The sequence below is a fragment of the Kogia breviceps genome, chromosome 10 (assembly GCF_026419965.1).
Source record: "Kogia breviceps isolate mKogBre1 chromosome 10, mKogBre1 haplotype 1, whole genome shotgun sequence".
NCBI lineage: Eukaryota > Metazoa > Chordata > Mammalia > Artiodactyla > Physeteridae > Kogia > Kogia breviceps.
The window spans coordinates 101,640,402-101,712,416 of record NC_081319.1 but is presented as its reverse complement, the minus strand read 5'-3'; the positions used below and the strand labels follow the sequence as shown (position 1 = coordinate 101,712,416).

At 37.5% G+C, this 72,015-nt stretch overlaps 1 protein-coding gene across 3 annotated transcripts; it reads right to left on the bottom strand.

Annotated features, from left to right (window-relative positions):
- Window positions 1–13,850: 13,850 nt before the first annotated feature.
- SLC35B3 (solute carrier family 35 member B3) lies at window positions 13,851–39,251 on the bottom strand. Of its 3 annotated transcripts, XR_010835181.1 has the most exons (11): window positions 39,047–39,249; window positions 35,371–35,664; window positions 32,541–32,662; window positions 28,776–28,930; window positions 27,405–27,512; window positions 24,054–24,151; window positions 21,930–22,022; window positions 21,423–21,534; window positions 18,387–18,456; window positions 18,151–18,246; window positions 16,702–16,765 (listed from the first exon to the last, which is right to left on the bottom strand). XR_010835181.1 is itself a non-coding variant. In XM_059076290.2 (10 exons), exons 2-10 carry the CDS (start codon window positions 35,569–35,571, stop codon window positions 16,615–16,617), a joined length of 1,110 nt encoding a protein of 369 aa, XP_058932273.1. In that variant the 5' UTR covers window positions 35,572–35,664; window positions 39,047–39,251; the 3' UTR covers window positions 13,851–16,614. The 3 variants fall into 3 exon arrangements, 2 of the variants coding, with proteins under 2 accessions (XP_058932273.1, XP_058932275.1); XM_059076290.2 differs by lacking the exon at window positions 18,151–18,246 and having other exon boundaries at window positions 13,851–16,765; window positions 39,047–39,251; XM_059076292.2 differs by lacking the exon at window positions 18,151–18,246 and having other exon boundaries at window positions 13,851–16,765; window positions 39,124–39,228.
- Between the last annotated feature and the right edge of the window lie 32,764 nt (window positions 39,252–72,015).

Genomic DNA, 72,015 nt, shown 5'->3' with positions numbered 1-72,015 from the left:
TGTGCTGTGAGGGGGGGCACTGCCCAGGCTGGAGACTGAGGGGTCGAAGAGGAAATTGAGAGGTCGCTGGGGGCCAGGTCACCCGCCCAATGCCCTCCTGGTCCGGTTAGACCATTCGCCATTCTCTGTCCTCCCCAGGGGTCTCTGTAAATAGACGGTCTGACTCATTTCTTCCCTCTAAACTAGACTGACCAGCTTCTGCCTATTTCCCTGGAGTAATTATCAGTCTACCTTCTTTCACTTTCGAAAGTGTTTAGGTTTGAATGATGTTATATGATTACCTTACCCTCCCCCACTGCCACCCACGATCTCCGTCTGTCAAACCGTCCCGTTCAAATCTCACCGGATGTTTTTTCTGATCCTCTTGACTGTCTATGATCCAACCCTTTCCCAAAACACATCATCTTTCTTCTTTCCTCTCTTGGTTTCCTGGTTGTACTTACTTACAGCCTTCTTTTCTCCCTTTTAGAGATTTTGAACTCCCAGACTACACCTTGGTAGATGCCACCAAAGTCCTAGGACAGTGCCTCCCCCAGAAGTGAATATTCCATAGCCGTGTGTTCAATAATAAATGACGGACCATTTAGAAGTTCGTCATGACGATCCATTTCCAGCACGAGAATTCGGGACCCAGAGTTTGGGTCTCATGTCTTAATACAAATATTACAAAAGGGTGAATTTTCTTCCCAAATCATCAAGTGGAGGGATGATATAAGAGTTTACAAACTACAAAGAACGAAAGTATTCGTTCAGCTAGTTGACTTAGAACAGTGTTTTCTACGATATGCTTCTTGAAACTGTAGCTGAGCTGGATGTTAGTGGAGTGTTTATCAAAAAAAGAGTCATGTGCTCAATGAAGGAAATGCCGTGTTAAAGCTCGACAGGGATTTTAGTGTATTTGTTAATAGTGGGATTTTCAGAACTTTTAATAAACGAATGAGCATTGCACATCTCTAAAGAGGGGCCGTCGTGTCTAACATTTAATTGATCATGGATACCTCTTCTGAATTCTCCCAACGCCTTTTTCTATGCAGCCTATCTTAGGGAAATGGGTACTTAGAAAGCATCTTTACAATTACTTATAAGGCTATTTCCACTATATTTATTTCCCAGGCTAATGCTAACCATGAATTGTTAATACACCTTAAAATCTTATGAGGCGATTTCCCCTGGTGTCAGTTTCTTAATTGAAGTCTCTTGAAAAGCATGACCAGTTGGCACGCCATTCATGCCTTCAAAACGTAAGACGTATTGTCGTATTGTCCAGCTGATTTCAGGCCCCCACTCCGGACAATGCAGCCTCCATCCTCCCCTTTCTATCACCACCCTTGCTCAAAGATTCATAACTGCATTCATTTGCTGTCTATCTCTGTTTCCCTCTCACCTATCTTGCAGAAGTTCCCATAGTCAGTTTCCCCAAACACTGCTCTCCTCCAGACACTCCCTGGTCTCTAGCGCTCAGTGACACTTTTTCTCCTACAGGGTCACTCCCAGCTTATTCAGCTAGGGGTCTGGGTTTGAAGGGCACCATAGAGTCATGCTGTATTTAATTCCATTAAACACACTGAGAATAATACTTGTAGGAGGAAGATTTTCTACTGCATATAACATCAAAGTCACAGACATGAGCAAACATCTCTCTTAAGAACATGCTGTCAAACTGAGCAAGATTGGCTACTTTCAAATTCTTTTTCTGGAAGTTTCCTGCTGCTTGTATTTTCATTTTAGTTAAATGTTAAGGGTTTAAAGAAAACTTTCTGGGAGAAAAATTTTAATGGAGAAAATCCCACCTAATTCAAAAATCTTACATTTTTTCTAAACTGGGAAAGTATCACTACGTATGATTTTTTGGCAAGATGATACCTAATCTAACTCATGATCTGAGACAGCAGATTCAATACCGTAAGGTCAAGTTCCAACTGTGAAAATATGACCTCCTCCTACTCTGCCCTCACAGACCCCTCGCCTCAACATCACTGAGAGTTTGTGAGAAATGCTGATTCTCAGGCTTTGCTCCAGACCTGATGAATAAGAATCTGCTCTTGAATAGGATCCCCAAGTACACAGAGTTTGAGTAGCTAGGTAAGCAGCAAAGCCACTGAAATCTCTGCTTGCTAATTTGAAAAGAATCATCTCTCTCTCCCTCATGTCTACTGTGAAGATTAAATAAAATAATGCATTCTGGCGCTTGTGAAGCATATTATTGATTTGAGTTGTATGATGCTGGTTTACTCACCGCCCCTGCACTTTTCTGCATCTGAACCTTCTCCCTGCGTGGAATGCCTTCCCTCCCTTCCCTCTAGTACCTGAATTGTACTTGTTAGAGCCTAAATTTTGTCCCCCTAAAATTCATATGTTGAATCGCTAACCCCAGTGCCTCAGAAAGTGGCTGTATTTAGAGACGGACCTTTAAAGAGGTGAATCATGAGGTCTTCAAGGCAGGTCCTAAACCCATATGACTGGGGTCCATATAAGAGGAGGCGATCAGGACACAGACACCCTCAGAAGGACGACTACGTGAGGACACAGGGAGAAGGCGGCCTCTACAAGCCACGGAAAGAGGCCTCAGTAGAACTCACTCTGCTGACACTTTGATCTTGGACTTCCAGTCTCCAGAACCATAAGGAAATAAATTTCTGTGGTTTAAGCCACCCAGTCTGTGGTCTTGGTTAAAGAAACCCTAGGAAACGAATCCACTATCTTTTCTGGTTTCATCTCAAGAAGTCTCTCCTCCAGATTCCTGATCCACCCCGCTTCCCACCCCTGTACAACTACATTGGGTGGATTTTAATTAACATACATGCCGTATGTCTTTGAACATATATTCTGATCCTGGAGACTGGGAAAACTGCATACAGTGCCCATTCCATTTGCCTGTGAATACCACCTAATGAGTATATATTTATTGATTGATTGGTTGTAAGAAGAATACAACTCAAGACTTTATACTTCCCTCCAAGTGTGTTAGGTAGCCCATCAATAATTCCTCACCCTGTACATAAGCAAAGCAGGTTTTACTGTAAGCCGGCATTAGGCATATATTGGCGCTACTCTCATGATTTAATACAGATGCTTGTAAATTCAGTTTTGGGGGATCCCAAACTGTGGGAACAAGTGAATCTTAATGTCTTGCCTTTGGATTTGCTTTGAAAATGTCTAACTCCTTATATTGATCTCCCAGCCCCACTCCACCCCACAACCCTTCTTTGCTTTGGGGTAAGCAAAGATTTTATTGTTCCTATTTGAAAGATTAAAAAACTGAGGTTCAGAAAAGCCCCTAAGCAGCTAGTAGCCTAGAAGGGCACATAGGAGGCTCCCGGCACTTTAACCACAAATAGGTCCTGTGGTGAAATGATCAACAAATAATCCTCACCCCTAAAAAACAAACAAAAAAACACTCACCAGAACATGTATGTGAACAAGTCAGAAACCTTATTTTTCAACTCTCTATGCCATAACTTCTTAGATTTAAAACCAAAAATTGAAAGCAATCTCCATAGAATTCCTCTGGGGGAGAAATGACTTACTTCAGCTTATATCCCTCACTGTAGTTGCTCTGAGTCTTGGGAATTACCTTGTCCATGTATTTTCATTCAGAATGAATGCTTTAATGTATTTCTTTAATCTTCTGTTGCATCAGAGAATATTGTTTCATGCATATTAAAGACTTGGGCATGTAATAGACCAGGGTTCTGACTAATAAAAGAGCTCAAAGCATGTCACTAGTATTATTGCTTTTCTTGGCTTCAGGATAGATGTGTTTTATTTGGTAAATTAAAAAAAATCATAAAAAACATTAATGATGATAATAGTGATTATATTAAACAAAGGGAATTATTTTATTTTGAAAAGGTACCGTGGCCTTGTACAGATCATTATTCTTTTGAAGGAGTTGACCCTCTACCCTTTTTCCAGAGTGTTTTATTCCCCATTCAGGCAAATCAACCAATGAGTATTAGGAACATTTTATGGCTGTACAGAAGTAACAAAGAGGCAACATTTACCTAGAAAGTCTTCCAGTCTGGTTTGAGTCTATGAGACCGCCACAAAATAAATAGTTAAATGTACAAACCACATGCTCTAGAAAAACAGAGAAGGGAAAGTGCTTTCTAGAAGGATGGGGCTTAATTGGGATTTGGGGAGAGTAGAAAGATTAAGATGGGTGAACAAAAGGAAGGAGGCTATTTGGGGCAAGGCGGGTAGAATCTAAATATAGACACAATCATTTAATAAACATTTACTGTTCCACTCACTGTTCTAAGGGAGGAGGCCATAGAGATAAAAGACGTGGTCCCTGTTCTAGAGTTAAAAGTAGAACAGACCCTCGCAGGTGTGTAGACACGGTGGGAAGTACCATGTTGGGTCTGAGCGAGGGATGCTCCTTGATCTCGGAGGAAAGCTGCACCACACAGCCAGGGGAGAAACAAAAGGACATAGAAAAGTTTCCCAGCATTGCTAATGCCCAAGAGGAATCTTAAGACAAGAAGGAATTAGCCAGAGGAAGAACATTCCAGGCAGATGGAATCCTTCCGTGAGAGCAAGAGGAAAGAGAGAAGAGAGAGCTCGTCACATGTCTCAGTTTGGCTAGAGGGGGTGTGTGTGCTAGAACAGTAAGCGATGAGGCTGGAGGACCAGGGAAATTATAGTAAAGAATCCTTTACAGTAAAGACTTTACTCTGAGAGCAGCGTGGAACAAATGCCGTATTCACAGAACATGAAGAAGGAGGAAGGCCTGATTAGAGCACAGGATTCTGTGGCAGTTTAAAAAAAAAAAAAAAAAAAGGAAGAGAGAGTTTGGAAAGGGAAATTAATGGAGGACTTTACCGTCTTTCACAAGAAGGCAGGATTCGAGCCAGGAGTTAACGTGGTCACTGCAGATTCATGTTTTTGTTCTGGCATTTATTTCTGGGACACCCATTTGACATGACTTTCATGCACATGATAGCATGCAGTCAAAATAATCAGACCAGACTGTGTGAACAATCAGGGCAATCAAAGTCATACTGTCCGATTTAGCTAACATCACCTAATGATGACGTGGAAAATTAATGTTATGCCCTTCAGAATCGCAATGGATGCCAGTCTTTCTCAAATCATGTTTTGTCCTAATTTCTGAGGTGTTTAAATGCCCTGTATAAAATAACATGTGCTAAAGTGAACGTGAACATCACAACTGGTACATTTTTCTGTATTTTTAATCCCTATTTGTAGATTCAAAGATCTTTTGGAGCACGTTTACCTGTTAGAACTATGAAAAGTTGGTGGATATTGTCTTTCTTCCTTGATCTCAATCAGTCAAGGATATTTGCATCATCTCTTAACAGGTAATGGACAATGGAAAGGCACAAGAGAGACTAAGAGTGGAATATTTCACTGTGATCCTTCAGCATGATACTGAAAATAAATTCACACACTCTTGCTATTCAGTTTACCAGCCTGTAAAATGCCCTTAACAGCTTTCCCACACAAATGCCCTGCGGATGGATAATACAACTAATGGCAACTTTTTGTACAACTTCAGGATTTATTGTTGAAAAGGGAATGTACTGTGATTTAGAGATTTTGTATCTTTCAGGAGTTAGTAAATAAGTATTGTCATATGGGTCCTCCTATAATTTAGGAGTGGGGTCTGGATATAAGGAAAGGTGAGACAGGTAGTATCCCTTTAATCTAATAGGCTTATGCAACAGACATAAAAGCTCATTTTCAAGGATCAAGATAAAAAAGAAATTAAACTGCCTAAATTTTTATATAATGAAAACATAGGGTTTTCTAAAACATAGTACTTAGATTTTAGGAAAAGAAGATTAAGGGTCCCAATAGTTGATGAAATTCCCAAACTGTTGGAAAAATAATATGAAAGGTGATCCAATGGAATAGTGTTGGTAAATGATACATCTGAAATAAATATAAAATAAAAAAAGTAAAACATGCTAAAAAAATCTGGCAAAAGTTTTATAGTAGAAAGAAGCCACACAACTATATTACATTCTCATAAGGTTTTAAAGTGCTAACCTTGGAAATTGAAAATAAACTTTAAAAAATATATACTAGAATAAGTTCTAGAGATAGGCTTATGTTACTCTTTCATTAGAGATGCCTTGCATAGGAGTTCAGAAAACATTTTATCATCTGCAGCATAGTCTACAGCCTTGTTTATTGTATTGGTCAGTTTGGATCACAACAAAATACCACAGACCAGTGGCTTAACCTAGAGACATTTATCTTCTCACAGTTCTGAAGGCTGGAATCCAAGATCAAGACGTCAAGGTTGGTTTCTGGTGAGACCAGTCTTCCTGGGTTGCTGATGGCTGTCCTCTCACTTATCCTCACATGCCCGTTCCTCTGTGCATTTGTAGAGAGAGAGATTGAGATGGTGCCTCTCTCTCTTCTTATAAGGACACCAGTCCTGTTGGATTAGGGCTCCACTCTGGTGACCTATTTAACCTTAATTACTTCGTTATATGCCCTGTTGATAGAGATAGAGTAGGATAATCAAATAGTTATTCCAGAAATCCTACTAGGGGACTGTACAATAGCTAGAGCATGAAATTTAGAGGGATTTGGGAGACTGAAGTAAGTTAATGATCACTCAAGAAAGTAGTGGGAAAAATCCTGAAACAATGTCGGCTTGCTTGACTTACGAAGCAGAGCGAGTCGTTTAGCATCAAAGCCAGACAGCCTTGTCTAACAACAAAACTAAGCTAACTTGCTTAGCAACAAAACCACGCAATGACGTAGGGAATGGACTTGAGGACACAGAGAGGGGGAAAGGTAAGCTGGGATGAAGCGAGACAGTAGCACTGACATATATACACTACCAAATGTAAAATAGATAGCTAGTGGGAAGCAGCCGCATAGCACAGGGAGATCAGCTCAGTACTGTGACCACCTAGAGGGGTGGGATAGGGAGGGTGGGAGGGAGGGAGACGCAAGAGGGAGGAGATATGGGGACACATGGATATGTATACCTGATTCATTTGTTGTAAAGCAGAAACTAACACACCATTGTAGGGCAATTATACTCCAATAAAGATGTTAAAAATAATAATACATAAATAAATTTAAAAAAATGCAATGGAGGCACAAGTCATGCCTCAAGACAATAAAACAATAGTGGAAAAACAAGGCCTACATCCTGCCCAGTGATGTCAACAAGTTAACGACCCCTAGGACATGCTCTGTGCACACATAAAAACAATAATTTAGGGAAAGGTAACATTTCAAAGTGAAAGACCCTCATTATACTGAGACCTGAAATAATTTTTCCATAGCTCCCTGACAGTCCAGATGAGTCATATAGGGTAAAAAACTCCCCCACCCGACACGTAGGAGGAGTTAATGATGGAAGGCTCGAAGAACGAGGAAGAAGGCGGTCTTCTCCCTCTCCCCTCTTTTCCTTTGATTATAAAAATGCAACCCACTAAGTACTCAGGGCAGTGCAATGATTGCGTACCCACTTGTAAGCCTCACGAGCATCCTATTCTAATAAATCACTTCTTATCTATCACTTTGCCTCTCACTGAATTCTTTCTGTGCTGAGACATAAAGAACCGGGGCTCTTCAGACCCCCCCGAAATACCATCTAGTGGTTTCACTGTCTCCAAATACAGTCACACTGGGGTTAAGACTTCAGTGTATGAATTTTGTGGGGAGCACAATTCAGTCCATAACACTCATCAGTGTCAACTCTGGGAAGAGCTAAATCATAAGTTAAGTTATTAAAATTCTTACTAAGATGGTTTCTTTTTCTAGTGCCTTACGTATTTATATATAAATATTTTTACTTATGTGAGTCATTATGTCAGGTATCATTTGTAAAGTCTAGATGCATTTATAAGAATATCAGCAACACTGACATAATTCTTTGAAGATTAAAGTCACATTCTAATAAAAGCAGTGGATAAGGAGTCTAGGCTGGGCACCCAGATGCTGGAGGAGAGGAACATAGTGAGATAGATGTGGGACTCAGCAGTAGAATGAGAGCTGAAGGAACCTTGTTCAGGTTTGTTTCTTTGGGGAGAACAACAGCCTTGGTTTTTAAAAGCCTACTGTTGAAGGTCAAGATGGCAGAATAGAAGGACGTGGAGCTCACATGCTCTCACAAATACATAAAAAATACATCTACATGTGGAACAGTTCTCACAGAATCCCTAAAAGCTTACTGTTGTTATTTTTTCCCTGCTCAGAGCTTTTAAGTGGAAAAGCGTGGTTTCACAAAAGGTAGCTCAGCTGAGGCTCAAAAATCAGTATTCTGTCCCAACCAGTCCTGCCAGTACCTCAGAGCAAGACCGTAGGCAACGTTATAATCCCCGGAGCCCCCAATCTCCTCTTCTATAAAGTGAGGTGTAGATCTTGATAAGACCCTATTCTACCCCTAACAGCCTGGTTGCTATGACCTAAGACTTAATTCTGGAGAGTGTGCATGCTGGTTCCAACATTTCTAGAACACTTGCTATGTGACATGTAAAAACCTTCCTTCCCCTTACATTACTTACAGAGATGGAAGTAACTCTGTAATGAATACCAAGCCTCATGCCCAATTTGACTGAACTCCGAGATATAATCTGGAAACCACTGTAATCTGAGAAGCAATGAAAAAGAAGAAAAAAAATAGCATAGTATTCAAGTAAGTGGCCTTATTTCCATGGCCTTATTAGGTGCTCAGCTCATTTATTTAAAAGTAATTTAATTTTAATTACCCCAGTACTGTTTCTGCAATGTCCAGGTTAAAAAATAGCAGACTAAATTTCAACTCTGTGTGTTGAGAACAGAATGTTTTCTTTACAAGCATTTGAGTTTTATTTAGCAAATGCTGTTCTTAGTTTATTAGAAATTCAGATAGGTATACTTCTATGGGACATATCATCACAGCATGACATGACATGGTAGAAACACTTTATATTACTATATGGCCATCATTCATACTTCTTAGGAGATTCCATATATGGCAGATGTTAATCAAATTGCATGCCTTACTCAATCTCTTTCTCAGAGGATCCTTTCCCAGAGCCACCATCAGTCAATATTAAGAGATGGTCACATCATCTAATTGAAGCCAGTCTCATAATCTGACCCGAGAACTGCTTAGTTGGGCATTGATTTGACCGCTGGAGTCATGTAGACGTAGGGTGTGGATCTCCTTGAAGGATTTTTTTGGTTGAGAGGCAGCTGAGAAAGCTGCTCTGCAGGAAGAAAACAAGACAGGGAGAGAAGCCAGAAACAGCTGTGTGAACTGGAAGGAGAAGAGGAACTGCCGAGGATCCTGCTGGCTTTCTTTATCCTTCTCCAGGTCCCCTGGGAGGCCAGTTTGCACTTCCTGCTTTTGGGTTCTTCTAAGAGATATCTCAGTGCCCTGTTAATACAGCCATTCCCACCCTCTTGACAAACTACTTAAATATGACTTTGTAGCCCTTGTACTCAACAACCCCTTTATCATCATACTTTATTTTGGCAAACCATTCTAGAATTTAACCACATTTTATTACTTTTTCAGCCAGTGTCCCCTTATTTGCTTCCTCCACCAAAGCAATTGTATATAGGTTGTTCAAATAGTTAGCTATATTGTGCTAATCTGGCCAAGCATGGCCATAGACTAAATTTTAATGAGCTTCTAACCCCAGTTAGTAATGTGGCACAATTTCCAACAGATGCATGCCACTGGTTAAAAAGAAGTGGTTTGGCTTCAGAAAATACTTATCACTGCACATCTATCACTGGAAATCCAACTGAAGATGCCCAATGAGCATAGGTTAGTAGTGTCAGTATGGGAAATGAATTATGCTCCTGTTATGTCTGTCTTATCTATGAAATCCTTTATATCCACAAATGCTTTATGATGATTCCCAAACCTCTCCAAGATCAAAATTACCCAGGGAAACTTTGTAAACGTAAATTCTTAGGTCCATCCCAGGACTATAGAATAAGAATTTTGGGGACACGTGGTCTGGGAATCTGTGTATTTACAGTTCTGTAGGTGATTCTGAGGTTCAGCCAGGTTTGAGGATCAGTGTTCTAGATTATATACAATATTCAGGGAGAAAATGGTCATTGAAAATAGAAAACCAATCAATACAGGAAAATCAATTTTATTTGTAGATCTCAACATTGAACAATCGGAAATTGAAATTTCAAAAAATAAAGTTTACAAGAGCACCCAAAACATGAAATACTTGGGTAAAAATCTACTGACTTATGCAAGATATATATTCTGACAGTTAAAAATACTCATGAAAGAAATCAACGGAGACCTAAATAAATGTAGATAAATACAATATTCATGAATTGGAAAATTTAATATTGTTAAGATGTCAATTCTCCTAAATTGTTCTATAGTTTCAACTCAATCCCAATAGAAATCTAGCAGCAATTTAAAAAAACTATATGTTTCAGCTGTACAGCATTATAATTCAACATCTGTATGCATCTGTGTTTAAAAAAGAAAGTGACAAGTTGATTCTAAAATGTACATGAAAAGACAAAGGAACTAGATTAGCCTAAACAATTTTTTTTTTTTTTTTTTTTTTTTTTGCGGTATGCGGGCCTCTCACTGTCGTGGCCTCTCCCGTTGCGGAGCACAGGCTCCGGACGTGCAGGCTCAGCGGCCATGGCTCACGGGCCCAGCCGCCCCGCGGCACGTGGGATCTTCCCGGACCGGGGCACGAACCCGCGTCCCCCGCATCGGCAGGCGGACTCTCAACCACTGCGCCACCAGGGAAGCCCGCCTGTGTGTCTTTTCATTCGTACAAGTCCCGTAATGGTAGACTAGGTCCATCACCACCCGCCGAGGTTGGCATGCTTCTGGTTCCCCAACCTTCCTGAACCCAACAATGATTCCCAGCTGTGTAAAGATGGGTACCTGTCTGACTTTGACTACGGATATGTTTGTAGGCATTTTATAGTAAATTCCCCCTAGCCTTGCCCCATCTATTAGATTAAACATCAGACAATTTTTTTTTCTTTCTTTCTCTCTTTTGGTGGCACCGCATGGCATGAGGGATCTTAGTTCCCTGACTAGGGATGGAACCCGTGCCCCCTGCAGTGAAAGCGTGGACTCCTAACCACTGGACTGAGAGGGAATTCCTAGATCAAACCTTCTTAAGACATTTCAATTGACTTCTTTGATTTAATGACAGGTGTCAACATCAAAACAGTCCCGAGATTTTATGATTTTGTGCTGCTTAGCAGAGAGATTGCAGAGAAACATTCTATCAAGTAAAATGTAGCTAGAAACTAGAGAAAAATGATTACTTGCCTTTATGAGTCTTCTCTGGACACACATACAAATACATATCCTACACAATTAAGATACGTATTAATGGCTATTTTCAGAACATAAAATAACTCAATCCCCAAATGTTCATATTGTTTAGTCAGAAATGAAACACAATATACACCTGAATTGATCTGCTTTTCATTCCTTTCACTGTAACTGGCATTAGGAGTAAAAAAAAAAGGGGCAGCGAGACCTGCAAGAAAATCTGTAACAATTAGACTCCAAGGTCTCATTCTATCATTATCTATTGTGAATAATTATCCACGTTTTACGTATTTCATCTATTTTAAATTTATCAATCATGTCAAACTGATTAAAATGGTCTAATTAATTATGTTTTAGAAAATTTGGGGGGTATCATAGGATTAAGATATTTAATAAAACACATTTTGTGATTAAAGTCTCAGAAGAATCCCTTAAGTGTTAAGCCCTACTTCCCGAAACCCCTGTAATACACAGTTCACTCTGAAGCAGCAGTAAATCACGGAAGTGAACGTTTTCTTCATAATGTCACCAGAAAATAGCATAAGGAGTATTCTAACGACATGCCATGAAATTAAAACAACAGACCATGACTGATAGGAAATTATGGGTTTATTTTACTTTCGTGAAGATTTTTTTTTAAAGTAGTATTTATGGAGAAAGTAATGAATATTAAATCTTTCATACATCTGCAATGATTAAAGAATTCACTTATGCCAGCGACCCTGCAACATGGTAAGATTTCTGTTCAGTTTGGACAGAGACTCAGAGAAGTTAAATAGGGTCAGGCCACACAGAATGGTGAAGTCTGAAAGCAAAGGAAGGCAATCAGGTGAAAAGTATTGGAATATTTTAAGATGTCCTGATATTGAAAACCTCGGAGTTTGTCGCTAAGACCTCAGCACTGAAGTGCGGTCCGTGGACCGGAAACACCAGCAACTCGTTGGTGCAAAGCTCAGGCCCCAGACCAATCCTACTGAATTAAAATCCTACTTTTAAAGAAGCTCCTCGGGTAAGTCACCTGCACATTCAGGCTTTAGAAGCACTACCATTGTGGGGAATTCTTCTTTTGAAAACTTAAGGCTAATAAGATACTCCACTGACTGGAAGGAAATCAACAGAGTTCATGTCTTTTTGTGTAGAGATCATGGCAAATCCTCTCTGGAATGGGTGTTCCTTAAGAGTGAGGGTTGTATTTGATTCTTTTTTGCATCCTAAGCACCTAGCATAATGCCTGGCTCACATCTGATTCAGTGCGAGTGAGTGAACAAATGCTGTTAAGATAAAAATAGCGCAGTCAAGTCAGCGATGTTACGGTATTTGTTAAAAAGGTTAAGACGGCTGGTTCTAGGGACAAGTACAAGGACATTCAATAGAGGCACACACACGAAAAGCAGAATCTGTGCAAATGAAACATTTTTGCCCAAACACGTAGTGGAAACAAACTGTCATTTGCTTAATTAGGAAGGAGGCACACAAAGAGTTTTGAGCACCACTCTGGTTTGCCTGATGATTTGATGACCGTGCCGTTTAAAGAGCAAATGTGACACCGGGATGCATAAGTATTTTCACTATGCTAAAGCCATATTGTTGGTTTATTATGCTGGTCAAATTTTACTAGAATTCTGCACTCATTTGACCAAGGAAGAACCTAGAATATAAAGTGGGTTAAAGATAAAAAATCACTTTAGGAAATTAAGAGACTTAGATAACAGTCCAGAGAATGCTAAGAGATAAAAACATTAGTTGAGCCTAAAGCCTGCAGTGCAATCCTAACTATTTGGAGTTGGTCAAATGTCACACATTACGGGCGCAGTCCCCGCAAGACTGCTCTCACTTCAGAACCAGCTGCAAGCTCCGAGGTTCCCAGGCCACCAACTGGTTACAAATTTGGGAGCGTTACCACTTTCCCCTCAGGTTCCATACTTCGCTAGAACAACTCATAGGACTTAGGAAAGCGTTACACATTCCACTACAGTTTTATCATAAAGGATACAAATCAGGAACAGACAAATGAAGAGACCTGTGGGGCAAGGTCTAAGCTTCCGTGTCCTCAAGTGCATCGCTCTCCTGGCACATCCGCGGGTACCTACAATCAGGGAAGTAATCCCAAACCTTCGTCTCTGGAGGTTTTATTGGGTCTCACTATGAAGCCATGATTGATTGAATCACTGATCATGCGATTGAACTCAATCATCTCCAAACCCCTTACCTTCCCCAAAGGTTGGGCCAATATCCTGAGGCTCAAAACCCTAATCCCATAGTCACATGCTGAGACTTTCCAGCAAGGCCAGCCTCGACCCGGGAACCACCAAGACTCACAATTCCTATCACTTGGGAAATTCCAAGGACTAGAAGCTCCCTCCCAGAAATCAAGGACAAAGGTCGGCCAAATTCTTTGCTATACAACATGCCTTGCTGAGGATTCTGGCTAGGCTGGCTTACCTCTAGGTCAAATCTTAACACAGTGATCCACAAAGAGTTGGCTGCATTCTTCTGCTATTGTTATTTTGTTGCACTGTTACTTTGTTATTGTTATCTTGTATGCCAAGAAGGGGACATTATATGGCAGAATTCAGAATGTATCTTTTTTCGTCTAATGATATTCTTTGATGACTAGTTCTGTATGACACAGATCTTTACTGTAGGTATGACAGGCACGTGATGTGAACACAGATGAAGAAACAACTTATATCTACATACAGCTTGAAACAAAGACACGTACGTGCATTCCACAAATGTGTCCATCGAACGATCCTCACCTATTCACTCAAGTATGTCTCACAAATTCTTTACTAAAGACACTTCATCACTCACGACGTTACTTTGGGTTACTTAAATGTTCAGTGAGGTACAATGAACAGAAAACATGCCTTGCGGTGTGAATGGGTTTGAAACGTACTCATGTGAGCTAGTAAGCACCCACCCCGGTCCTCAAACTCTGTATTTGCAAAAATGTAAACATGAATAATCCCACCTACTCAGAGAGGCAGCACCGTGGTTAACGGCATGAACCTGGAACCAGACTGCTTGACAGCTCCGGCTTTTTCTAGCTACGTAAGGTTACGAAGGTCACTAATGCCACAGCTTTCCCATCTGCAGAATGAAGTTAATATTAATACTTACCCTTAGACAGGTGCTGTGAGGATTAAATAAGATATTGCATATAAAGCACGTATAATAGTGCCAGGTACCTAACAAGCACTTAAATACTGGCTATTGCAATTAATATTTTATTCTTTTTTTTTTGGCCACACTGCACAGCTTGTGGGATCTTAGTTCCCCAACCAGGGATTGAATCCGGGCCCCCTTGGCAGTGAAAGCGCAGAGTCCTAACCACTGGACCACAGGGAACTCCTGCAATTAATATTTTATATTCCCTTATTATTACTTTTTTGGTTGCTGGGATGACATATTCAGGAAAGGTCACATTTTAAATCTGGCACAAAGTACACATCCCAATGCTGATTTCCTTCACTACAGAAATGATTCTGTATTTTAGACTACTACTATTCCATGGATACAAATAAGTGAGATGAAGTTTACCTCCTTCTGATGGCAGGTCAAATAAGGAAATGGAGTATAAAGGGTTAGCCTGACAAACTGATTTTTAAACAGTGCTCAATTGTTTAAAATTGGGGATGGGGTAGGTGAGAGGAGGAGCTGGTAACAGGCAGTCAGAGGTAAAAAAATTAGAAAAGTATGGGGATAACAGGATGACTTGATAAGTTAAAATTATAATATTTTATCAAGGACTCGGGAAAATTAACTTTTTTTAAAAAGCACAAATCCTTCCTGTCTTAGAGTTTAAGGCAGTAGTATCATGGAGTGCAAATTAACATTCCTTTCACTTTAAAAGATGAAAACTTAAAAAATGATTATCATTTGGGGAAAAAAAGACCCACAGTATTTAATTTAACACAGGACACATGAAGATCAGGCAGAATTTCTTGGGCTAGATCCTTAAATCATCATGGCCTCTGCTGCACCCACATATGCACAAAACAGGTTACAGTCACCATCAGAACACAGTGGAATTTTAAGAATGAGATTAAATATTCCAAGTATACTAGACTCACAAAATGTGATATTACTAAGAGCATGGGTATTAAGCTGGTTTAACCAACATTTACACTGAAAATGAAGATTAATAGGATTTTTTTTTAATACAGTGGAAGCAATTCCAAAACTCACTGTCAAAAAATCAGGGCCAGAATCTTCCTGAATTTAGACTAAAACTGTGCAATGTATTGTGTGAATTTGCTAAATCTACTTGTGTTTTTTAATTTATCCAATTTCATCTTCAAGCTGTCAAATTAAATTTCATTTTTAAGAAACACTATGATAATTTTATTATTTTATAGCAATTTAAGACATCAATTATTTTCCCATCAATTATTTTCCCTTCAATTATATTTTAATTTTTATTTCACTTTTTAAGATTTTTTTTGAGGTGGACCATTTTTAAAGTCTATTGAATTTGTTACTCTATTGCTTCTGTTTTATGTTTTGGTTTTTTGGCCCCAAGGCATGTGGGATCTTAGCTCCCTGACCAGGGATTGAACCTGCACCCCCTGCATTGGAAGGTGAAGTCTTAACCACTGGATCGCCAGGGAAGTCCCTCCCTTCAATTTAAAAATCCAAATCATGAGCTCTTTTAGCACCTCTGATGGATAATAGGAAATCTGGCTTGTGATACATACTTACAGGATACAGGATAATGACTCTTTTTACTCTATTGCCTATATTCCACAGAAAACGTAAAGCACGTTTTCTCTAAAGAATACTTTTAAATGATCAGAGAAAAGCCTAAGTTTTAAAGTTGATGTACACTGTACTTCCCATCTTCGTAAGAAAATCCAACCTTCACTACCCCAATTCCATCACATTCTTTTAAAAAAAAATCATAGAATAATTTTTATTTATAATGAAGTTATTCTCTCTAGACTTTAAATCATCAGTTCACTCTTACAACAGAGAATCAATTTAAATAACACCACCACAATGGAACGGAAAAAAGAAAACAATCTGCGTTTACATATCAATTTCTTTGATATGTCATAATGATATCCAATATTTCTTGCAACATGGTCCATTTCCAGTGAAATTCTCAACAGACTGTAAGCGTCACGGTCCTTCATCTTAATGTTTTATTCTAAGGTGTGCCGGATGCGGCTCTTTTGATTGCTTTGGAAGTTAAACAGTCCAACAAGGGTTCTGAAGAAATGGCGACTTCACATGTAATCCATCCATCCACAAATGACAGCATGCCTTCAAAACCTCTGGTTTTTATAAACGTCCCTTTGGAAAGTTAACTGATTGATGAATTAATTCTACGTTATAAAGCGAATCGCTGTCTAGACAGTCTGTGCCAGCGTCCCTGACCTCCTCACTTCCACTGTTTTGTTTATCACATCATACAGCGATGGGAGTCTTATTTTGTCCATATTTTTGCTGTAAACATTGAGAAATATACCAAGGATAACTAACAAACCAGACCATACATACCTAAGAGAAAAAAATAAGGAAAAAAGATTAATGTCAGAGTAACAATTTGTCATTAACCACAGAATTTGATGATGTCATAAAAATTCCTCAATGAAATAAAATTTTGCTACTGGATACCTATAAAAAGAGCACTAAAATAAAACAGTATTTGTTTTATTTTACAAATAATATTTAGATCACACTAGATAGAATTCTGTATTTTTAATGTTAAGTATATATGTAGGAAAAGCATTTTACAAAATACTAAATGTAGTTCATGTTTTTGAGGATAATAGCAAATGTGAAGTCCAACTTCTACCAAAAGTCTCAAGAATATGTTTACAGCACTGGATATGTAAACCTGCCAATGGCCTTCTTAGGAATTCAATTCAGCAGTCCAACTAGTTGGGGTAGAATAGAGAGAGATAAAAAGTGACACATCCTGAGAAAGTAGGAGAATTGGCATTGATTACTACAATGAATACCCAGCCTCTGCAGAAAGAGAAACTAATTTATAGAAAACAAACAGAGTTTTCTATAAATACAGTTGTCCCTAGTATCAGCTGGGGACTGGTTCCAGCACCCAACCCCCTCTACCCAGAGGATACTAAAATCGGTGGATGCTAAAGTCCTTTATTTATGGCATAGTATGTGCATATAACCCACGCACAACTTCGTGTATACTTTAAATCATCTCTAAATTATTATAATACCTAACACAATGTAGATGTTATGTAAATAGGTGCCAGTGCATGGCAAATTCAAATTTTACTTTATGGAACTTCCTGGAATTTTTTTTCTGAATATTTTTGCTCTGCAGCTGGTTGATTCAATCCGCAGGTGCAGAACCCATGGGTACAGAAGACCGACTATACACACACACTGCTGAAAATTTGTTCTGTGGTTACCTTTAAGCTCATACAGCTGCCCCTTGAACAACGCAGGTCTGAAGTGCACAGGTCCAGTTATACGTGGATTTTTTTTCAATAAATATACAGTCAGCCCTCTGTGTGTGCAGATGTGGAACCCGTAGACATAAAGAGCTGACTGAAAGGGACTTGAGCATCCTTGGATTTTGGTATATGTGCGGGTCCTGGAACCGGTACCCCATGGATTCCAAGGGATGACTGTACATTGATAATTTCTAAGTCTGAATCTTCTCAGTTACCAAGCAATGTAAGTTTAAATGATGCTAATTTCAAGTACATACTAGACAGTAAAGAAAACAGTCAATGCTTTCACCGAAAAGCACAAACTAAGAAAACCATTAGGGTACAACTCTAACTCAAAGCCTTTGTGGGAAAAGACAGCAAATAAACTTAACAATTTTAAAAACCATATATGTATACATATCAAATTTATATATTTGCTCCACGGGAGTCCCTTAACCTCACCACATCACTCACATTCATTTATACTGGAAACAGGGTCACATGTGCATTGGGACTGGTTAGGCAGTTTAAGTATACAAAATGATTTCTTCAAAATAATTACATAAATTCCTCAAACAGCAGAAGACACATCAATAAATTTGGGTCAAGATGAAAAGGATTCTTTACAAAGGAATTAAGGCTGTTTAAGAGTAAACGTGAGACAAAAGTATCTAAAGGTAGAGAAACCTGTCAAATTAAAAAGTACTTACTGAAATGTGAATGGTTTGGCAAAGAATATAAATGAAAGTACAATGGTCATTCCTTTTCTCCCCGTTGTCACTGTAGGGAGAAAAAGGTTCGTTTTAGAATGCGCCTACTGTCTTGGTAATATTTCGGAAATAATTTATTTAACAAATATTTACAGAGCCTACTGTGTGCCAAGATCTACGTGAGGTGCCAAGGAAACAAAGGAAAGCGAGAAAAGAAGAAAATCAAACAGAAAGTCACTGCTCCTGCTACCATGGAATTTATAGGCTAGCAGGGTTGCAGACATTAAATAATAGAGTGACATTTAAAGTACAACTGTAATAAGTGCTTGATGGAGGCCATGAGGCTATGGAGGCCCGTCATCCTTTAGGGAGACATACTTAGTCTGACACGAAAGAAAGGATTTTTCCAAGGAAGATACGATTGGATTCTGTATCTTTAAAAGCAGCAACCGCAAGGGCATCCTAATGGCGTGCAGCTCTGGATAAGACCGGGAGACATCTCTCCAGGCCTCTTTACACTGTCCTTCAAGGATTACGGCCGGCCCAAGCCTTCCTCCCTCCCCCGGGCCATAAAGCTTTCCTCTCCTCCCAGACGCAGAGAGGAACCCTGCACGTGGCTCCGGTACACCTTCCCACCACCGGACTGTGTGCTTTACTCAGCTCCTTGTCTTATTGGTCCTCCTTTCCACAGACTCTGTAGTTCCTGGCACTTAATCTTCAAAGCGTGCATTAACGAATGAATACCAGATGAAGAAACTGTTTTGGAAACTGTTAGAGCCCGACTCCCCAAATCTATTTTTCCTACTGGTTTAGTAAAAAGACCACTACTTTTAACTGGGATACCTTCCCAGCCTCTCCTACAGTCAGGTGTGGTCATGGGACCAAGTTTGGACAACGAAGTGTGAGCAGAAGTGCTGTCCCTAGGAGTGTGATTTGTGGGAACTTTCCATAAAGAGAAGGATGTGTCTCTCCTCTTCTCTCCACCCACCCTGTCTGGAATGAAGACGAAGATGGCGAAGCAGAAAGAGGGGCTGGATTCCTAAGGAGCCGGAGCTACCACGCCAGCTTGGGAGGCACGTGGCATACGGTTAAGAGGACAGGTCTGGAGCTAGGCGGCCTCAGTTGAAATACTGATTTTGCAGCTTACTAGCCGGCCGATCACCCGGCAAGCCACGTAACCACCCCGTGCCTCAGTTTACCCATTTGTAAAATGAACAACAATAGCACCTACTTTATAGGATCACTGTGAGGTTAGGATGAATAATACACGTAAAATAGCTAAAATGGTACCTGGTACATAATAAGGCCTATGGACATGTTAGCTGTTGTATTACCCTCTCTGGATTTGTTTCATGTGAGAGACAAAGACACCTGCCTGCACCTTCAACACAAGGATTGCATCTCACATTTCTTTATACCAATCACAGGGCTTATCAATACATATAGCCTGATATCAGACTCTTTTTGAACAGTTACTATCTTACAAACAAAACTGAAACCCAAGCTAAGTGTGTGCATTTGCGATCTTTCTTGACAGCATGAGCTGACTTGGAAGGTTACTGACATGACCCAATCTACAATTAAATGCCCTCTACTTACCATTAGGGACGCAAACTTTAAAAAGCAGAGTCATATGTGAGCAAGTAAAGAGAACAGTTAGGAAGAAATATACTTTTACAGAGGGGGCATTTATTTATTTGTTTCACTTACTCTGTGGTATTAAAATAAATATTCCCCTAAAACCATGAAAAATCAAAATCAGGTAAATGAGTAAGGCGCAAATGCCTTATGGATGTAAATTCTACAGATCTCCAATAGAGATGATCTTGTCCAACCCCATCTCTTCACAAAAGAGAGAAACGAGGCCCAGAGAAGAGGAGAGACTTACTCTCCAGGTCCCGCATCATTAAACGTCAGGGCGGGAACTGGGCTGCACCTCCTCTCACACCCCAGCCCAGCGCCCCTCAGGGCAGGTCACACAGCTTCCCACCCTGACGGGCTTCACCCAGGGCTCTCTCCAGATGGGAGACACTGAGAGCATTTGTCATGTGGGCCATTCTTTAGGCAAACAGTAAGAGGGGGCAACTGGAGTCACCTGCTCCCCTCACTGGGCCTCACCTGCAGCCCTTCACCTGCTCCTCTCACTCCTCCAAAGCAAAGCAAGGAACAACCTCCACTTCTCTGACATGCCAAGCAAAGTCCTTGCACAGAGCACGTGCATAATAATTATTAGTGAAAAGGGAAGCTTATCTGGTTGAGGTTTCAGAAAGTATACAAATGAAAGGCCCCCAAACCTTTGCTTAAAATATACCTGTCGTGTTTTAAGTGTGACAAAACTGTAATTTTCCATTATAAATTAAAAGTGATTAAATACAGTATTTTTCCTGGAAGGGATTCATCCCATCATACTTTTTAATAAAAAGATCCTTTAATGTACTTAAAGTTACTATCTAGATAAATGTATGTATTTGATTTTAAAATTAAACCTTCAGGGCTTCCCTGGTGGTGCAGTGGTTGAGAATCCGCCTGCCAATGCAGGGGACGCAGGTTCGTGCCCCGGTCCGGGAAGATCCCACGTGCTGCGGAGCGGCTGGGCCCGTGAGCCATGGCCACTGAGCCTGCGCGTCCGGAGCCTGTGCTCCGCAACGGGAGAGGCCACAGCAGTGAGAGGCCCGCATACCGCAAAAAAAAAAACCAAAAAAAAATTAAACCTTCAAATAAGAAATTTTTCTTTAGAATTTTAAAGAAATACCATAAGCCAAGGAATAAATTGGTGAAATGACAATATTCTTTCTTTCTTTAAAAAAAATTTTTTTTTGGCTGCGCTGTGTGGCTTCAGCGATCTTAGTTCCCTGACCAGGGGCTGAACTCAGGTCCTGGCAGTGAAAGCACCGAGTCCTAACCACTGGACCACCAGGGAATTCCTGACAATTTTCTTCTTAATGAAGAACAGATGCTGCCCTTACCTTTTGAAAAAGAATATCAAAGAAAACTTAAATGCTTATTTCATAATCTAAGCAAGTATATTGTTCTTACCTGTTACAGCAAAAAGTGCACCAAAAATTTTAATCAAAGCCAGAACAAAAGAGATTCCAAAATACCCAGTGAGGGAAAAAAGGAAAGCATAACCATAGGTCCGAACTGGATCCTGCAAATATAAAAAAGCCTGTTAGAAAAATGCAAAACAAACCCCGCGGTATTATAAATGAAATAAAATTACAGATTTTAATCAACTTTTTGAGCAATAATAAGCCATTCAACAATGCAGTCAAGCAAAGATTCTGATTTAATGGAAAAATAATGATGAAATTAAAAATCCCCAATTTCTACATTATGAATAGTTTAAAAATTAACTTACAGGAAAGAGCAAGGATAAAAAAATTTAAATCATTTCCTTTCTGAGATAATTTCTGATTTACATATATTGTATTAAAGGAGTTAGCAAATTACATAAAATAGTCTTTTTGAACAAGGGGAATTAGAAATACAGAGAAAACTAATTAATGGAAGATGTTTATTTCTAAAAATGTGATTAGTGTTTACCTTTGAACAAAATGTTACCGCAGGGCCTAATCCACTAGTGCATGTCAATCCCAATAAAATGTACACAAAACCGATTGAGTACGAATACAAAACCTAGAGTAGAGAAAAATACAGTGGAAAAAAGTGCTATTTAACCAAAGGTGTAAAATGAAGGTTTTCAATATATGGCTCAATTTCTTTATTTCACTAAATCTGCAGAGGAAACCATTTTAAAAGTAACATCATTGTTTCAATATGGCGTAATTTTCTGGAAATGACGGTTGATTCTGTTTATAAGTTTACACATTATTTTAGGTACAGCATAACACAGCAGTACTAATCCTTTCATAAATGGTTACCTAATTATCCATTTTTTGCCTCGTTTAATTACTGAATTCAAACCAGATTTTAATGTTGGGGGTCCTAAAGACATACGAAACAAAGATACTCTAAAACTACTTATTAGACATGAAAAAATCCAAACATTAAGTTTGCAAATACATTAAAATACAATGAAAATAAGCAGTATTATGACATACCTATTGCTTAATTTCCCAATTTTCCTACCAATCGTTCTATTACACTCCTTATAAGCAGAATCAGCGTCATCATCAAACTTAAATACCTGCTATGTGTCAGGTACTGTGCTAGTAACGCTCTATATGGATTATTCCATTTATTTCTCACAACCAACCTTAGAGATACGCACTCTTAATCATCATTCCCCAATGTGCGGATGGAAAAACGAAAACTTGGAGATATTAAGTCACTTTCCTCAAACAGCAGAGCTAGTAGAGAACTAAGGCTATCTTAGTCCAGAGCCTATGTCTTAACCACTGTATTACACTCTTTCTACCTACTTACAATTCCTTAATTCTCTGATCGTTATCTTATCTAGGGAGAGTGGTGATGATGATCAAGAAAGCTCCTGACCAAGATTAAAGTCCCTATGTTCTTAGGGACTCTGTAAAGATGCCCCAACTCTGTTGACTAAGTAACCAGTCCTACATATCCTTACTGCTGTGTGCTCTGTCTGTCTAGCAAGGTGATGGGCTACAAAACGAATGCAAACACAGCATAACAACCTTCCTATATACAAACACCAACCAGCTGGAAGATACACTGGAAGAAAAGGCATTATTTGCAGTAATAACAGCAAAAAGATGAAACACCTAACAATAACTTCAATAAAAAATAACTGGATTTATACAAAGAAAACTTTAAAATCTAAGGGACATTTAAAAGTAACACTTGAATAAAAGGAAAGTCATACCTTATTCTTGGACTGAAAGAACCAAGTGTATAGATGCCATTCTCCCTAAATTAATTTATAATTCAATGCCATACCAATCACAGTACCAATGGGTTTCTAGTTTATTTGGGGATCTGAACACCCAAGAATAACTACTGGTAGTAACATTCTGAAAAACAAAAGGAACAACGGTGGCTAGTCCTAACAGATGGTAAATGTATGGTGACAAAGCTGCTGTCATTATATGGTTCTGGTGCAGAAACAAGCTTGAAAGAATAAAATTGTGAACCCTGCATTAGAATAAGATGGGATAAAAGAAGGTATTTAAAATAAAAATTGGAAAAGTGAATTATTCAATAAATGATACTGGGGAAAGTGGATAGCCATATGGAAGAAAATGCTTTAAAAGTTTTGGTTGGATCAAAGATTTAATAAATAAGGAAATTATAAAACTAGTAGGCAATGGGCATAACATTCTTAAATCTTAGAGTTGGAAAAGCCCTTTTCAATCATAATACATAGCTAGAAGTCATGAAGGAAAAGATAAGCTAAACTACACGTAAATTACGAACTTCTAAATGGAAAATAATACCAAATACAAAGAGAGAAGAAAAATGATGTAACAAAGCATTTTTTTTTAACATGTCCCAGACTCCATAAATCAAAGAGGAAAAAATTTATCAAATGCTTGCAATAAGGTATCAGCGGTGATAATGGTATTTTACTTTTTACCTCCCTATAATATTTGAACGTACTACTTTTATGAAAATAATGATGATAAACTAGTTTAAAATTGTAATGTGAGTCTTCAATACCATAATTATGTCATAAAATTAAGTGTATCATCATTTTTGAGTCTGTCTGATGTGAAGAAAAAGCACTAGAGTATTTACCATTTCCGAATTAGAAGCATTATGAAGTTTCATAGCTTTCTCTTGGACATTTCCAATGACAGCATCTGCACATAGTGCCAGGGAGATGAGGATCACACCTTCAAGAAGGCATAAGAAAGAAATAACCTCCTCATTTAAACATATGAACGATAATCAAGACTTATCAGAAATTTAATTGGGCTAAAAAACCAAAATCAGACCTTAAATCACATTTGCTCAGCAAAGTTGAGTATTTTTATCCACAACCAGTTGTAACAGGCATGTAGGTGATGTTATTAAAACAAAAAAACAAAGACAACTAATACTAATAAATTGCATTCATGCTGTCACCTTGTTGTGTTTCACAATCATGTCAAATAATATTTCTGCTTTTAAGTAGATTTTATGTTTGAAAGAAACACTGTATTAAACAAATACAGAAGAGATTCTTAGATCATCTATTGGGATTGGTGATTGGTCAGTTAATTCAAACAATCAAAGGAAGAGGGAAAGCATAAAAATAGTACCCATATTATTAAAATATTTAATTTAAAACACATAAACATAATGCGGTTGTTAAGGCCTTTTCTTTGAGTATGGGTCTGTACTAAAATTCTGCACTTTCCTTTGTGCAAGCTGCATTCAGAACACACAGTCTCTATGATTTCCAAGTTGTTTTTAAAAAGTGCACCAAAAGCTTAGGAACTTGTGAAACAATCAGGGTATAGAGTCTTTTCATATTTTTATGCTTCCCCCCAATTCTTACCCACACTTAATTCAACAGTGATTTTATTGACTTGTCAAAGTGTTTTAATTAACTTAGTTTTTTTTTGCAGTACACGGGCGTCTCACTGTTGTGGCCTCTCCCGTTGCGGAGCACAGGCTCTGGACGCGCAGGCTCAGTGGCCATGGCTCACGGGCCCAGCCGCTCCGCGGCATGTGGGATCTTCCCTGACCGGGGCACGAACCCGTGTCCCCTGCATCGGCAGGCGGACTCTCAACCACTGCGCCACCAGGGAAGCCCCCTAATTAACTTAGTTTTCACAGAAGAAATTCTCTCTTCAAACTCATTTTTGAATAATTTAAGTAATATTTAATTATTGCATAATTAAAATAACACATACAACTGAAATGAACAAACCTGGAAATCAACACACATCTACAAATGTGCATGTGTACCTGAGAAGCACGCTACTACCTGCAAGTATATAGGACACTGGCCACCAGTCATGGTGCTTTACCAAAGAAAAACAAAAAACAAACAAAAAAACGCAACCTTGGTTATATCTGTGAGTCTGATAAGATTTGAAGTTTTCTCTATGTTTAAAAAATATACAAGCAATCAAAGGCAGCAGAAGAATAAATGTACATGTGTATGCACTCAATTCAGAATTTTCAAGTTTTCATACTTATTCTTCAATTTGACTTTTTATCATGTAGCTTTGGTATTTATTACCTAAATATACATTTTTATTCACCAAACTTGATTCTGAACGCTCTTTTCCTTGTTTCAAATATCAAATCTGTCCTCGAAAGAACTAAAGACATGCTGTTATCGAAGACTTGGAAAACAACGTCCCAACTCCGAAGAGGCTACTCAGACATCCCCAAACTGCTCTGAACAATGGCAACAGCGTGAAAATACCTGAACTGCATCTGAATTACCTGAATATTTTAAAGGAGGACATTTATTTGAATAAGTAAATTCTGATATATTCACTTCGTACATCCGAAGTTTTATTAATGTCTGCCTTAAGTAACCATATTAATAGCTAATCTAATCTTCAGACAATACACTCATAGATCAGGGACTGTGATAAGTGCTCATCAATTATTGTCAATGATGAGGAATCGCTAGGTTCTCACGCCCTTAAAAAACACTCCCATGGAACTCAGAAAGGGTGAGCACTTGAGTTATACTGAGAGGTTACAGACCAGCAAAACCAGCTGTCTCTGTCACTGCCATCACCCTCACCCCACCGTGTGCAAGTGCTTTCCTGTTCATCATTCTAGCACCTCATTCTATCCTTCCACTACCTTTGTGTGAGGCAAGCTATTATCATTATCTCTGTTTTACGGTGGAGCACTCCTCCAAAACAGCTCTTCCCCTCAGTTTTCAAATATAATCTTCCTTTTGCAGCTGCTGACACGAAAACGAAGTGTTCCTGAAACACCTACACCATGTTAAAAACATCTGCAGCTCTAAGCTTTCTCACTGCAGTAAGGCTCACTCGTACTCTGGATGATCACAGTGGAAAGAACGGACCTAATAGGTTCTACCAGCATCGTCTGTAAAAGGCTGGTTGAAAGGGCTGCTCTAAGATGCTGATCTGAATCCATTAACAGCGTGATTAAGCAGGTTAGCAAGAAACATAGACTAACAACTGGTCAGGAACATTTTGATTCTTAGAAAGAACAGCGAAGTTGACGTAAATGATTTTCTTCATTACTTCATACTTTTTTTTCTCACAAATAATTATAGTTTGTACTGCTGATATATGTGTGTGTGTGTGTGTGTATATATATATATATATATATATATATATATATATATAACATATGTTGCTATTTTTGTTATTGTTATTTCGTTTTGCTTTGTTTTTCTCCCTGTTCTCGCAGAGTTCCTTTGAAAGAACTATTTTTGTCAGGTATCAGGCTAGGAAATGGGATGAAACTAAAATAATCTTATGAGTAACACTCAATAGTTTAAGAATGACAATACTGTATATATAATAAGCAATCTCTCTGTAAGGTCTTTAGACTAAAAACAAGATTCCAACACATATTTTTTATTCTTATTTATTTCTAAACATACTATAATACCTAGTCTCCTCGTGAAAGATCTAAATTTAATTTACAAAATTCCACATGGCACACCATGAGGAAAAGTGTTTATGGTGGAAGCTTTATGCACTTTAAGGTTATGACCACATTTATATTACACAGTTCAATATTAAAGAACAGCATAATTTTCTTTTTTTAAGCTAAAACGATGAAAAGTTTGTAAGTTTCATTTTTTTTTTAAGAAAATGAGAATAACAATTACTACTGTGATCTTCCTATAACTCATGTGTATATTTCCAGTTCAGCTCATAAGAAATTGGTCTGTCATGTACTTGATAATGGGCGATTCTATCTAGGCACACAGCCTCCTGTCATGTCAAAATACTATACAAGAGTACTGAAAACAACTGTTATGTTTCCAGAGTTGTGATATTTTTACTACATCTTACATGGAAAGTCCAAAAGCTTTGTGTCAGACATGAGAATCACAGATGCCACACCATCATTTAAAACCCTCAGGAAACTGTAAAAATTCTCACTCTAAACCGAAACACCTACAAAATCTAGAAATACAAGTAAATTCCTTACCTGTCAGGTTGAAATTCGGTGCAACTGTGCTGTCGGCTAGGGTAAACCATATCAGGCCGAGGCTCATGCATAAGGCAGCAGACACATCAGCAACATTGTAATGCTTTCCTGTGCAAAATAAATGTAAGTCAACCTCATTATGCAATTACCCACTCGGCAGAGTTTTAGATCTATGTGTTTGAACAAGTAGAGCGGGGACTGCCTTTTCTATCTAATGTCAAAAATGATCAGGAGCGCTTAGGTCAAGGCATGAGACAGTCAGAGAAGGGCTTTGAATATCCAAACTACCCAGTGAGCACCGAAATGTCCTTATACGTGAGATACGAGATCCCGCTTAATGACAGTGAGTAAATATGAACATTTAAAAAGTCTGTGGAAACTAGTGCCTCTTTTACTTTATGTATAACATAAGGCTATGCATTTTCTTATACTTCATAAGTTTACCAAGAAACCAGAGTAGTTATTCAGGCTACACTTCTGGGTTGGTGAGGATTAACTTACTTTAGCACATCCAAGTTTAAATAGTGAAATCACATAGTGTAACTTTTTGGAAGGACTGTTAAGGAGGTATTATACAGGCCAAGTCAGTTACGACGTGAAATGTGATTTTTAATAGGCAAATTGAGATCATTATTTTTTCCTGTGTGAACAGTTATCCTGAAATTATATGTGAAGTAGCTGACATACACATTTTCATTTTAAAAGGCTCTTTTGGGAAGGCTTATACTGCATAAAGTGAAGTCAGGCTTTATAAGAACTTTAGTGATTATCAAAACATGAACATTCCTCCTGACTGACAGGCAGATGAACCAAACAACAACTTGTTCCACTGCTTGTTGCTATCATTGCCTCCTCTTTTACTCCTATTTTCACATCGCTTGTAATTTAGTTGGGATCCTAGGGAGTCAGCAGTCAGCAGAGTTGGTTAAAAAACACTCGCTCAGCTTAAGCTTTACTTCAACATGGGAATCGTCCATTTGTATAATGGAGGTGGAGAGGAAAGCCCTGGAGAGTAGAAAAATGAAAGAATTGAAAAAGAGAGCTTTCCAGGTACTTCTGAGCTAGGCCTTCAATACGTAAATACAATATTTCCGGAAATGTAGTAGGTTCCAGATTAAAAGAATAAAGCAAAATACTATTCTTATTTTTCCCCATCTCCAAACTACGGATTTCGGATCCTGAGGTATATCACAGAAGTATCGGTGTTTTTATAATAGCTTTTTTTTTTTTATTAGATATCACTCAGAAGTGTTAACAATATCTAGACTGTTCATTAAAGATACCAATTGAAGTTTAACGTTTTTCCTAATGCTAGATGCCATAACATATCCTATTAATTTCAAACAGTATGAAAATATATCATTACTATACCTTGAATAAAAACTCCTCCTAGCATAACAGGAATCAATTTGCAGCACTTGAAGATGACTTGGGTAGGATAATTCAGGTAGCCCAAGGAAGTGTTTGATAACCCCATAGTACCCACAGTTAGAAAAGCTATTATCATGTAGGTTTTTCCTGGTATTCTGTAAAAGACAATTTTTAAAATCTTCATTTTGGGACCCAATTCATACTATTGTAAGAGAATGTGTTTACAATGTGTAAATTTCTAATTACCCTTCTAATTTCTGTTTAATATTTCTATAAATATCAGCAAAATATCACTATTCTTAAAGTTACAACACTGTTAACTTGTATAAAAGAATGTTGGTGAAAATAACAATTTACCTTTATTTAATCAATTGTAAGTGAGAACTCTCAACTGTGTGAAAAAGTAATACATTAGAGAGTTACTTAGATTCTTACTGAAAGTATAAACGCTATTACTTTTAAGGTTTTTTTAACAGTAGTTATTGCTACATATAAAAACCATCTTGACTAAATTTAGAAAAAAAGAATTGATTTTTTAAAAAATTGGCTTCTATAATGGGAAAAGGCACCTTAGTCAATTAACTTCTAAATTGTTATTCTGTTTCCTAACATTCCATCTAGCATTAGGAAAAATACATCTATCCATTCTGCTAGAATAACCAGAGCAGAATTTCTCTAGAAAAACAACATGGTGGTTTAAAACTCTAGACATGGTTTTTACTACCATAATGTCTTATGATTCATCTCTAAGGCTGTAATTCTATAAAATGTTAAAACGATGCAGTTTCAGATGAGGAATCTGACTCTGTCCTTATGATCCCACATTTTCTACTCTGGGCTCTAATTGGATTTCCTAAAGGAGATTCTTAATTTGGTATCTTCATAATTCTGAGCTGTTCTTGTGAGTATATGCCCACAAGATACTTAATGGTCTAAAATAGTAATCTTGTACATTGGTGCACTATTCATATAATTAAATTATGTTGCATTTTTAGATTTAGTTTCCATTTGGGGATTTGTGTTCATTTTTACATCAAGGTGACAGAATTCCATTTTTATATGGCTAGATATAAGGCAAAATAATTTACTAGGTAAGTTCAATTAAAATGCAACATTTCCACTTACATTTCAATTTTGAGACCTTTGCTTACACTTTACTAACACAGTGGTCAACATTGAAAATCCATGTGGAAATAACTGGGCATGCCCGTTATGCATCAGTGTACACAGACACTGGTTTTTATGCTGTCCATGGGGTTCAACTCTCAGTGGGGTATCAGTGAAGGAGGACAGCACCACTTCTCCAGGTAATGATAAAAGTCAGAAGAGGCAAATTTCCTCATCCATAAATTGCAAACAGTGGCCAGAAAATAAAAACTAGGGTCAGAAGAATCACAAAATTTAAAAAGCAGCACAGTAAAGGAAGAATGAAAACCAGCCGGGAACTCAGGAAATCTAAATTCAAAAGGTTCCAACTCTGAGTGCAGCCTGGGGCATGAGCTCATGGAAATCCCAACTCTCCTCCAGGTCTGCTTTCTCACTGGTGAAATGAGGTTAGATTTCATCATCTTGCCTCTAGGACTCTCACTGTTTCTATCTGAATACCCCAATTGCTTACTACTTTAGATATGATGGGAAAGTTTTAACTTTGATAAGCCCCTTGGCTTTTCAATTTGGTACAGATCTCCTTTATTAAAAACTCACATAGAGTAATTAACACTGAAGTTACAAGATGATCTTTGGTGAAATATATACTTTGGAGTAATATACTTCAGAGTATATTTAGGGTATTTTAGTCTATGATAGGCTATATCACACATCACCATATTTCATCCTCAAAATGAAACAGAGAGAATTTAAGAAACTTCCCTGAGGTATTGACAGAATAGGAGGCAGTAACATGACTCAAATCCATGTTTTCTGACCCCAAATTCTATACTCTTCAAGTACATGGGTATTCATATAAATATAGGAAAAGAGAAAAACCTAGCAAAGAATTTGACTAATTAAAGGTCTAAAGAGCAGTGTCACTTAAAAAAATTCATATATACATATATATATATATATATATATATATATATATATATATATATACACTCAAATTCAGAAATAGGGGATTGGGCATATTTTCATTGTAATACACTTATAAAGACTTTTTCTAAAAAGTTTTTAATGTGCCTTAGAATGAAAAGTTTTCAATTTCTAATTACATTTATTATAGGTCTAAAAATTCTTCTACCTAATTCCTTCACTCATGTTTCAATCAAACACAAATGACTTTAAATATGTTATGGTTATGTGGTTTAAAGGTTGGGAAAAACATGACTGGAGGCTCACTCCCCATACTTTGGTAGCTGAGAGGGAGTTGTATCTTTCTAAAATTTAACAGTTAAGAGATGCATCATCTTTGTGTTTTTTTCATTTAATAAATACAGCATTGGGTTCTTTTATTTTAGAAGTAATCAGAGGTCCAGCAGTTTGCAATACATAATGAATATAAATGGAAGCCAGGCTTCTAAATATATTAGTCCTGACAGACACATTTAATTATTTTCTATTCTACCACCTACGGCTAAGCTAAGTCCTGTAGAGTTTCAGAACCTGAAAATAATAAAGAAGATCTCCTCAGATTCAAACATTTTTAACAATGCTGCTATAATAATTTATTGGCAATAGAGAGGTTGAGAGGTAAAACTAGACTCATGAAGAAATACTGGTGTTACTGATTTAAGTATTTAAAATTTTATAGTTATTTTCATATAAACATCAGAAACATTTAAGAAAAAAAAGTAGCTATGAAAAAATTTTATTTTCACTGAAGGATTAAACATTTATATCAATGAAGAATGTCAACATTATAGCTCCTTATTACATTTAAACTGTCCAATATATACATGAGACATTCACATATTAGGGTCTGATATGACAGGATAACCACACTTAAATTTACCAAGAAAATGTTATATTCAAATTCCCAACCACCTTCTGATATAAGAGACTAGGTTTTAATTGCATATTGCTCAATATGCCATTAACAATATTTCAAGATGTTTCTCAAACCTAGGTGGTCGTTACTTTAAAAGATACTGTCATATAAACTCTTTTAGTTTTGACAAAAAGGAACATTTTGAAATTTCTCTAATGTCCAAGAATGCAATTCCTACTGCTGGCCATTACAAATGTGATGATGTTAAGTGGAATATATCCCACAAAACATTAACTATGCTTTTCAAAAACCACTATAAAAATAGGTATTGATATTTCATATCACCATTCTTATGTAGTACCATCATAAATTTTTCAGTAATCACACCTATTTCCATTATAAAAACATATATGTACATCTGAATACTTTCTCCTATTTTAAGAAGATCTATCTTATTACTGAGTCTTAACAACATTTTTTTTTGTTTGTTTTGTCTGCGCTGCGTGGCATGTGGGATCTTCGTTCTCCCACCAGGGATCAGACCCAGGCCTCTAGCAGTGGAAGTGTGGAGTCCTAACACTGGACCGCCAACGCATGCCCTAAACATTTTTTAATCTGATAACATTACACTTTTCTCAATGTATAATGGAAATACCATATTTAATATTTTTAATAAGTTGATAACACTGCTAAAAATTCTTGGGTATTAAATGTTTCATTAATGGGAAATGTATATTTCACGTATAACATAGTCCATGTGCGCAAAAAATAAAACAAAAAAAATGAACTACTACTCGTGTACTTAACTGCCAAAAAATAAAAACAAATAAACCACATACCTTCTCCTTTTGTCCTGAATAAGCTGAAGCTCTATTAGGCCAAATATGGAGTAAAATGCAAACTGCACTAAAGTAAGGTACCAGCCATAGGGCTTAAAACCCTCCACTGAAAATATTAATTCCTGTCAAGAGAGACATGAACACTGTTTAAGTCCAAGGGGCAGACCAATTTCCTCACAGCGTATTCCTATAAGCACAGCATTTTAATAGAAACCAAGCTTCACCCCCAACAACAAAATGCACAAAAAAACATCCAAACTGTAAGGCTTCTGAGAGGTAAAATTAGAGAAGTTAGGCGGCCTTTCCAAAGAAGTGACAGTAGATAATCCAGGTATGGAAATCAGCAGAACAGGAAGTAGGGGAGGAAGAACAAGGAAGCAACCCCCTCCTATGCTTTTTTCTTTTTTAAAAGACCAAAATTAAGAGTTGCCCAAAACAATGAGGAAGGCAGCTGATTCAAGGACTCATGTACTCTTATAAAAAGCATATTTCATTAGAAGTCTATCATCTCAGGCCTGTTTTCCAATATTAAGATAATCAGTTCAAATCGATAATTAATGTTATTTTTTAGAATTCTTGTGCCATAAGTTATATAAAACTTCTCCTTATAGAGAAATGGTTACTCTTCTTAAAAATGTTATATCATGAAAAAAGTTTTTAATTGTTAAAAAGCCATTCTTAATCTCATTAAGAAGTATTCTAATAAAGCTATCTGGCTTAATTAAATGCATCAAACTATCCACCAAATATATAAATTTCAGTTGTATTTGAAATAAATTTTAAAAAGATGAAATTGATGGATAAACTTATGTTCAAAGAAAAACTAAACACAGCCTCTAAAAAGATCCTGAACTTTGTACATTTAGGATGCAGTGTAATCCCCCAAATTTAGATTCACATTCAAGTAAGTCTGTAAGTTATTCAGGATTTCTGGTTTATAAAATATAAAACATAAAAATAACTTTATTAATATCCTGGCACTCAGGTAAATATTGCACTTTCTATATTGCTAAATTTACTACAAAACCCCATTTTCTTTAACCTATTTTAATATCCAATTAGTAGCAATGTCAGTTCTCACCAAAGTGATGTTACAATTATAATCGGTTTATCTAATTTTCAAAGAAACTTTGCACATGTTAGTTGTAAATTAAAATCTCTGATCATTTATCAAATAAAATAAATTTAATGAAATTTGTAAATTTCTAATTCATTTTCCATTAAAATGGTTAACTTTGCTCCCAAGCTATCTGGTAACAATGGTATTTCGAAGGACAAAAAAAAAAAAGTTTCTCAACAAGAGATTCTAACATTTGATAAAAGTTACTATTTTGTATTGTTCTTCATTGTGGTATCTGAATTCTTATATCATCTTCTAGTGCAAAAGTCAATTATAAATATTAAGATTTTACAATTCATGTTGTTTTACACGAATACACCCTATAGCATTTTCAGAAGCTAAGGAATAGTCACAATTCTGTCTTCTCCTTTATACTTACTTTTATACTTCATCTCTATAAAACAAAGGAAAAGCATACAATTTTTAAGATCACTCTGATTATAAAGAATATCAGAAATATTATCTGTTTTCAGAAAACACATCATTTTCCTTTTCTTCAACTACAAAGATTTTCTCATGTTAGGGAATTGCATAAAAAAGCAAAGTTGGTAACGGCTGAAAATACCCACTGATGAGTTCATGCACACATTCTGTTTATACTAGCCTGGGTCCACATCCATCCAGCTCTTGTCTTTGAAGGTCAGGAATTTCCTGGTCAAATGTATACAACTATCCCATAAAACAATGCAAATACAAGACAAACTGTGGCAATGTTAGAAATGTTTTGCATAGGCAAGATCACAGAAAAATAAGGTTCTGGTTAAGTTGAATTAGAAGAGGAAACCAACAAGAATGAGAACACAACAGATGCTTCAAGAAAAGGATGATTCAAGTATTATAGGATTGAAGAGACACCCTTGGAAAAATAGAAAACATCCTGATACACTTTTGCAAAATGAACCTCTTAATGAGCTCCAGCAATCAAGAGTGAACTAGAATGTGGCTTTTGTGCTATCGTTCAATTAATTTCATGTGAGAATTATGTTTCAAAATACCAATCAATACTTCAACCATATTCTTTCAAAAAGGACATGGTGGGGCTTCCCTGGTGGCGCAGTCGTTGAGAATCCAACTGCCAATACAGGGGACATGGGTTTGAGCCCTGGTCTGGGAAGATCCCACATGCCGCGGAGCAACTATGCCCGTGTGCCACAATTACTGAGCCTGTGCTCTAGAGCCCATGAGCCATAGCTATTGAGCCTGTGGGCAACTACTGAAGCCCGTGCGCCTAGAGCTCGTGCCCTGCAACAAGAGAAGCCCCCGCAGAGAAGCCCGTGCACCGCAACGAAGAGTAGCCCCCGCTCGCTGCAACTAGAGGAAGCCCATGCGGAGCAATGAAGACCCAACGCAGCCAAAAATAAATAAATAAACAAAAATAAATTTATATAAAAATACCCCCACATGGTTGCAATTACCTACATTTTGCAAAACATAACACTTAGTATTTTTTCATATTTTAAATTTTTTAAGATTGTCTCTTGCTTCCCTTCCCCCATGTAGAATATTTCACTCTAAAATGTGGATCCCTGTTGTCAGTCAATTTAATCTTATGTAGCTCTTTTCTACTACTATACTAAGAAACTCAAATTTGTGAATACACTTGCTATCTTATAAAAGAAAGTATCTTGGACAAAACTATCAGTAGTGCCCATGTTGAGCTCATTTGTTATAAATAATTAACATATTATAAACGAATGACTAATTTTTTACCTGTAAATATCCATAAATTAGGTAAAATACCAAAACTCCAGCAACACATATGAAAAATTGAGTAAGTTTGTTAAATCTGCTGAGATTTATGCCAAGCACTACAATATCATCTATCGACTTGATGTGTGGTGACATTGCTTGGGTTCTGGACGGAACAGTGATAGAAATATATTTCCTGGAGCTGTTGAACTTGAGATCCATTGTTCTTATTTTGCTGCATTCAGTGCTTCCAAAGTTATCTTTGTTGGTTTCCTCCCCTTTGTTCAGTCTTTCTTTTGCCTGCTGAGCCAAGCCCTACAGAAGGAAATAAACAATTAAAGCAAAACATTTAGACCATCAAGTGCTATGCTCCAAATAATATCTCAAGTCACATTTGGAAAATTACACAGGTAAGAGTTATTCTCTCTGGATAGTAATATATTAATTCTCCTATTCAAGCTTCCCATCCACCAAAACAATATGCTTAGTCTCCAAACACGACTAAATTAAATATACACCATTCTTATTTCCACAGCAACTAAAAGCTAACCTTGTATTTATTAACTGTGCCTTTATTATGTTTCCATTTGCAGTGAGGATACAATTTTTAAAGCCCACAATAGTTTACACATGTCAACATTAAAGTCAATCTTTAATTGCAGAAAAGAGTAAAGAACAGCCCAAACTCCTACAGCTACCAAGACAATTGTAAAATTTATTTGCTAATGACATTTTAAAATAAAGTCAAACATTTTTAAGTTGTGCAAAAAGCTAGATTTAACCAAGATTATAGAAAGGATACTATGCTTTAGCAACAGCATCTCTTAGGCTAAAAGAAAATGTGTTTTTCCTTTGGAGAAAAATCTCTGCAATTTAAAGTCTTTGGTAGTTGTTCCCTGGGTATAAAGTTTCAGTTTTACCAGGTGAATAAGTTCTAGAGACCGTCCGTTGTAGAGGCCCTATGACACAGTGTCTGTGGTTGACAACATGGTGCTGTGCACTTAAACATTTGTTAAGAGGGTAGATCTCATGTAAAGCATTCTTAACTACACACCCACCAAGGGGACACAAAGACACTCCGGGTGGTGACAGATGTTTATTACCTTGTTTATGGACATGGTATCACAGGTATCAGTCTGGGTATCATATGCCCAGACTCATCAAACTGTATCTATTAAACATGTGCATTTTTTTGTATGTATCAATTATACCTCAATAAAGCTGTTCAGAAAAAAGAAATAAAGAAGCCCTTGGGGCTTGTAAAAGCTGAAAAAAACATCATTTTTTTGTTAGTCTATGAAAAACAATCATGAAGGCTCCATAGATGACTATCAATTTCTCTTTGGATTAATAGAAACTGAAAAGTAAATTCATGTAAAAATTGAGGAAAGTGCAGAATTATTACAAACAGAACAAACTTATTAAGAAAAACTTATCTTCCTAGAAAAGAATGTCTGTTACAATCCCGGTGGGAATTAAAATTTACACTCTAGTTGAGAGAAGAGGATAAAAATAATTTTGACAGTGAACTCTGGAAATCTTAAAAAAAAAAAACAACCCCAAACTGCCATATGGTGATTAAAATGGCAAGAATTAGAGTCACCTCTTCATGATCGCTTCTAGTTTGCTGATTTACAGAGATTAAGTAGGTCTCCTTCTGTAATTTAAACTTGGGGTCAAGGCTCTGACTACAACTTGTAACTAACAATACACAGGCATCAAAGAACATTTGTTGTACATGATACCTGCCATATTTTTAAATAGAAAATGTGTAATTTCATTAAGTTTTACTGTACTTCCTTTCCTTTACCCATTTCTTCTTTTACACATTGTTCTTGTTGCCCATGCTACGTTTAATCAGTGTCATCTCTGTTAAGACTTTTTAAGTCACCCTGTAGGATCCCCTTGGGATATGACTTTCTTTTATAAAGCATACCTTAAAAGACCTTACCTAAATGTTGTGTTTGAATGTAGAAGAAACAAAAAGGTTAGCAACTATTTTCCATACATGTAGGCAAGGGTGTACTTATAAATGGGTGTACAAATGGGTGTACATTCTAATAAATCTGGCCCCATGTAGGTTTTTAAGCTTCCTCTCCCTCCCTTGCATTTAGAATGAAGTTTTATTAATCAAAACATCACTCGTCAGATGTGACTGATGAAGAAAGACTCTGACCTCTGATAGCCAATAACTGTGATCCTGAATGTCTGCCATATCCCTTCCATTTCAGGCATTAATGACTGATATCAACCATCATCTAAAGAAACTGGTCTAATGTCCTTGTGATGTAGGAAAAAATATAAAGAAATCAAGCACAGAATTACAACTGCTTTCAAATTAAACGATTAACATTTTGCTTTAATTTACAAGTCCATGTAACCCTTGAAACTAATGTTAAAAAAAACCACAGGTGTCAATCACTGCCTAAGGTCTCTTCCTAAAGTCAACACAGACGTTTAATTACTTGAAGTTACAGATAACTGCTAAAATGCAATAAAAAATTAGTATTTCTAGCATATATTGAAATTTAAAAATAAATGACTGGTGACAATGTTGATTTAAAATGACCAACTGAAGTAAAATTTAATTTAACCTACTCTCTCCCAACCTTTTGAAGAAAAGTCTCCCACTACAAAAAGGTAGAACATAAGGAAAATATGTCACTACGATGTGAGCACCCTGAAAAAAAAAAAACTCGATTCTGTATTTTGCCACACTCCACATTACAATTAAAAGAATACTGCCATTATAGCTAGGTTAACCGGACTCTGGATATTAATCATGACCTGTGGCATATAATTATAAAACACAAAAAACAAGATTCTTTCCCATTTCTCTGAACACACTTCATTGCACAAAGTTCAAGAAACTGTGTGCTAATTTTTGAAGATCAGTTTTCTTTTTCCCTAAGGGAGAAAACTAAAATTAGGACTTTACATGTATATTAAGAGATTAAGTATTACAAATAACACCTATCTAAATTATTTTCAAAGGGCTGTATCTCCCTCTTCCAAGTCCCAAACTATCCCAATAAGAAAACATTCATCCCCCAAACAGTTCTAGACGTCTGATATCCTACTTAGAAGAAATGCATATGCCCAACATTAAATCCTTCTACCTTCTTTCAACATTTCTTTAAGAAAATAAAACGGTGGGTAAGACAGTTAAGCTGCAAAGACTGGAGGAATTTGAAGAACTACCAGTGGAAGTTCATGACAAGAACTTAACCCGATGAGAAGAACCACCTTGCATTGCAAATGGACAGCAGAGTACCATACAGTACCCAGCTGAACGCAGACCCCGGACGTAGTTCTTCAGTGAAAACGCCGTTTTGGGGGACCCAGGCGACTGACAGTTGTCCAGAGGCCCTGGGGATAGCCTATCAGAGCCCCCTGGAGGTAGTCTCAGGCCTGCAAGCCTGCAAGTACCGGCCTGAGCGAGCTCTCGCCAGCCGTAGGGCGGAAGGGCGAGGACAAGCTGATACTCCTCCCTGGAAACCATGCCAGCAGGTTTCCGTTCTTTATAAAAGGAAGTCACCCGCGCCCTGCCTCCCGACCTCATCCTCTCCCGCTCTCTCCTTAGGATGAAGATGGGCGGTGTCAAGGTTCTCCGGGGGGCGGGGGGGGGGGTCCTGCGTTCCCAACACGGCGAAAGGCACGAGGGGGGGGCACGTCCACTCCCGAGCCAGTGTGTCACCTGAAAGGGGGACCCCAGCCCAGGGGGCGCCTCAGCCAGACGGAGCGTCTCCCCCTCCCCAGGTCCGTCGCCATCACCTCCTGCTTCTCCTCCTCGCCCACTCCTGCACGTTCCACCGCAGCCGCCGAGTCTTCACCAGGTGCTCGTATCCCGGGTGCCCGGGCGCCACTTCCGCCTATGTGTCCTCCGGCGCGTGCGCAGTCGCGAGGCTCCGCCCCCTCGCCGGCGGAGGGGGCGCCGTCACGTCTTGCGCAGGCGCCTTCAGCTCCGAGGCGCGGGACAGGAGCCGACGAGGTGGCCCAGCGGTGCCGGGAGTGAGCTATGCGCGCTAAACGCCGCGTCGGGGCGGTGAGCGCCTGTCGGGTGGAGTGTTCTCATCTTCCGATCCGTGCTCCTCGAGCCTGTGAAGCCCCCCAGGTTGCAGGGCCCGGTCCCCCGGTCCCCGTGGGCGCCCACGCAGGTGGCGCCTTCCCGGCCAATGTCCGTGCGCTGGAATTTGAGAAGGAGGCCCAGTAGAGAACGTTGAACCCGGTTATAGACACCGTTGGGGTTCCCTCTGCTTGATCCAAATGAGATGGGGTAAAGTCACAGTACCTTTCTGTGCTTCCATATTTTACCTGCTTTCCGGGGAAGGTGAACCCAAGTAATGCTTGGGTTGCTTCTCACGTAAGAATTCAGCTTGTGGCTACAGCATCCCCGGTCCTTTTCATGAAAATGTCAGCGTTGTTTGGACAGTGCCACTTACTGCTCAGAACGTAAATCCCACGGCTCTACCAGCTCCCTAAGTAAACATTTACCCTACAGTTAGGGCTGCATCTACAATCACTGAGATGCAGTGATGTACAAACCGAGATGGGATCGGTGATTAATTGATTTGGGGGTAACGCTAAAATGATATGGAAGACAAAGATTACTATAAGGAAGGAACCTTTTTGAGAGCATGCTTTGGATACCCGGGAAAGGAATGAATTGGAAGCACACCAGGCATCTCCTATTGTAAATGGTGGGTCTGGTTGGGCATTTTCATTTAATCCTTGTTAGGTCGAATTTTTCAAATGTTGACTACGGCTTAGAGAATTTAAACTTCCTAAAGAAATAGTAAATGGTAGCCTTCCAATGATGCCATGCTGTTACCTGGATAACGTGGATTTAATGCTACTGTTAGGCATTTATACAACATGGGTCATGCACATAATCCATAAATTAGAAGTAGAAGCTCTCTGCCCTAAAGGAGTTACAGGTACACAGGAAAAGGTAAATGTTAGCATAAAACCACGTACAGTACAAGAGGTGTTCTAAGGTATTATCTCCTTGTACCTGGACAATTACGGTAGTCTTCTGGCCGGTCTTTCTACTTACCCTTTGTTTCTCTACTTTCCAATTCCTTTCAGCAGCTGGAATGATCCTTTTAGAACCTGCCAGAATATACAATCCCTCTGCTCAGAACCCTTTACCATTTTACTCAGGTTAAAATTCAAAAGCCTTACCATGGCTTCTAAGAAAGAGCTCAGTCTGGATATACCACATCTACAGCTGCTGTTCAAAGTTCATCTAACCGTGTCCAAGCACACCAAGCAGCAGCACTCAGGACTTACTGTTCCTTATGCACGGACCACTGCCCTCCCAGGTACCCACGGAACATGCCGTCTCACTTTCCTCCGTATCTGCTCCAATGTAACTTGACCTGACAGTTCTTCCAGGACTGCTCCATCTAGGAGAGCTCACCCCTACACATACACACACTGTCCTCCCACTGCTTTACATGCCTTCATAGCAGTTATGATCACTTCCCACACATTTGTGGTCTGTGTCTCCCTTACCTCTTTGGCCCTACTGGAATGTCCCATGAGAGCAGGACTTTTGTCTCATTTATTCGCAGTGGTACTGCCGTCATCTAGAAGAGAGCGCTCCAGTACACAGTCAGCACTCAGTAAATACTTGGTGAATGAATAAGTGCCAAATGAGTGTTAGGATAGTAATAAGGAAATTCAGAAGTCAAATGTTGCCTGGAGTGGTTTGTGAAAGCTTCCTTTAGAGGACGGAATTTAAATGATGAGGAGGATTCACACTGGGTGGGTGGGGGCTGTTTGGAAAGGGGGAAAGGGGAGGGAAGGGTAGTCCGAGCAGAGTCACCCAAAGTAAACAGACACAAGACAAGGCAGTAATCAAATCTACAGTAGTTCTAGATGCTGGCCTCTAAAAGTATAACCAAAATAGGAAACTGCTAATAGCACGTCTCTGAAAATTCACTTTGCCTCATCAAGGCTAGTTTATCTTTCCCTCTTTACCAGCAAATCCCATCCTTCTTAGATTGTATCCATCAGATACTGTCAATTCCAGACTGACTGGGAAATATATTTAGAGAATAGTTGAAATTTGTTTTAAACCATGAAAAAGAAAATATCAAAAATAGCATAGAATTAAATGTTTAAATAAAGCATAAGTGACGCATGCATTTTAAGATTTCTCATATACCTGAAGGACAAAGAAAATACTAGGGCACAAAGAACCAGCTGGATTAAATGTCCCTGCAATTCCCTTTGGAAGTCCAAAGGTATTATGTATGAAGAAAGAAGAAAATCAAATAGTTTCACTTTTTAAAACTATCCCAATTTCAACTATGACAGTGCTTCATTATAAAGTTATGTTTATTTAATTCTTTGCCATAAGGTTTTAAACCACTACATATATATATAAAACAAGAAGTAAATTATATATATATAAATATATAAGTGGGTACTAGTCATCAGTAATTTGCATAAACCTAATCATAAAGATTAGCATGACTATTGTCTTTTGATAATCAAAGAGTTTATTTATTATGGGAATTGCTCTTTAGGAATCCAGGGTAAACTTTTTATTAAATCAAATGAGTAGTACTTTAATTAAATATTATAAATATTTTTTAATATAAAGGTCAATGTAATGGGCAATGTTGTGTCTCCCACAAAATTCATATGTTGAAGTTCTAGCCTCCAGTGCCCTAGGATGTGACTATATTTGAAGATAGGCTCATTAAAGAAGTAATTAAGTTAAAATGAAATAACGAGGGTGGACTCTAATCCAATCTGATTTGTGACCCCATAAAAAGAGGAAATGTGGATACAGACACGTACAGAGGGAAGACCATGTGAAGACACAGCCAACACCTTGATTTTGAACTTCTGGCCTCTGGAATTGTGAGGAACTAAATTCTGTTGTTTAAGCCACCCAATCTGGTATTTTGCTGTGGCAGTCCTGGAGAAGTAATACAGTCAGCGACATATTTTTACAGGTCAAATATGAGCTGCATGAGAGGTGATCTGGAGAAGTACTTGTTACAGAGGAGGCAGTTAACCAGTACTGACTGGTACATTGCTGCCCATTGTGCCCCTGTGATAACCCTTGTGGTCAAAGAAAATTAAAGATGTGCAGCTATGAATTGGTTATAACTTCTGAGAAATTCATAGTCCTGTTGTGTCACAAGCCTTTGGTGTCCTGACGCATATTCTCAGCATCCTTTCTAGTTTCTGACTCACTAGGGGGACAGTTTCACGCAAGCTTCCGCTCTTCTCCCTGACAGCTTCTCTCCTCTGCGTTTTGCCAGGCTGCTCTGCTTTCCGCCCTGAGGCTCTTCTGACTTTGCAGCAGTAGCGCGCTCAGCGCACGCCACGCACAGCATTGAAGTGTTGGTGAGTTAACACTCCTGAGTCAGCTTTCAATCAGGAGACAGTAGCCAATGGGTACAGGTTCTTGTCTTTCAACCTGTAACAAGGCAGTTTTGTAAGACCATTCTCCGTTCTTCTTCAGAGATCCTGGTGAAATTGAGTTTTGGCTGCCCACAGCAGCAACTTCAATAACACACTCCGGTGTCATCTTCTGTATCTTTCTCCCCGTTCCCTTACTGCTTCTCACTAGGATCACCTCCCAAATGACCTGGCTGCACAGAAGTAGTTGTCTTAGCTTAAGCTTTGGGGGGAAACCAAGCTATGAAGGTTGGTGTAAGAAGAAAATCTCAAGTGCAGCCTCTCAGTTCTCTGGAACTGGGTTGCTCACCAGTCACGTGGTGACAGGGATACCTCCTGGTGTGCTATGGCGTCAGGGCTACTAAGGCACTTCCTACCTGTGGTGGACTGAATATGAAGAGGAATCATTCATCTTCCTGGTCGCTCTGGCACTTGAATGGGAAGGGGACAATTGTACTTATAAGGCTGGGGGATTTGGCTGGCTTTTTTTTTTTTAAACCTTCATGGTCAGCCAGCTGTCAACTCAGGGCTCACCATGAGAGGTAGAAAACCCCCACATCAATATTTAACCATGGATATGAATGATTAATATTGGAATTGCAGTGCATGCATAGACTCATGTTACTGTTTTAAAAATTTAGCCTAAACATACTTTTGCAAAAATATCCATTACTGCATGCAGTAGGGTTAAAATAGACACACAGCAATGAAATCAATAAGGACAAATATAAAGTCAAAATAATTTACAATTATAAAGCAAGAATACGAGCAATTCAGAACCATAACCAATTCGATTGATGGTATACTTTTTGACAACTTTATTGAAGAATAATTGACATAATCTACACGTTCTTAAGGTGCCCAGTTTGATGTTTTGATGTATGTATGTGCATACAAACATCTCCAAAATCAAGGTAATGAGCATACCTAGTACCTCCAGAGGTTCCTCCTGTCCGTTTATATCCTGTCCCCCCGACCCAACCCTGCTGGCTACCCTTTCTGCAAGCAACCAGTAATTTGCTTTATTATCACGATCAATTAGTCTGAACTTTTAAGAATTTTAAATAAATGGAAACCTATCTCATATACTTTTTTTGTCTGCCTTTTTCCACTGAGATTAATTATTTTGCTGTTCACTCATGTTGTTGTGTTTATCAATAGTTAATTCCTTTTTACTGCTAAGTAATATTCAGTTGCATGCATTGTACACTTTGTTTATCATTCCACTTGTTCACGGACTGTTTGGGTTGTTTCCAGGTTTGGCTGTTATTCATCGAGCTGCTTTTGAGTCTTCATGTACCAGTCTTTGTGTAGACAGAGGTTTCATTTCTCTTGGGTAAATATCTAGAAGTGGAATGGTTGGGTCATATAGTAGGTGTTTATTTAACTTTTTAAGAAACTGCTAAACTGTTGCAAAGTAGTTGTACCATCTTCCGGTCCCACCAGCAACACATAAGAATTCTGGTTGCTCCCTGTCCTTGCTAACACTTGGTATGGTCAGTCTTTTGAATTTTAGCCATTTTAGTAGGTGTGTAGTATTCTCTCACTGTGGTTTTAATTTGCAATTTCCTAATGATTAGTGATATCAAACATCTTTTCATATGCTTATTGGCATCCCATATCATCCTATATATCTTCTGTATTTCTTGGTGAAGTGTCTGCTCAAATATTTTGCCCATTAAAAAAATTTGTTTGCTTGTTTTCTTACTCTTCATTTTGGGAGTTTTATATATATATATATATATATAGTTATATATCCATAGTTGTATATAGTAACAGTTATATATATCTATATCTCTCTATATACATGCAAATCCTTTTATCAGAAATGAGATTTTGAAATATTTTCCTCCGTGTTGAGGTTTCCTTTATCATTTTCTTTACAGCATCTTTTATAGAGTAGAAGTTCTTAATTTTAATGTGGTTCAATTTATAATTTATAATTTTTTTTGTGGATATGCTTTTTGTGTCATATCTGATTAATCTTTGCCTAACCCGAAGTCACAAAGATTTTTCTTCTGTTTTCCTTGAGAAGTTTGAAAGTTGAGGTTCTACATTTAGATCTGTGATCCCATTTTGAGTTAATTTTTGCTTTTTTGATGAAATTTTTAGTTCGCCTTTGTTTTTGCAAGTTATTTTTGTTGGATTTTGCATTTTAGGATGACAGATGTTTTCCATTCAATACTTTAAAGATCTTTCAGCAGAGGATCTTTCTGCTTGCATTGTTTCCAATGATAAATCTGCTGCTTAGGACCTACCAAAGGTGAACATTATTCTTGTGGAGTTTTGTTCTTATTGTTCATATGTCTTCAGGACATAGATTGTGACCACTTGACAATTAGAAGTACATTATTTTAAAGCACGCTAAACTTAAATTCCTCAATAAAATTGATTGCTTGTATTTTCAAATGAAATCAATAGAAATGGTCCTCCAGAGACATAATTTTGGGTATGTCCTTAGCCAGGGCACCACACTCTACATCTTCAGGGCCTCTCACCTCGGTGTCTTAGGAGACAACCGTACAGCAGGGGTTAGATGGCTACTCTGCATCTTTGAAGTAAAACAGTCACCACTTAGCAGGACCTCGTGCCTGGCAAATCAGTCTTGTACCTACTCTAAGGCGAGAAATATTAAAAGGAAATCTCTGTCAGGAAATTTTGCCCAAGATGCTTTTATGCAAATGATAAGTTTTGATTCATTGATACAATTAAATAAATTAAAAATTCATAGTTTGTATCGAAGCTTTCACTTGACCATAAAATACATTATTGTTTGTTTTTTAGATTTTTGTTTTTACTGACTTCTGAAAAGGTGCAAGCTTTTATTACAATATTAGCCTGATTTGTGGAAGTCATACTAATATTTGGTTAGTTCAAATTGCAGTTGAGGCAATGGAAAGTAGGTAAAAATCTCAAATCACTTGCAAAATGCATAATGAAACTCTTCCAAGAAATTAATAGCATAATATATAGATATACTTAATATGTAAAATAATATTCATTACTTGACATAGAAACTGCTTTCTAAATACATTGTAGTTTTGCATTTCAAAGAAACAGAATCAAAGAACCAGCAGGAAGTTTGTTCTGTTCTATTTCTCTTTGTAACTAATATTGGACCAATTCATGACAGAAAGATACGTTTTTACCCATTTCTGTTTTCTCTGTACTCTAGAGAAGTTTCTACAGTTGAATAAATACAGTTAAATAAAACCTGGATAGGTAGATGATGTGGCTGTTTTCTTTATCTTTTAAGATATTGTATATAAGTTTTAAGGAAATTACTTCTTTCAGCTTAAAAGCTAAAGCCCTGAAACTGAAATATTGTAATCAATGACCAATAAATCAAGGATGTGGTTTAATGGGAAGGATTTTCTCTGTTCTTTGAATTAGTCTTAAAAACGAGATTTCGTCTTCTCTTATGAGGAATGTGTTACTCAGCTATGTTTACCATCAATTGCTGGTTCTTTGGATCCTGTCAATTATACTGATGGTTGCCAACCTGATTACCTCATATCACAAAATTTTAGTGTCTTTCTACTGGAGTTCTTACTGCGTTAGTGTTCATTTTGAAAGTATAATCAAGTCCATAAATTGCTAATAGAACTGTTGGATTTAAAGCAACTAGCTGAAGTCTCTTTCCCCAATACCCTCTTAGCAAATCCCCTCCCCACCTCTGAAATTCTCTTAAAATCAGTTTTCATTACAACTATATAATATGTGACCACGATTCAGCTGCCTTTAGTTTAATTTCATCACAACAGCCTTTCATAAAATAAGCTTCTCATTTCTTTGGATATATATATATATCCATTTATTTGATTATCTATCCAATTCGAACAAAGGCTCTGTTACTCTGTTTATACTGTGTGTGATTATTTTAATGTGATTTAGGTCTTAACCGCAATATAAATTCTTTTTGAAGTAGAATGGCTAGCTTTCATTCACTTAGACATTTAAATTATCTGCAATAGGACTAAAATGGAAAGAGAAATATTACTTAAAACATCTTGTAACAATAGGCTATTGGATTCATCAGGGGAAAAAGGCTGGGGACCAACTACTTGGAGAAAAATTGTGGCATTTTGATTTATTCCTCTTTGGCATATGCTGTCATGTAGAAGATGGTGTTTTCCCTTACCTTTCCCCCCTAATTTTTTGTCTTAACTTTGCTAGGAAGAATGGAATAAAAACAGTGTATTTTTCAGGCTTATGAGTTAACAGGAGAAATTCCATTCACATGTGTGGCAGCATAGGGGACCAGGGAATAGCTGACACCACATGCACTTAAACATGAGACACAGGCTCCGTTTCCAAGGGCACGCTGCTGAGTGTAACCTCGGTGAAGAACACCCGATTCTGGGGAGATGTAGTGCACATCACCCTGCAAATAAGACTCAAATTATCTTAAAGCCATTTTAAAAAATAAAGTGGCATTCTCATATTATATCAAAGGTCATTATTCATAAGAGTTTTGAGAATACCAAGAGTTGTACGCAAGCTGCATCTCCTCGTTAAAGTGGTTTGGGGGCAATACCCACTTATTATTATCCATGATTATTGCTGTTGGTTCTGGGACAGAAGTCCAGTGTCATCATTCCTTAAAAGCCAGCGGATTGACACAGGACTTTCAGTTATCTGAAATAGAGTTATCTGTTACATTGCCGAATTTGGTCTTTTGCTACCCGTTGGGAATTGACATTTGGTGTGCTGGAGTACCTTAATTGTTATCAAACGTAGCATCAGAGGTTTTAACTGCTTTGCACACATTTGAGGAGGATAGAGTGTTTGGACAGTCTAAGTAGCAGACTCAGTTTTGTATTGAATTAGCTGCATTAAGCCAGGTAATCCCTCTGAAGCACATTCTGTTGAATAAGAGAGATGCCAATATGGAAAAGATTCATCCTCGCTTCTGATTTAAGTATCCTGCTGGGGTGAAGAGTTTTGTAGCAATAGAGTCTGACAGCTGGTTAGTTAACAAACTTTCAGTACCGAAGTGATTGTAAGTAGGCTGAATCGGACCTGTGGTTTGGAAATAACACTTCTTACTAGCTGTGTGTTTTTATTAACTTCTATGTGAAACTACATGCACACACACATATATATCATGCTATATCTGTGTGTGAGTGTTAAATGCTTTTGGTACAAAGTTACAGTTGTTTAAAAGATCCGTTTCACTCTGTCTAGTAGGTGATTGTTAGCAAGACACGGCTTCAAAACATTGCTTAAATTACTCCCTCATGTGCTTGTGTGCTACAGCTACAGTGTTGATGGCCTCTGATCAAGTTGTCAGGGAACAAGGGTAGCAAAATGAATACTGCCTGGAAATCCAGGGATCTGGAGTCTAGCAAGGCTCTGCCGCTGTCTCGCTCTGTCACTGAGAAGGAGCATCCTTCCCGAGAGCCTCACCATTGTCCCCTTGCTGAGTGGGTTAACAGTCCCATGTCGTGGGCCACCACAGGTTTTTTTTTTTTTTTTTTTTTTTTTTTTTTTTTTTTTTTTTCGGTATGCGGGCCTCTCACTGTTGTGGCCTCTCCCGTTGCGGAGCACAGGCTCCGGATGCGCAGGCCTAGCGGCCATGCCTCACGGGCTTAGTTGCTGCGCGGCATGTGGGATCTTCCCGGACCAGGGCACGAACCCATGACTCCTGCATCGGCAGGCGGATTCTCAACCACTGCGCCACCAGGGAAGCCCCCGCCCCCACCACAGTTTTTATACGCACTTTTCTGTTTGCTTCTAGTAGAACACTAATCACAGTGTTCTCCAGTTTCCGTGCTTCTCTCTCTCTCTCTCTCTCTCTCTCTCTCTCTCTCTCTCTCTCTCTCTCTCTCTCTCTCTCTCTCTCTCTCTCTCTCTCTCGCCCTTTACTGGTCTGTGAGCTCTAGGAAGGCAGGGACCATGTTTTCTGTTTACCTTTACTGTCTTATGTAGTACTTTCTGTATAGGGGGCACTCAACGCACATGAGCTGAACGAACAGATTTGTATGTGAGGGAGTTGGAATAGAGTGTCCTGAATAACTCAATTCTGTTTATAACTTGATAGTTATTTAATATAAATGGTCTGTAATAAATTTAGTTGAGTGAATGATTGCAAAGCCATCATTGGGATTATACCAGATTACAAATTCCCAGATTGACTGGGTTTGCCTTGGTCATCTGAGGTGTGTTATTCATTGGTTTGTGACTTATTAAGAATAATTGGAATATTTCAGAGTCACTCAATCACATTATGAACCTCAACAACAGAAGAAACATCTGTTATGGCTGTTCACGAAAGAGTACAGTCTGAAGGTTATTTTGTCTTACCTTTAAAAATGGATTTCTGAGTATTAATCTCGTTAGATCTTGGAGCACATTAGTTACTGATATTGCTAAAATGGGCAGCAATGCCATACTTTTAAATTTTCTTGAAAGCTCCAACGAGAACATACATGCACAATGTAATTCTGGATGGTTGAAATATCTAAAGGTATGCAAATTCAGAGGTAGTGATATTCAATATAGAAATGTGAGTTTGAGACTCAAACAAAAGGATTACTTTAGTCCTCCGCTTTCATGTAAAGGTAGGGGTGGGTCTTCATCTGGATCTGATCCTTGGAAGAAAGTCAGCAATTTGAGGATTGAACTCAACTTGAATTATTTCCTTTTCTTTTGTGCTTAATTAATAGGCTATGCTTCAGACTACTGGTCAGAGAAAATGCCCCAGACATGTTTTATTCTCGTATTTCTGGATTCTTTATGTAAATATTTATATAATTTTAATTTTACTGTCTTCTTTAAGTTTTAATGTTCTTTATGATTATGAAATATATCCACATAGTTAAAAATTCAGAAGTTGCATATGTGATGAAAAGTTGATCACATATGCCTGGTCTCATTTAGTTAGTTTCCCCTCTCCTAAGACAGCCAATGTTAGAGGTATCTTAATATATTTCCAGATCAGTTTCCCTATCTGTTTTTTATTTTATGAAATCATGTAATTCTCAGTTTCCAGCAAGCTTCTTGAGAGCAGGGTAGATGTCTAATTATCACAGTGTTTTACCCAAGCAAATATGTGTTGAGTATTTCAGTAAATCATAAGCTCAGCCAAGGCCAGCGTCTTTGCTATCTTACATGAATATTTATAATACTCATTATTAGTGGGAATACACACTCCCTGATAGTGTTTCTCCTTCTGAACCTTCAGTCGTTTGGTTTCACTAGGTTGGATTGTATCCTCTTCTACAATTTTTTTTTTTTTTTTTTTTTTTACAAATTCTATAATCCTTCAAATTTTGGGTATATGTTTTACACCTCATTATTGTCTCATTCTCCTCCCCATTCTCTGTCTTTACATACCTTAATGCTTAATACCATATGTGTTACACCATATTATCACAATCTCTTATTATTCACTTTTGCAGATGTACAAAGAGTTCCCATATGCCCCACCCAGTTTCCCCTATATTAACATTTGTATTAGAGTGGTATAGTTATTACAATTGATGAACCAATATGGATATATTATCATTAACTAAAGTCCATAGTTTGCATTAGGATTCACTCTTGGCGTCTGTGGACTTGGACAAATGTATAAAGACGTATCCTGCATCCACCATTTAAAGTACCTGACTTAGCAGTTTCACTGCCCTAAAGACCCCCTGTGTCCCACCTACCTATTCACCCTTCCCTCCCTCCCCCACGAACCCCTGGCAACCACTGATCTACTGTCTTCATTGTTTTACTTTTTCCAGAAGTTGTATAGTTGGAATCATACAGTATGTAGCCTTTTCAGATTGACTTATTTTCTTTAGCAATGTGCATTTAAAGTTCTTTCAGATCTTTTCATGGCTTGATAACTCATTTCTTTTTATTGCTGAATCATATTCTAGTGTATGAATGCACCACGGTTTGTTTATCCATTCACATTTTGAAGGCCATTTATGTTGTTTTCTGAAGAACAATTTTTTCCCTTATGTGATGTTTAAAAGATTAAGTAAATGCAGAAGCAAAAACTATAGCTAATATAGTTTATTATTTCCAGAAACAAAGGATATTAGAAAACGTGCCTCATGGTGAAGCATTCAATAAAAGCCTCTTTAGCTCTGAAATCAATATTTCATCAATATATGACAGGATTTAGATTTTGAAAATAAACACACTCCTTTTGTAATCATAAAAAATTTTTTAAAATTTCATTTTCTGTGTAATCAAAATCTCCAAAAGCATGAGAGTGTAGAGAGAAATCTTTTCTTATGGACGTTTATCTCATTATTACACCTCAAACATTTTTTTAATAGGAAAGATTTTAATGTATGTTTTGTTAAGGCTTATATTATAGAGTCCTAGAACGTACAAAGGGAGCTTAGAGTCATCTGGTCCAATCAGTTGCCAATATCTGAATTTCTTCTCTGACATTGAAGGCAGGTGGTCTTAGAGCATATGTTTAAATGATAGGAAGCTGCCTCTCTTACAGATCAATGGGTTTCATTTTTTTTAGGTAACTCTAATCATTAGAAAAGTCTTCCTTTTATTGAACTAAACTCTGTTTTCCCATAATTTTTACCCATTCATTCTAATTCTACTACATGAATCAGAAAGAAGAAATTTAATCTTTTTTTCCCAAGGATAGTCCTTTGAATATTCAAAAGAATATAATCGTTAGCTTTATTATAGCTAAAGATAGCTATAATATCTCTCTGCATATTGAACTTCCTGAGCTCCTTATCGTCTTAGATGGCTTCCTCTGAATGGTTGTGCAGATGCCACTGTTCAAAAACATTTTGTGGACACATGCCCAAGTTTTCCTCATTCATTCATTCGCCCTGTTTTTGAGTGCCTGCTACCGGACCGACTTTGTTAGACGCTGGGGATGTAATGGTACCCACTTCCCTGGCGGTCCTGCGGTTAAGACTTCATGCTTCCACTGCGGGGGGCACGGGTTTGATCCTTGGTCAGGGAACTAAGGTCCCACATGCTGCGTGGACAAAAAAAAGATGAAACGTATTTCCAAGGGGTGAATACAGACCAACAAAAAAGTAAAATCAAGTAACGATAAATTGTGATGAAGGAGAGAAGCGAGGGGCCAAGGCAGAAATGAATGGGGTGGGGGAGCAACTTCAGAAAGGTATTGAGGGAGGAGCAGCCTGAAGGAGAGCCATTCAAAGGAGGAACGTTCCAGGTAATCGTGGTCATATGTGCTAGGGCTCTGAGGTGGAAAGGACTTCAAATTCTAGAAGCTGAAAGATCACTGGCATTAGAATGCAGTGAGAAAAGGTGCATGTGATGGTTTTAAAATATGTCTTCGTATCTTTTCCTAAGACGGAGACTAATTTCCGGCCCTTAAATCTGGGCTGGACTTCGTGATTCTCTTCTAATGAATGGAAGGTGGCAGGGGTGATGCTGTGTGACGTCTGAGGCATGGTCATACCAAAAAATAGCTTCCACTTGGTTTGCTCTCTCTTGGATCGATCATTTGGAGAGAGGTCAACTGCCATGTCATGAGCTAGCAGCCTGTGGAGAATCCCCTGTGGGAGGGAACTGAGACCCCCTCCCCCTCCCCTGCCCCCCAGCAAGCGCCAGGCTGTGCCTGTGAAGGACCCATGGGAGTGGAGCCATTTTGGAAGTGGAGCCACCTGCCCCGCCAAGCCTCCAGTTGACTGAGCCGCGGTCAACACGGTATCCACGGCCTCCTGAGAGACCCCAAACCAGGACCACCCAGCTAATCCACTTCGCAGCTCGTGACCCCCAGAAGCTTTCAGACATACCACGTTTATGGCTGTTCTGAACCGCTACGTTTTGAGAGAATTTGTGGTGCAGATATAACTGAAAGAAAAGGCATGTGTCAGGCAGATTGCTTTTGGCTTCAAATAACATGAGACCCAGTGAAAAGCATCTTACAGTGAGGAGTTTATTGGCGCCCTTACTAAGAAGCCCATAGGTGGGGCTTGGTCGGTTCTGTGGTACAGTCGCACCCCCAGGTGCTGGCCACTTTCTGTTCTGCCCTCTGTACCATGTCGGTGATGTCCCCTCGCGGAACCACAAAATTGTAGCAGCAGTTTTCTGTCACCACCCGGACGAGAGAGGCATTTCCTCCTGTGTGTGTTTCTACAGATAAGGAAAATCTCTCCCTCACGGTTGGTGGCCAGAACTGAATAAAATATCACACATAAACCAGTATCTGGCATATGACATGGCAGGGGCTTTGGATGACACCTCGATCTCTGGCTTACGCCACTAGCTGGAAGGTACTGTTTTTTGTATGTGTTAAATCTGAGATGTCTTTAAGACATACACACTGAGACGTCAGGGGGCAGTTGGCTGTCTACATTTGGAGCAAAAAGAGGAGATAAAAATGTCAGCGTCATCAGCAAAGAGATGGTGTTTGAATCCATGTAGTTGATGACTTGACCACAGGGGAGTGGATGAGAGGTGACAGCAGGCCCACGGCCAAATCTGAAGAGGCTCAGCATCTCAGATCTGGGTACAAGAGGAGCCAGTGAAGGGAAACCCGGGTAAGTAGGGAGGAGGAGGGCAGGCAGAAGATGGCATCCTGGAAGCCGCAAAGGCAGCATTTTTCAAGGAGGGAGCGGTTAACTGTGTCCTTTTTGCCAAAAGGTTGAACTAAATGAAGATGTATAAGGGACCTTTGGATTTAGCACAGGATGCTTAGGAAGGAGGTGGATTCATAAGGGGACAAAGCATCCATGGGGCCTGAGTGAGTAGAGACAGCATGCGAATTCAACTCCTTGGAGGAGTTTGGCCCTGAGGCGGTAAGGGTAGCTATAAGGGGATGTAGGATCAGGAGATGGAGTCTAAAGTCAGAAGACACCAGAGCACATCTCCATGCTAATGGGAACTTTCCCTCATAGAAAAAGAGAATGATTGACCGTACAGGAGAAATGAGGGACAGCCCAAGGTGTAAAATCCCCGAGAACAGTGCACACACACATTTATGCACATTCCTATGTAACCTCAATTATTAGAGTACAAATAGAATATCCATTGTTTGGGGAGAGTAATTTAAGCAGTATGTTGGATCTATTAACTATTTCTCGGAGAAACAATTTGCCAAGTGGCTAAAAATCCAGACTGCTAGAGCCAGATTTTTGGGGTTTCAAATCAGCTGTGTGACCTTGAGGAATTTACTTAACCTCTCTGTGCTCCGCCTCCCTAATTTTTATAAAGTGGAGATAGTAGTAAAAGTACCCACCTCATAGGGTTGTCATCAAGGTCACCTTAGTTAATGAACATTGAGCATTTAGAGCAGTGCTTCGTCTATGGTAGATGCTCTGTATGCTAGGCACCTACTTGATAGTATTTGCTGGGTTTGGTTCTCCTAAGTGATTTAGGCTAAAGGTACTGTTATCAGGAAAAAAATATTGATTTAAATTTTATTATTATTTTTACATGATATGGGGGTTATGAGTAGAAAAGTGTCATATATTGAGATGCAACCTCAAATAAAAAAGTGAAATTTACATTTTGAAAGATCGTTATCCTAGCATTATTAAAATCAGTTGGTTAGTCTTCATTATTTATTATTTTCTTCTTGTAGGAACTCTTGCCTTGAAATATAAAACTTGACAAACCATGATCACTAGACATTCATCAAAAGCTTCCAAAGGATATTTGGGGGGAGGCAGTCAAGGTGCTAAATTAAACAATATACTAGAAAATGAGAGATGGATTCAAATCTTGTACTACGTGCACAGCACTTTCTTCCTCCCTCGCTGAATGTTGATTCCCACCCTAGAATGTCTAGCGGCTTGCAGGAGTCTGCAAAGATAGAACATTTATGGGAATTAATGCTCGGTGGGTATACAACACGGAGACCCTGAAGAACTAAAAAAGCATGAATAAATGTATTCCAATTACCGGCTAATGCAGGGAATGGGTTTATGGTGCTTAGAGGTCTGGATCAGCTCTCCGACAGCCTGCAGACATTAGGAGCCCCTCATGACTCGCCTGCGATGTGGGCATTATGGAGTGATTTTTACTTTACTGCCTTTTCCATCCGATCATCCCCTTTCTTTCACACACAAGGTTAATTCACTTCTTGATCACATTATTTCCTCGCTGCTCTTTGACAATATAAAAATTCTGAGCGGACAGCTCAATCCCTCTTCTATCTCAGATTTGATTGTTATGGTATTGCCTGGCGTCCCTCAGAGGCCTCCAGCAGCCTTTGCCGTACTTTATGACACTTAAATGGCTCGGCTACAATTTCTCCATCTATTCACGCAATGCTGTTAATAACTCATTTCCAAAGAGGCCCTTCTTTATGGCTTGGCATTAAAGGGATTTTTATTAGGTGCCAGGATAGGTGACACACACAGACCCAGTAACCAAAGAGTTAATTAATCTGTTGAAATTTATTGCCTTTTATACCGCACTCAGTGTGACAGTCCCTAAGAGAAACAGATACTATATTTACAGCCCAGGCTGAAATATTCAGTAATACAGTCTGCATACTGACCTACTCCATCAGTGTATGCCTTCTGCTGGAACATCCATTAATCACAGAAGATGAATTTGTATAATCTATCTTCTTTCTTATTCTGAGATTCCAATAAATATTGAAATAATAATTTATTGATTACCTTGCAATATAAATGTGTAGCAAAGTCACCCAGGACATTTGCATGGTAATGCATTTTGGAAGTTCTTGGCATTCTGTGGGAATAAAAGGCAAAGCTGTAGTAGGAGTGACATGGAATACTCTTCTAGGCAGAGCACCAAACTTAATTTCATATCGTGTGTTAGGGAAATGACACGGTAGTTTCTGGACTACCAAAAGTCGAAGCCACAGCCACGATAATTACATTCTCCAAAGTAAACATCGTGAGTATTTACTAGTGCATTTGCACCTTGCCTTCTTTGTGTGTTTTACCCCCAGAATATTTTAGACCACAAATAATTTCTTTGTGCCACCTTTCACTTGTAAAACCACTTCTTTCCTGCACATAATACAGGCAAAGAGGAACAGGGTATAGGTATGGTGGGTACTATCTTCCATTTAATCCCAGTAACACCTTCTGGGACCATTTCACAAATTCTCAGTCTGAATTGTATATTTCCTACGACTGTTGTTTGGATAGTCCTTTGGGTTCTTGCCCTAAATCTCAGCTCACTTCTACAATTTTCATGAGTTTTTTCTGTTACTTATGGGGCAATGATTTTGTCATAATTTTAGGATCATGATAATTTTTGCATCAGATCTGATTTGGTCCAGAAACATTGGAGAAATATATGAAAGGTGTTATAGAACATTGAGATAGATATCCTTGTGAATCAAGCACAACTATTGTTAAAAACTCAGAAACTCTAAATGTCCTTGTGTCTGCATATATAATATTATGCCGTTTGGGTGAACATGAGCTGAACAGCCAGCACTTCTGTTCTGCACATGTACCAGCAGCACCAGCAGTATTATACCTTAGGGTTTGTTGTAGGTGCAGTTCTAGCTGAATTCAATCGCATTCAGTTAATGTGGCCCTCTTCTAGTCTCCATAATAATGCATCCCAGTTTTGGGCAACTCTTTATGATCAGGATAACTCTGCAGAGTGGATGAAATTCTAATGTGTGAGGTTTGTTTTCTAGTGCTTTCCTGGCAAGGTTAACCAGATGGTGAAATGTAATAGCTTGGAAGATCCAGTTTTGATATACAGTCAATCATTTCTGAAATGATAATGAAAAAGCAAAAAGGATCAGAGCTTTTCAAATTCACTTTTTGGTCATGAAATTGAAAATAATATACTTTTTTGGAGGCTAAAGAAGTATCTCATCATAATTCCCCTAACATTTTAAACCTCTTGGCTACATATTTCTAAAAGAAGACAAAATATTTTGAAAATTTTGCCATATATTTTTATATAGAATATATTTATATCACATTTTTTCTTGTGAAAAATTGTGAAACTTTTTAATGTCACCTGAAAGTGTTTCTGATGTAGATTTCAAAATAAAATACATTTTCTTAAGTGTTTTTGGTAACAATAATACCAATTAAGTCGTATATTTCTTCTATATTTTATTTCGATGAAAGCTCAAATCAGTGATAACCAGTATAATATAGAATCAAGCAGTTCCTGAACCTTATTCTGCTATAAAACTTGCTAATTTGGCACAGATATTATTCTTTGAAGATGGACGATATATCGTTTTTTCATCAGGTTTGATTTCTACTGATTCGATTATTTTAATTATGGATTAATTATGGATATATATATATATATACTTAAGTATCTAACAAAAGAATTATGTTGATGCATTCGATTATTTCTTTAGTGATGAAGTTTGCCATGAGGTGGCATATTACCACATAATGATTGTACTACTCTTCCTCTTATTTTTTTTGGTCCATTTTACTCATTGGTATTAATAGCTGTTCCTTGTTCTACTCATGTAAAGTTACATTCTGATTTAAGCTCTCCCTGGTGTTTGGCTAATTGGACTATTCATTTAAAGTATACTATGTTTTATTACCTTATCTTCCATGGTATTTTACATTTTGGATTGACTGATTCTAATTCCTGTTTCACAGTCGTACAACCTTGGGAATCCATTAAGTTTGGCCTTTAAAAACACTGCTTTAGTTTTCCCCACACAGTAGTGAAAAGCTGTGGCATTTTCCAGCATCCACATCGACTCGCTTTTTATAACAATGCTACTTTCCCTTCCCTTCTTAATTTAAATCAATGCAACACAATATATATTTATTAAGCATCCATTACATGGCAAGTTCTGTGTCAGGTACGGACTTGAATTGGCATACGTGCTTCTCTCAAGCGGTTCAAAGTCAAAGTCTGTTAATTGAGACAGAAAAGTAACAAATGACGATTTTAAAAACCCTTCTTTGCCCCTTCTCACACAAAATCTTGAATTTCAGGGACTTGAAGTTGAATAATTTTGGAAGCTAACCTTTTATTTGGCTTTCATCCAAGGGCAGGTACTTCATTAAGCACTTGAAATGGATTATTTTACTTAATCTGCACAAGGCTGCATGGCAAGTAGTATCATTGTATCATCCCCTTTTTACTGATGTGGAGGTGAGTTACAGAGAGGCCGGGGCACCTTCCCAGGCCATCCTTCCGGTGTACCACCTAGAGGGGATTGGAATGCAGCCACCAGAGTTCAGTGCTGGGGCCCTTCACCGCTCCCTCTCCCAGTTCTACAGGATGAGACACACGTTATTCAGAGTAAGAACTAACCACTCTTTTTGTCGATTTATTGCTCACCTCTGATTACTGAATCGTTTCCCCAGAAATTTACAATGCCCCTCCATCATATAACGAGTTCCCACATACATATGAAATAATTTCTAGGCTCTGTTTTATTCCTAGGTAATCTGTACTATTCTTTTGGTTCGTCTGTTCCTACCCTATTCCTACACTGTTTTAATGGCTATAATTTTATAAAGTTTTTCATGTCTGATTGGGTGAGTCTCTCCTTTTTCTTATTCAAAATGTGTTTTCTCTTCTTAGCTCCTACATCTTTAAAAATATTTTTTATTGTGAAATTTATTATGCACACAAAAGAATACATAAACATTTATGTCCAGTGTAAAGAATAAAAATAAAAAGCTATCATGAACCTATTATTCAGGTCACGAAATAAAATATTGCTTTGTTATAATTCTCATTATGATCCTCCTTGATTTCATTCTCCTCCCAACCTCTTCCTTCTTCCAGAGGTAACAGGGTCAAAGTTTGGGTGTTCATCTTTCCCTTGCTTGTCTTTATAGTTTTTCTATCTACATCAATAACATATTATTGTTTTATCTGTTTATGACACTTATAGAATGAAAACAAATTGTATATAATTGTCTAAGACTTGGTTATTTTTTTCCATGTTGTGTTTTCGAGATTTACCCATGTTGATGTAAGTAGCTGTAGTTAATTTATTTTCACTGTTGTATAAGTTTCCATTATATGAAGACAGACATACCTTATTTTATTGCAATTTGCTTTATTGCCCTTCCCAGACATTGTGTTTTTTTTATAAATGGAAGTTTTGTGACAACGCTGTGTAGAGCAAATCTATTGGTGTCATTTTTCCACACTTCACGTCTCCGTGTCACATTTTGGTGATTCTCGTATTATTTCAAACTTTTTCATTATTATTATATTTGTTATGGTGATCTGTGGTCAGTGATCTCTGATGTTACTACTGCGAAAAGATTAAAACTTGCTGAAGGATCTGATGATGGTTAACATTTTTAACAATAAGATTTTTAAATTACAGTATGTATATTGGTTTTTTAGACATGATGTTATTGCATACTTAATAGACTATGATATAGTGTACACATAACTTTTAAATGCACTGGGAAACCAAAAAATTCATGTGACTCACTTTATTGCAATATTTGCTTTATTGCTGTGTTCTGGAACTGACCCTGCAGGATCTCTGAGGTATGCCTGTATAACAAATTATTTTTCTATTCTACTGTTGATTGATATTACACCCATTTCAGATTTTGCAGTTATGAGCAGTGCTGCTGTGACCATGCTTGTACATACGTTCTGGTATGCATGTGTAACTGTTTCTCTCAAGTATACACTAATTAGTGGTGCTGCTGAATCACAGGGTAGGCACACATTCAAATTTATTAGGTTATGTCAAACTGTTTTCCAGAGTGGTTATATCAGTCTATTTGCCTGTCAGCAGTATGTGGGAGTTTTTGTTACTCTACATTTTGCCAACCCTGTGTTGTCTGACCTTAAATGTTTTTCTATTCATAGGTATAAAACAATATTACATTGTGGCTAAGTTTTGTTTCTCTGATTATTAATATATATATGCATATTTATATATATTCTATTGCTTTTTTCTTCTGTAAAGTTCCTGTCCACATCTTTTCATATTGTGTTGCTTGCCTTTTATACCTTGATTCATAGAAGTCCTTTGTATATTCTCCATATAAGTTCTTTTTCAGTTATGTGTGTATTACAAATATTTTCTCCTTGCTTGGAGCTTATCTTTTTACTCCTTGGTAAATTTTAGTCATCAAACTTATTCAGTTTTAATGTAGCTCAATTTATAAATATTTTTCTTTGTAGACTATACTTTTTGTATCTTGTTTAAGAAACATTTCTTACTGTGGGTCATAAAGATACTTTCTTATATTACCTTTTAAAAGTTTTATGCTTTTGTCTCTCACATTGATTTTCAATCAACCAATAACTAATTTGTGTGTGCATGTGTGTGCATATATGTGTGTGTGTGTGATATGATACAGGAAATCTACTAACAGTTTTTAATAGGAATAACTAAAATGCCAGCACTTTTTTGAATAGCCCATCCTCTTCCCACTCATAAAAAGTTCCAAATCTGTTATAAATCATTATAATCCATTTTGCATGGATTTGATTCTAGATTTTCTATTCTGTTCATGTCTATTTATCTGCTTATACCACAGGGTCTTAATTATATAGCTCAATGATAAGTCTTCAAGTCCACTAGCTTAAGACACCTTAGGGCTTTTGCTCTACCAAATAAATTGTAAAATCAACTTGTAACTTCAACAGTAACAACAACAATAACAAATCCAGTTGGGATCCTTTATAGATTAATTGTGGGAAAATATACATTGTTATGTTACTGACTCTCGAGGAATATGGAATATCTATCTACTTAGGAATCTTAAATGTCTTTCAATAGAACTTTATAATTTTAACCCTAAAGAGCATGCATATATTTTGTTGGATTTATTTCTAAAGTACAATTCATTTTTGTTTCTTGTATAATTTATTTTATTGACATGTTATAAAAATCACAGTTTTTGACTGTTGCTGGTACAAAGATTTGCAATTGAATTTCTGTATTGATATTTTTATCCACCAAAATTATTTAACTTATGTATTTGAAAGCCATATTACACAGGTTTATACTTATTATATCTTCTTGGTGAACTGAACCTCTTACCAATATTTAGCAACTTTTAAAATCTCTGGTATTGTGTTTATAGTCTGTTTTTTGTGGTGTTACTATGATTATGTCAGCCTTCTTTTAACTAGTATTTGCTTGATATAACTTTTTTCCATTACTAGACTTTCTAGTTTTCTGTGTCCTTATGTTTTAGGTATGTCTGTTTTATGCGGCATATAATATTTTGAATTTTAATCTTATTTGGCTGTCTTTGTCTTTGATTCGGAGGGTACAGTCCATTTACATTTATTGTACTATTGATATATTAAATTGGGTTAAGCCATCTTTTCCTTTCTATTTCTATTGTTGTAACTCCACTTCCTTGCCTTCTTTTTGATTAATTTCTTTTGTTTATTTTCATTCAATTATTTTCTCCTCAACCTGTTTGGAAATTACTTATTCTATGTCTATTTTTTTAGTACATTACCTATTTTAACATGCATTCTTAACAAAGCATAAAGGTAGTTAATAATTATTCTTTAATTCTGAATCATGTGAGCATCTTAGAATACATTAATGATCCACCCTTCTAAAGTTACATTCAATTGTTGACAAGTATTTTAGTTCTCGCTAAGTGATTGTTATCTCTTCATTTTGTCAATTTTTAAAAGATTTTTTTCACATATTTTCAAGTATTTTTGCTTATTGGTAATTCTTATAGAGATTTTTTTCCTAGGATTATTTCCCCTCTGTTCATAAATTTATGAAATTTTTCTTTATTGAAAGTCTTCTGGTGATAAACTCTCTACTTTTTTTGATTTTTTTCCCCAGATGTCTCTGAGTTTTATTTATTTATTTATTTTATTGATATATAATTGACACATAACATTATATTAGTTTCAGGTGTACAACATAATGATTTAATATTTGTATACTGATGAGGTCTTTATTTCTCCCTCATTTTTGAAAGATAGCTTGACTGGGTATAGAATTGTATGTTGATAGTAAAAGACAACATGCTCACGATGAATGAAAATGTAGTAAATCTCAAGAAAGAACTATAAACTATAAAAAGAACTAAATGGAACATCTAGAACAGAAAAAATACAATATTTGGATTAAAAATATTCCCTTAAGGGTCTTAACAACATATATATGAATTAAAACATGTCAGCTTACTTGAAAACTGATTAATAGAAATTTTATCGTCTGCAACTCAGAGACGGAAAAGAAGAAAAAAAAAGTGAACAAGACTTTACAAGGCTGTTGTAGCCAACGTGAAGTAATAGATGGACACTCCCCCACCCCCAATGTGGTTCAGATATCAAGACTGATGATACCCCCCCCCCCAACCACACACACAGCAAGAGAATATGAAAAAGTTTATTACTCACGTAATAAGGCTGTTTGGGAGAGCTGAGCAGGCCTCTGGAACTGATCTGAAAAAGACTAAAGAGAGTAAGCAAAGGTTAATGCTCTGAATCAGTTGCTGGTGTCTACAGAGAAGCTTTCTTATCAGCTTCGCCATCTGTAGGGCAGAAGGGGAAGAGGAAAGGACTTGGTTTAAAAGCTGTCAGCAGTTAAATGTTATAAAATGGAACATATTCATATTACAGAAACAATATCAAAATGTCTAAAATATATATAATTGGAGTTCAGGAGGCAGTGGAGAAAGAGGATGTGTCAGAAAAAAATGTTGGAAGATTTTTATGGTTAAAAATGTCCAGTTTAGCTGAAGACTCATATATGCAGATTCAAGAAGCCTGAAAACTATGGACCAGTTCTTTCATGGGACAAATACTTAGGAGTGGGTGAACTAGTCATGCTGTATATCAGGCGGGGCTCAATCAGGAGAAGAAACCATAGTAATTTAAGCTGTGGAAGTATAATACAAAGAATTATTAAGTGTGATAGGAGAGGGACTATATCGATGTAAAGGGAACTCTAAAGGCTACTCTAGGACTGAGGAAGAATACCCACAGGATGATATAGTTGGAAGAGGGGTGCCTTTCCCAAAGTTGGAGCTAGATCTCACTGAAGAAGGTATCTTTGCAGCCTACTGATTGGTGGAAAACTTCCCTGGGTTCCTGTGCCCAGAACTCGTCCATAGTTGCCAGGCAAGCAGGAAGCAATGCTCTGGAATACAAGTGAGCTGAAGATGTGGGGCAGGTACACAGAATCAGTAGTGCCGTTGTGAGCACCAGGTCTTCAGAACATGGTGTCCACCTCGGGAGGGCCTTGGCTGTTGCTAAGGGGTTGCATGTTCTGAGCATGCAGCTGGGACATACACCACTGAATACTGTTGACAGGTTGTGTGGCAAGAATAAACAAAACAAAACAAAACAAAACACAGCAGACCAGAACAGTGAAGCCCCTTGTTCCTGCAGTGTTTCTCTAGTGCCCTCTACTGACCGAGCTTAACATTGGCTCACTGTAAAGGAGAAATGCTCAAAGAGTGCAGTCCACTATTGCAGAGCATGTTCTGAAGGATGAATTTGAAATTAAGAAGCAGTAAGTTGATAACTAGCCTGTAAAGTATATGTTTAAATTTATAAAACATTGTTATACTGTTTTCTGAAGTGTTTGTACCAGTTTGCATTTACACAATAGTATGAATACAGTTCCAGGTGCTCAAGGTCCTCAATAATGCTTGGTATTGTCAGACTTTCAATTATCTATGCTAATGTGTGTGTAGTAGTATTGAATTCTGTTTTGGTTTTCATTTCCCTATTAATAGTATTGTTATGTGCTTATTTACCATCCATATATTTGCTTTGGTGAAGTGTCAGTTTGCAAGTATTTTCTCTCAGTATGTGCTTTTCTTTTCATTTGTTGTCTTTGGAAGAGCAGGTGACTTTAATTTTGATAAAGTTTAATATATCAATTTTATAAGTTTATGCTTTCTAAATTCAAAAATATTTTCTCCCATGTGTTCTTCTAGACTTTATATAGTTTTAGCTTTTATATTAGATTATCTGGCACAATTTAAGTTCGCTTCTGAAAGATAATGTTGTGTTTGTTTATTTGTTTATGCAAATAGCTTCAATCATTCCAGCACCTTATATTGAAAAAAATTTTCTCTCTTCATTGAATTGCCTTGGTGCCCTTACTGAAAATCAACTCACCATATATGTTTAAGACTGTTTGCTAACATTTTGTTAAAGATTTTTGCATATATATTCATTAGGAATATTGGTCTGTCCTTTCCTTCTCAGTTGTTACCTGGAGTTGTCAAATTGTGAGGTTTGAAAGCACAATCCTCTATACTTCCAAGTCTTCCCAAGACTTCCAACACCATCTGAAAGTTTGAGGGCATCCTCCAAATCAACTGCAGGTTTTATAATTGCCAGAACTCACATAACTCATTGAAAGCTATTACGCTCACAGTTAAGATTTATTAAAGGGAAAGGATACATTAAATCAGCTGAAAGAAGAGATGTATAAGGCAATGTCTGGGAGGATTCCAAACGTGGAGCTTCCATTGCCCTCAGGATTTGTTACCCTCCTGATGTCAATGTCTGACAATTCACATGGATACTGACAACCAGGGAAGTTAACCCCAACTTTCATTTTTGTATTTTGTATCTGCTTCTTTATATTTAAAGTGGCTTTCTTGTAGACATCATATAAGTAGACCTCATTTTAAAAATGTAATCTGATAATCTCTACCTTTTATGTGGATTATTTAGACCATTTATATTTATTTTGATCATTGTTTCTGTTAGGTTTAAATGTGCCTACTTTCTGTTTGTTTTCTATTTGATAGAGCTATAATTCTGCTCCTTTCCCCCTCTTATTTGCCTTCTTTTGAATTAGTAGATATTTTTATGATTCTGTTCCTCACTAATATTGACTTATTACCTTATTTTGTGTGTGTGTGTGTGTGTGTGTGTATGTGTGGCTGCTTTTGAATTTACAGTATACATTTTTAATGTATCACATTCTACCTTTAAATAAATTACATTACTTTACATATAGTCTAAGAGTCTTACAACACTGTTACTTCCATTTGTACTCTATAGTCCTTTGTACTACTGTTATATATTTTATTTCTACATATTATAAATCTCACAGTTCATTTTTATTTTTTTCATTAAACCATCAATTATCTTTTAAGGAGATTTAAAAAGAAACGAGAGAATGTCTTTTATATGTACCACATATTTATCATTTCCACTGTTCATTCCTTTGTTTAGATCCAAATTTCCATGTGGTTTCATTTTATTTTTGCCTGAAGAAGTTCCTTTAACATTTCTTGTAGTGCAGTACTGCTGGTGATGATTTCACTCAGCTTCTGTTTGTCTGAAAATTATTTCTTTCATCTTTAGTTTTGAAAATTATTTTTAATGTGTATAGAATTCTGGAAAGTTTTTCTCTTAATACTTTAAAGATATCTCTCCATTGTCTTTGCCTTGCATCATTTCTGACAAGAAGTCTATTTTCATTCTTTCAGTAGTTCCTCTGTATATAATGCCTCTTTTTTCTCTAACTTCTTTAAAAAAAAAAATTATCACTGGTTTTCAGAAATTTGATTATGATGTACCCTGGCATACTGTTTTTCACTTTTCTTCTGCTTGTGCTTCATTGAGCCTTGGATATGTTGGTTTTTAATTTTAATAATGTTTGGCAATTTTTTGTTCATTATTTCTCCAAAAATATTACCTGTTTCCCTGTCTCTTCTGGGATTCCATTTTCACAGATATAACACTGCTGAATATTGTTCCACAGATCACTGATGCTCTGTTAATTTTATTTAATTCTTTTTCTCTCTGTGGCTTTGGATAGTTTTTATTGCTAAGTATTCAGGTTCAATAATTTTTTTTTCTCCAATGTATAATCTGCTGTTAATCCCATCTAGTATATTTTCCATTTTAGCTAATCCCACCTAGTATAATCCCATCTAGTATATTTTCCATTTTACTTACTGTATTTCTCATCTCCAGAGGGTCCACTTGGGTCTTTTTTATATCCTTCATTTCTCTTTTTATCATGTTGTGGATCCTCTACCTTCTTGCACATATAGAGCATATTTATGGTATCTGTTTTAAACTCATTTTATGCTATTCTGTCATCTGTGTCATTTCTGTGTTTTGTTGTATTGATTTTATTTTCTTTTGTTTACAGGTCACATTTTCCTACTTCTTTACATGCATTATCACTTTTTAGAAATAAAAACAAATTGATCTGTATAGAATTTAATTTTTAAAACATCATGAAACCCCTAAAAATGAAAGAATATCAGTAGAATGTTCTAACTCTGAAAAGGTAGATATCATTGATCTGGCCAAAATTGATATTAAAACATTAGATTCATATTGGAATGCCTCATTTATATCTATATTTTTCCTCTCATACTTTTTTACTCACAACATTTTAAAGAAGAAAAGGAAAATAAATAATCTTTCTCAAATAATTCCACTCTCCAGGTGGCCTCTACTGATACCATGGGGAAATAGAGACCCATTACTGCTAGCCAGTGATGAAATTTTTGGCTCCCCAGTCAGAAATTCTAACAGCATCCTGGCCTCATTACAGTCAAGTGAAGATGGAAGACTTAACTCGAACTGAGCATTTGCTAAGGGTGAATGTGAAACAGGTTTTTTTTGTTGTTGTTGTAGTTTTTGTTTTTTCTGTCGTGTTTAGCTAGGATAGAGTGGTGGTTGTATAAAGGTATTTTTACTAGGCTGTCACCTTCCCGATCCTTTGGCTAGAGAAAAAGAGCAGGGTTTTCTTGGCACTTTTGTTGTTGTTGTTTGCTTGCACTTGTTGGCATTATTTCTGGTTTGCTGGCTTCTCCCTCACCTGGTCTTGATATATTAAGCAAAAGGAAAACCTATGGGCCTCTCTGGTACATTTCCCCTTAGGTTCCACGCTGGTCTGCCTTCTTCTCTCTACATTTCAGAATCTTCTTATGTTTGCCTTATAAATAATGTTCAGGGTTTTATTTTAAGCTGCACCCAGTTGCAAGAATAGGAAGAAGTGTCTATTATATCTTATCCCAGAACCAGAAAGCATGATGGATATTTTTTATTGGATATTGGACAATATGAATTTTGTGTTTGTTGATGTTTATTTTTTAAATCTTCTACTAAATATTCCTGGGATTTGTTCTGGGATGAGATTAAGTGACTTTGAAAGAGTTTTACTATTTCTAGGCTTACCTTCAAGGTTTTTAGGGTTGGTCCATATAAATCGTTGTTCTGGGGTTAATTTGCCCTCACTCTTAATGCAATACCATCTTTAGGACTTTGTCTAATGCCTTGTGTTTTGGGATGTCTTTCCCATTGGCTACTGAGAAAATGAACTAGTCCAAGACCTCTTTGAGCCTCAGGGGATAGTTCTTCCTATTCCTTACAGGTGAGCCTTTCCCTGGTCTTGCCTAACATTCTCACACTTATCCACAGATCAGTTCTTAGACAAAATCTTTAGGGGATCTTTCGCCGATCTCTAGAGGGAGCTCTTTCTCTGTCTAGTTCCTTCTTTGATATCAGGCCCCAAATCCTAGCCAGCTTATTCTCCCTAATTTCTGCATAGTCTCCTTAACTCAGCAAGGTCATGGGGATCTGTTTAGTTGTCTCCTGCCTGTGCTGCAGCTTGGAAGTTTTCCCAGGCAGTGAGCTGGGAAAATTTTAAGATTCACTTCCTGTGTTTCCCTGTCATACAATGTTTAAAACTGCATATCACACGTTTTGTCTGGTTTTCTAGCTGTTTAAGGTAGAAGGTAAATCCCCCCTTCTTAATCCACCCGGGTGGAAGTAGAAATCCTTGCTTTTTGCACCTTCACTTTTTCCCTTCTGGTTTCAATTTTCTTTAGTTAACTTTTTTTTTTCAGTTACTTTTCAATTACTAGTACTTTTATTTTAATCTCTATTGATCTGTCTATTATCAATCTATCTTTTGTGTGTTTTTTGCTTGTGTTTTTACCCGAGTGATATAGTCTAAGGGTTTGATTATTTGAAAATATCTTTATTAGGCTACAACTCTTGAATGATATTTTAGGTGAATGTAAAGTTTAGAGTTTCAGTGATTTTACCATAACACTGTATGTCATTTCATTCCATGAGATTTTAGCATTAATTGTTACTAATGAGATGTCTGCTGTCATGTGAACTTAGAAAGTTTTACACAGGTCCACCATATTTCAAATGTCAAGGTAATTTATAACTTTGAAGATGTATTCTTGCCAATACAAGAATGAAGGTGATGAAAATTAAGAGATTGCTGGAGTGATCACAGTGTGAGAACACAGTCAGTGTGTCTTAGAGCTATTTAAGATAGTGTAAGGTTGTAAAAAACTGAAAGATAGGATAAGATGTAAAATTTTCTCTTCAAAAGGTAGATATAAACATAAAATATAATATTGTTATGATGAAGATTTGGACTTAAAGCCTGACAGAATATTTATAAAGACTGAGACAAGTGGAGAGGAGATTTTCCAAATAGGAGGCCTCAAACAAGTTTCTTTATATTTGTGTCTCTTGACAGTTAGGTAAACATAAATTAAAATGCTTTGAAAAATCTTAAGAATGACAATTAATCTTTCAAAAGAAATAGCAAACAAAAAAGGACACAAATACTGTCCCTTAGAAAACAAAACACAAATAACTAGCAAAAAAAGCATAAAAACAGGAAAAACAAAACAAGACAAATGACCAAATATAATATTTATAACAACAAAAATGAATGCATTAAAACACAAAGACTCAATTTGAATCAGGCAATGAAAAGAAACAAAACAAAAAGAAATCAGGGCTTCAAACATTAAAGTCAGACAAAGACCAGATAATTACATGGAATAAAGAGAACCCCTTCACACTGCCAAAGCGAATGATTCACGATGATAAATGTAACATTAATCTTTATGTGCTGAATAATCTATTATTGAAATATACAAAGTAAAACTATGAACATACAATGAAGAAATGATAAAAACATATTAGCCAGAGATTAGTCTATGTGGTCAAATAAATATATAAAGGATCAGGAGAATATTATTGATAAGGTAATAGATACATATGGAACCTTGTAACCAACAAAAAGTAGGTGTAGCTGTTTCTATTCATTTGGGCATTCATAAAAATTGATAGTTTGTGAGGCCAGAAAGAAATACCTTAATGAATTCCCCCAAGAATAAATGTTTTGTCATAAGAGTAAAAATGAAAATTAGTAACAAAGATTTAATTCCACTGACAACTACAACTTAATCACTTAGAAATCAGTTTTGACAGTGCTTCTGAAACTTCAGCGTGCCCATAGATCACTAGGGGGATTTTGTTAAAGTGAAGATTACGATGTAGTAGGTCTGGGATAGTCTGCATTTCTGAAAAGATTGCTAATGTTGCTGTCCCATGGACCATATCTGTAGTCTGATAAGGATGCTTAAAGTTGTATTTTTTCCCTGTGCTGCAGATTTGGAACTTTCCATCCTCAATCATCGTGAGAACCAATTCCTTAGAATAAAGCTTTTTCTATGTATGTACACATCCTGTTGATTCTCTTTCTCTGGAGAGTCCTGAATAATAAACTGTGCCACTCTCCATGCTATTTTGTCCTTGCCTGTGCGGCTGGAAGCAAACGTCTCCAAAGATGATGGAGCCACGTGATGCAAGGAGTTTGGATCCCTCAGTCACCAATGAAGTCAAAATGCCCAGCATCAGCCTTTGTACAGGCTAGAAATAATGTTCTTTTGTTAAGTCACTGGGAAAAAAATAAAGTTGTCTTCCTTTAATATAGCACAATTCTAGTTTTAAAAAAAGTCTCAATTCAATTTTTAATATGTTCAGTGTTGAAATCCAGATGTCCTAGCTTATTTGAAGTTAAAGCTCTCCCTCCTGTTTCCTTCTTCACCTGGTGGCAGGGCCCAGAGGGGTGTAAACTGACTGCTTCTTTCTTATGGGGCTTTTTAAAAAAAAAATTTTATTGGAGTATAGTCAATTTACAATGTTGTGTTATGGGGCTTTTGTACAGGAATCCCCCTCTCCTCCATCCTGTGCCTCACTGAAAATCTCTAACCTGCAGTTCTTTACACTGAGCTTTATTTCCCCCACAAAGTCACCCTTCTGCACAGCCACCTTTGTGATCTAGTGGCCACCGAGGTTGGCTACCTTTTGTCTGGGTGTCTTAGGTGAAACTAATAGTCTCCATTTTTTTAGCAGAATTAGCCTCCAGGATCTTTCTACTCTCCCCTCCAGGAGGATTTACTTAGGCAAGACCTAAGACATCGCTAGCCTGGCTCTGTTTCTTCAGCGGGCCTCATCTGGTCCATGGGAAAAACCTCATACGTCCTTTGACCAGACGTATCCTGGGAGGTCAGGCTATTCCCAGTGGAACATTTCTACTGGCCATCCTCAGAGTAGATAACCAGTCACTGATTCTCACTTTTTAGATTTCTCAGGCTTCCATCAGACACGAGCTCATTGTGCGCCTAATCTCCGAATGGCCGCACGATAGGTCTCTTCCCTGGCTCTACAGTACAGAGCAAGCACACTTAATTTCTTCCCTTTGGGCAAGGACACAGCACAGCTTTCTCCAGGAAAACCTCTCTCTCAGTTCAGATTTAACCCAGTTTCTTGAATGTTTTAGACTTTTTCATCGAAGTTTTCAACTGTCACTTTGCAAGTTCTACATAAGGATCTGCTCATGCATTTTCGGACGTGGGCATGGTTGGCACAGGGCTTCCGCATACAGCCAGGCTGTGTACAGTGGACCTGCAGGAGCGCCGTGCACCTCCTCGTCACTGAGGAGTTATGCAGTCGTGGTGATGGTTTCTCATAATGATTTTTCTAAATGCATTTTGTATAATTAAGGAAAAGAAAAGGTTGCCCTTTTCCTAATTGTACAAAATCTTTTTCTTATCTAGTGGTAACTTATTTTGTCATGAACTGTCTTGGGTTTTCAGAAAAAACTGAGAAGTGCCATGTTTTTAGGAGTATTTTGAAAACTTGAGTATTTAAGTTTATAAAATGTAATGAGGGTAACATATATATTGGATTCCATGTTATTATCCCTTGAATACCAGTGCAGTTTCATCTTTGTTGGGTTTTTTTTTTTTTTTTTGCGGTACGTGGGCCTCTCAGTGTTGTGGCCTCTCCCGTTGCAGAGCACAGGCTCCGGACGTGCAGGCTCCGCGGCCATGGCTCACGGGCCCAGCCGCTCTGCAGCATGTGGGATCCTCCCGCACCGGGGGTCGAACCCGTGTCCCCTGCATCGGCAGGCGGACTCGCAACCACTGCGCCACCAGGGAAGCCCTTTGGTGGTTTTTTAATCATTCCTTTTCTCGTTCTTACTTAGAGCTTTTTAATTTTAGAAAAGTAAATATGAAATAGAAGTATTTGAATTTCAGTTATTGTTTGTCTTCATATATCATCAAATCAGGCTGTTCAGTTCCTTTGGTTGCTTTATATTTGTTATCAATATTTCAAAGCATGTGTGTCTACAAATCTTAAAAGATTTATTATTCTAGGCTTTATTCTTTTGAATGAAATATGGAGTCTATAAGATGGCTATTATGCATACAAATTTTATAAGTTAGGCAAAGAACATTTTATAAGGGCCTTTTTTTGAGAGTTTATTTTCTCTTCAAATTTTCAGTAATATAATTTTTTTTTGTCCAAAATATAAAGACCTAAAAGGAGGCTTAAATTATTTAAATTATCCCAATTAAGGAAAATATCGTTCAGTTTGTAAATTTGATGATCTAATCTTGTAGTTCCCTTCATAATACTTGTAAGGCTTAGCAAGATCACGAAGAGAAATTGCATTTCATTCTAGAACCTGTGGTAGAAATCTCTAGAGTTTATCTTTGTAATTTCTCATTCTTCCTTGTAAGGACCAGCAATGCTCATTCCACTTTCTATGAATAATTTTAGTTGACAATCAAAATATATTAACCCCAAGTGACCTCAGAGCAATGAAACCCTTTGTTTCTTATTCAGAAGGCTGTTTGGCAAACACATTTAAATCACTTATACACCACAAAAATTCTTACAGATGAAAAGCTCAATGGCCTCTCCTACAAAATAATTCCTAGGTATTTTAACCTATTATTTCTGAATTATATTGCCTTTTATCATGCTGATAGAAAGTCTAGTAAATTTTCATTGTGTAAGACCCAATCTTAGAGTTGATTGTGAAGACAATTCTATTCAGATTCAATAGTAAAAATCAAATTTCCCTCCACCTTTGGCCAGAAGAGGGAAGCAGCTGACTGCTTCTGAAGTATATTTGTAATAATTCCAATCAACTTTTTTACTTCAAATTAATTACCACTCAACAATTCAACAGTTAAAATGATGCATATCTCTTAAATGCCACTTTGTAAAATTATCAGTAATGTATATTCTCTTCATTCTTTTACTCCTTGAAATTTTTGGTTTGTCTTAGACTGTGTGTTT

What these genes read in the sequence shown, in the direction of transcription:
- SLC35B3 (XM_059076290.2), bottom strand. Translation starts at nt 35,571, where the DNA reads ATGGATCTCAAGTTCAACAGCTCCAGGAAATATATTTCTATCACTGTT. An exon ending in ATTCAGGACAAAAGGAGAAG is followed by an intron (nt 28,931 to 32,540) that starts GTATGTGGTTTA and finishes TGTCTTTTACAG; the next exon opens with AATACCAGGAAAAACCTACA. An exon ending in CGGTAACATTTTGTTCAAAG is followed by an intron (nt 21,535 to 21,929) that starts GTAAACACTAAT and finishes TTATATTTGCAG; the next exon opens with GATCCAGTTCGGACCTATGG.